General features: G+C 39.2%; 3 protein-coding genes across 3 annotated transcripts in view; all 3 read right to left on the bottom strand.

Annotated features, from left to right (window-relative positions):
* Positions 1-13,069: 13,069 nt before the first annotated feature.
* Positions 13,070-32,703, bottom strand: LOC307129750 (GTPase IMAP family member 8-like). Its single transcript, XM_079822436.1, has 3 exons — positions 32,651-32,703; positions 28,513-29,079; positions 13,070-14,576 (listed from the first exon to the last, which is right to left on the bottom strand). The coding sequence occupies exons 1-3, from the start codon at positions 32,664-32,666 to the stop codon at positions 13,375-13,377; spliced, it is 1,785 nt and encodes a 594-aa protein (XP_079678562.1). The 5' UTR covers positions 32,667-32,703; the 3' UTR covers positions 13,070-13,374.
* A 3,491-nt stretch (positions 32,704-36,194) lies between these two features.
* LOC307129746 (GTPase IMAP family member 8-like) lies at positions 36,195-56,010 on the bottom strand. The gene is made up of 7 exons (XM_079822431.1): positions 55,953-56,010; positions 55,587-55,625; positions 55,385-55,420; positions 51,741-52,313; positions 50,977-51,555; positions 40,092-41,319; positions 36,195-39,980 (listed from the first exon to the last, which is right to left on the bottom strand). The coding sequence occupies exons 1-6, from the start codon at positions 55,966-55,968 to the stop codon at positions 40,115-40,117; spliced, it is 2,448 nt and encodes an 815-aa protein (XP_079678557.1). The 5' UTR covers positions 55,969-56,010; the 3' UTR covers positions 36,195-39,980; positions 40,092-40,114.
* Positions 56,011-57,119: 1,109 nt separating this feature from the next.
* il1rl1 (interleukin 1 receptor-like 1) overlaps positions 57,120-72,089 on the bottom strand; it is a 25,277-nt gene continuing 10,307 nt past the window's right edge. Inside the window, exons 5-11 of the mRNA XM_079820859.1 lie at positions 69,082-69,235; positions 68,930-68,998; positions 68,719-68,836; positions 65,378-65,511; positions 64,935-65,072; positions 63,618-63,779; positions 57,120-59,286 (exon numbers count right to left, since the gene is read on the bottom strand). Coding sequence (XP_079676985.1) covers positions 58,922-59,286; positions 63,618-63,779; positions 64,935-65,072; positions 65,378-65,511; positions 68,719-68,836; positions 68,930-68,998; positions 69,082-69,235 — 1,140 coding nt within the window. The 3' untranslated portion in view covers positions 57,120-58,921. The remainder of the gene's footprint in view (positions 59,287-63,617; positions 63,780-64,934; positions 65,073-65,377; positions 65,512-68,718; positions 68,837-68,929; positions 68,999-69,081; positions 69,236-72,089) is intronic.

The raw sequence follows: 72,089 nt of genomic DNA on the forward strand, positions 1-72,089 counted from the left end.
TACTTTTTTGCTTATAACTTCTGAACAGTTTGGCCAAAAATCACAAGCCGAGTCGAACGACACCCATTTTTCCCATTATAGGTGTCAGACATTTTGAATTTCGTCGTAAAATGGTATATTTTATGAACGCATTGGCATATCGTTATGAAACTCACCATGCCCTGACAGTACTCAAAAAGTTTTGGGGCGCCACCTTGTGGTCAAAAGTTATGATATTTACAAAAATGCTAATAGCGTTTGATTAAAGTAGCCTATTGTAATGAAACTGGTCTAAGTAAATTCCTTGGTCTGAGAACATAGATACCAATTTTGCCAAAGTCAGCCAAACATTCTGTCCGCCATTTTGATTTTCTTTAAAAACGTACTTTTTCTAACTCCTCCAGAATAAATGATATGTGCAACACACACGCAAAAAAAACTCAGGAGAAGCACGTGAACAGGCTTAATGTCGAGGAGAAAAAAAAAAAGTTGCTGGTAAAAAGTCACTGTGGCAGCTGAATTTTTAAATCCACCTGCCACAGTGGCTGGTGGTCAAAAAAGTTAATTTCAGTTGAGTTCTCTGAGCTCCTGAGAGCGACCCATTCTTTCACAAATGTGTGTATAGAAGCGTCTGCAGGCCTAGTGCTTGATTTATACACCTGTGGCCATGAAGTGATTGAACACCTGAATTCAATGATTTGGAGGGGTGTCCCAATACTTTTGGCAATATATTTATATTCCAAAATGTATGCAAAAATATATTTAATATACTTTTTTTAATATGTAAATATCAAAAAACACACATACAATATGTCTCACCTTCTCAAAGTTTAGGAATACATTTGTCTGGATCAGATTTCCTAATTTGATTTTGCTGACATCTGTTGGGTGGACTTTCTCCTCTGATGTGCACAGCATCTCTGCAAACAACAAGTTTTTTTTTTTTAAATAAAATGTACATTTTGCAAACAAAACATCTTGTTCTACAAACACACACAGGACGTGTTCTTACGTTTAAGAGCAGTGAAACTGAATGACATCCTTCTAGCCTGGTTACACAGACCAGCGATAGAAAAAAAGAAAAAGAACGTTTATTTTTTACATCGAATACACAAAAAAGTGTGAGCTACTTAAACACATCCTAAATAAACTCTTTTAAAGATTGAAAAAAACATAAAACAGTGGCTTCAATATTATTAAATATCATTTGTTTTAGATATTTTTACCTCTTAGGACTGTGACTGGTAATGGTCTCTTATTTCACAGCTTCATATAATCATCATTGTATGCTCTGATGGGGTTTCACACTGAAGAAAAGAGAAGAAAAATAACAAAAATCCATGTTGAACGCTTGACGTTGTGTGCTTTTTTTCACAGATGTATACTAGTCACCAAAACAAGTTGCCAAAGCAATGGTCACCAAGTGCAATTCTTTACATGGATGATCAGATTACATTATGAGAAAAGTGACTCCTTTAATGCCCTGACACGCTTTGTATCTTAAGGCTGCTAATGCTCATTCAGCTTTAGAAGAATAGTACTATTTAGTATAAGATTCAGTATTGTGTTCAATGAATGAGTTGAATTACTATGCCCAGTTGTATGGACTATTTTATGGTGCTTGGTACAAAACTTCAGTCCATATTAAATGTAATATCATGGGGGAAACATTACACTCTCAGAAATTTCTCGTGTTGTGTTCTATAAGTCATATGTATTTAAAGGGATAGTTCACCCAAAAATGTGAAACTTTTGTCAGTAATTACTCAAATTGTTCCAAACCTGTATGAATTTCTTTCTTTTGCTGAACACAAAGGAAGATATTTTGGAGAATGTTGGTTACTAAACAGTTGACGGACCCATTGTCCATAGTAGGAAAAAAAATACTAAGGAAGTCAATGGGGTCCATCAACTGAGTGTTTGTGTTCAGCATAAGAAACTCATACAGGTTTGGACTTGAGGGTGAGTAAATGATGACAGAATTTTATTTTATATTTTTCGTTTTGGGTGAACTGTCCCTTTAAGAGCGGTTGAAAAGAGTAACGTTATTTTCCTCACAAAACTCCTCGCTACAAATGTAGTAACATTAAACATACACGATGCACTTATTACATAAATCCCATATCTATTTATTTTTCCTCACCCCTCAAGCCTTTTTGCTAATTTCTTCCTGATCCACTCACTGTGGTAAACTCCGTCACATTCTGTTGGCAATACAGAAACACATGTGGAAATGAATAGTAAGTTTAAAGTACCATACAAATATAATTAAAAAAAAAACACACGACTTACACTTCTGCCTGTAAGAGTGAAAATATGAATGAAGGGGTTTGAGCTGTTTAGAGTTAGCGTTAGTTGAGATGCAGTTGGGTGTGCCTGATTTGGTCGCTATGGAAGCGACGCTACTGTGTCTTAAAGGGACACAGATTTTGTGCCCAGATAGCAACATTGTGTCGGCCCACATCTGTGTGTCATCATGGATTAACTTTTTGTGCTCACAAAAACACTCAAACTGATTGTTATAATACTGCAGGATCTCATGCTGTAGTAATGCAGGGTTTGTAGTGTAGGCTAAATGTATTAATTGCACAACACAATTGTTAGATTAAAATATGACATCAGTCGATATCATGATTATAAAACCATCAACAGGTAACCACCATCACCTAAGTTATTTCTCTTTAACTTCCTTTGCTACTGCAAATGTGATTTACATACACACTTTTTAACTTCCTTTATAATAATATAATAATAGTAAATATATAATAAGATATAAGAGTAAAGTGCCCAACTACTTAAAACTCTGATCACCGTTATGGTGACTTCAAATGAAACACATTAAACTTCTGTTAATTCTCATATGAACTTCTGTAGATGTCTGACAGAATAAATTAAATCTGGTTAGTAATGCGTGAAGCTGGTAATGCTGTTTGTGGAGTTGTTTAGTGAGATCTTGAGAGATTTAATGTCTTCTTTTATCTTCAGTTGATTTCATCTAAAGCTGTGGCTGAAGTATGTTGTAGTTCTTGTGTTTTTGCTTGTCTGTTTTTCTGTTTTCTTCTTTCCTTCAGTGATTCTGCTTGTTAACAGGCTAATTAAGGCTGAGATGACTTAATCTACACAGATCTTGTGGCACAGATAAGGTCCAGTTCTGGCTTTTTTCTTTGCTCTTGGCTGACATGGGGCATTGCTATGGCCTGCTTGTGGCCCAGATCGGATATGTTGCTATGTGGTTAGAATTTTGAGAATTTGTGTTTTGTTTCTCCTTCACCAGTGCCGCTTGCTGGAAGAAATTCTGCCTGTGAACGTGCAGAAACAATCAGAGTGATACAAGTGAACAGTTTTTTTAAATGTACCGCGGGGTCTGAAATATTATTGGAAATATTGTCCATTATTTCTCTTGATTACCTTTGGCATTTTCAATGGTGACTATTTTAAAAGCCTCTGATTGGCCACTGCAATCAAAAGCTCAACAGAATTTTTTTTGATTTGTTGTAAGGCTCAATTCTGCAAAAATTAGGTAAAAGAAATTTGATGCAACATGTGCAGATCTAAATGCATCACAGTTTAATTTAATTAAATTTTTTTATTTATTTGACAGGGACAGTGTACATTAATTGACATTGCTGTAAATGCACCAGAGTTAGCCAAAAGGCTATTTTTCATCCGTTGTCCCTGGACAGATCTTAAAATTGTCTACCTAAAAACACAATAAAAAAGATTACAGAGAACAGTACAAATATAAAAAGCAGTAAAACAGATATAACTCTTCAATCCTGTTGCTAAATACGGTGTACAAATTTACTATAATACAGACATGTTGAAAAAACAAAACAAAAAAAAAACAAACAAACAAGATTTAATATTATACACATTGACACAGCAGAGACAAGTGGCAGCAGGTTGGGTTAAGGGAAGATACATATTCGTATTAATGCTGACATGTCTGATGTGTTATGAGCCAGTTTTTTAGCTGCTTTTTGAACAGAGTGTATGTGGTGAGTTCTCTGATGTTCTGAGGGACGGAGTTCCACTCCTGTGCTGCTCTGACTGAAAAGGCACTCTGACTAAAAGCACTTTTCCTCAGAGGAACAACACAGTCTCCTCGGGCCGACCCTCATGTTACTCTTTGCGTGGTGTTTCTAATGTTTACAAACTGACTAAGTGGAGGAGATGACAGACCATGGATGATCTTGTAAAACAGACAGAGGTTTGAATACTTAATGACATTTTCCCAACTTAAAAGCTTATGCTTTTGTAAAATGGCACAATGATGATATCTTAATGGTTTTTTATCCACAATTTTGATTGTTTGTTTATAAAGCGACTCTAAAGATTTTAGTGTTGTTTTATTTGCCTGTGACCAGGTTGTAAGACAGTAAGTGATGTGAGACAGAACCATACTGTACATGAACATTTTAGCTGCCTGAAGTGACAAGTTTGATCTTATGAACTGGAAATTTGCAATATTAAATTTGACTCGATTGCAGACCTTTTTTATCTGTGATTTAAAAGTTAGTTTAGAGTCTATTATGATGCCTAAGTATTTGAATTCTGACACAACTTTTATTTTTTCCCCTGTCACATAAATATCTGCCTGATTATTTGCAATGTTTGATTTAGAAAAGAACATTGAAACGGTTTTATTTACATTAAGTTTTAAGCAGGATTGATTTAGCCATTCAGGGACATGGTCCATAGACTGTGTAAGTTTTTCAGCAACTTGATTTGTGTTTTTACCATGGGTATAAATGACTGTGTCATCTGCGTACATCTGAATATAGACGTCTGGACAAACAGAAGGGAGGTCGTTTATATAAAGTGAAAATAGCAGTGGCCCCAAAATAGAACCTTGAGGAACCCCCGTGGACATGGCAAGGGGCGGTGAGTGGTAATCACTGATCCTAACCGACTGTGAGCGATTCGATAGATATGATTCTATCCATTTTATTGCATCTGAGGAGAAATTAAATTTGCTTAGTTTGATTAATAATATTTTATGGTTTACAGTGTCAAAAGCTTTTTTTAGATCGAGAAACACAGCTCCAACCACACCACCTTTATCCAGTAGATGTTTGATATTTTCTATGAAAAAACAATTAGCAGTTTCTGTGGAGTGTTGAGTTCTGAAACCAAATTGCATTGAATGAAGAGAAAATGTAGTGGTATTTAAATGTGTTATTATTTGTTGGGAAATTAGTTTCTCTGCAACTTTTGACACTGTAGGTATGATGCTGATAGGTCTATAATTGTCCACTGACAACGGATCTCCATTTTTGAGAATTGGAACAACAGCAGCTGACTTCCACACACTTGGAAACACCACCTCAATAAAGGAGATATTGACAATTTTGGTTACTGGTGTTAATAATGTGGAACTGAGTTCTTTCAGCATGCACATATCTATGCCAAATATGTCTTTAGTTCTGGAAGCTTTTAGTGTTTTTATTGTCTGTAAGACTTCAGATTCTGTGACTGTGCCCAGGTTGAAAATTGGCTCCGAATTATTTATCGGACAAATATTTAGATTGTTAGATGGTAAGCTTTGGGCAATAGTGGATACAGATTCAATAAAAAAATTATTGAAGACATCTGCAACTTTGTTTGTGTTATTTATAATTTGTCCATTTACCTTAATTTCTAAAAGTTGTTTCCTATTTGTGTCCTGTCCTACAAGTTTTTTCAGTTGGTTCCAAATTGTTTTAGAATCCCTTTTTGCATTTTCTATTATAGTCAAAAAATAATCTGCTTTGGCCTTGCGTATAGCTTTAACAGTCTTATTCCTCAGTGTTGTAAATAGATTTTTAGCACTAGCTGACTTCGTTTTAATTTCATTTTTTAACGCACAATCCCTCTCTTTCATCAGTTTGAGTATGTCCGAGTTCATCCAGGGAAGTATATTTTTATTGTGTTTGTATTTAACTTTACAGCTAAAATCTTTAATTGTTCTCTCAATTGTCGCCACAAAAGATTCACAGTCCATTTCACAATTTGTTCCCAACAATATTTGATCCCAGTCAATCTGCTGGACAGCATTATTAAATCCTTCCTGGCGTTTTTTTGGGATTCCAACGAACTCACGCTCTCTGACAGAATAATTAAATCTCTTTTTTGAGAGCTTTCTGGCCACAAGGACCAAATTGTGATCAGAAAGACCAGCTAACATATTGTATGATTTAAATATTCTCTCAGGTCGGTTGGTAAATGCCAAATCAATCTGGGTGCTGCTTGATGTGGTGATTCTTGTGGGCCCTTTGATCATTTGGACTAGATCAAATTTGTCAGTTATTTGTTTAAGCTTCTTTCTACATGATGTGTCCCCCCAGTTTATGTTAACATCCCCCAAAATAATAATCTCTTTATTTAAGTTACATTCTTTCAGTAATTTTTCAAACTTTTCATAAAAAATGACATCTGAAGAGGGGGGGCGATATACCACAATGATTGTAAAAGACATTTGTGGTGATAGTATAATATTTAAGCCCAAACATTCCAGTTCGTGATCATTCAGCCATTGAATTTCCTGACACTGAATACTATCTTTTATGTAAATCATGACACCACCACCTTTTGCTCCTTCTCTGTCTCTCCTGAACATATTATAGCCAGGGATATTAAGTGCTGCAGAGGGTGCATTGTTATTTAGCCAGGTCTCAGATAGACAGAGATAATCCAAATTTGAGTTCAGTAACAGGTGATTAACTTCTTCTGTTTTTGACATAATGCTCCTTATATTTAAATGCCCACCCAGCAGACCTTTGGGTTTTGCTTTAGGGTCCCAAACTATTTTTGAGTGATTGACAGTTTCAAAGAACGCCCATTTCCGGTGTTTGGCTACCCCTGGATTGAGTTGCTTCCTGTTTACGGCCGTTACCATGGTAACGGAGCGGCCATTCAGGAAAGTTTGTTGTTGTTGTGTGTTTGGATCATGCCTCCCACTCCCAAGCGAGGCCAAGGCTGTACCACGCTGTTGTCCCACGGACTCACTACTAGAGCTTATCTCCGACGCACCGACACGCAGTTGACACTTTTCATTCATTTTCACATTTCACTTAAATTATGACAGCCGTAATAATTTTGGTTTAATTGCGCTGGGGCATTTTTTGCCCCTTTATCTTGAATTTAGGGGATATTTTTATTTATATTGGTGGTATGTTTGCTCCAAGCCCCTATTAATTTCTGACACTGGTATACAGAACCAAAGCGCAAGTTTCTTTGGGTATTTTTGATATGTTTTTCAGTGTCACTGAATGTCCCTGGAAAACAGAAGCTGAACCTAGTGCTTTGTGGAAGAGATCCAATAGCGGCACGGTCTCACCACATATGGGATTTGTATTTCTGTGCCCTGAGAGTACGGTACCACATTTGGGTGCTTTTGCGCTTTGGCTGGCGCTAAGCCAGAGACGGACAGCGCTTGTCATACATCACAGTGTTTTAAACAACATAATGTTAATTTTAGGCTTCAAACATTTAAATACACATAAGAACTAGTAATTAAATAAATGTGTGTAAAATACACAGGTGTCTGGAAGCATCAAAAACAATCCATTCAAATATAATTTACCAACAGGTTTTATTCGTATCAGATACACTGCGGTAAGTCATGTGACAAAACATGACGTGTCACCATGAAAACAATAAGGTGAAACTAGGGGTGTTCAATTCCAGATATTTTGGAGTCGACGCCGACTCCCACTGTAGGAGTCGATAGAAACGACTCTTCGACTCCATTTACTTTACATCAAAACATGGTCAGACATAAGACAAAATGGCAGTCGTTACACACCTAATTATTTAGTTACCCCCGACACGTCTTAAAAATCCCCATAATAAAAAAAACACAATTAGCATGACTGTTCAAATTAGTCACATTTAGCGATGACTTGATGAGTAGCTTGGACAGGAGAGTTAAAGATATAAAAAAAATGAATACATACAATACATGTGATAATGTACACATTGATATTTATTCTTGATGTGAGTTTTTTTTAATGATTTATTATGGTTAGTTTAATGATTATGAACACAATGAAAAATCAAACCATGGAAAATCAAATCTATATTTATTGCATTAATATACCATTAATTAGCTAAACTAAGCTGGTACGGAGGTATGAAATAAATTACAAACTAAAGCTAGAATATGTTAAACTCACGCGTGAAAGGGTTATGGTCTCTTTGTCAAAACTTTTACAAGGGAAACCAATGAAACCTTCATGTCACAAAGAGAGCAGTGAAGACTGTGTGAAGAGAAAGGAGAAGAAACATGGAAGTCTGATAAGTCTGGTGGAGCTTCAGAGGAGGAAGTGATGCGTCATACTCTCCGCTGTGTGTCTCTCTGTGATCCTGGAGTTCATGTTTTCCTCCTCATTATTCCTTATGGTCCTCTCAATAATGAAGACAAAGTAGAAATGGAGATATCTGACTCCAGAGAGCACTTCATGCTGCACTTCACCTCAGAACCAGTGACAGATTTTGTCAAATCCAGCACAGAATCTCTGAAGACTCCAACTAATCCAAAGTCCGTCAGACGTCATATTTTGGTTGAAAATGAAAGTCTGGTTGACATCTAAACCCAACTTTTGTTTGACATCAAGCACCAATGTCAGACAGACATTGAATTTTGGTTGGAATAAGCACCGCACTGCAAAAAATTGTGAAATGCATGGCAGCACATGAAATCTGTGAAGATCTCAGCAGAGGAGGATTAAACAACTCCACAAACAGCATTACCAGCTTCACGCATTACTAACCAGATTGATTGTATTTCTGTCAGACATCTACAGAAGATCTTATGAGAACTAACAGATGTTTTGTTGTTGATGTTTTATTTAAATGATCAGTGTTTCAATTAGTTGGGTAGTTTGCCGATTGACCTTTCAACGTTAGTTTTTCTTTGGTTGCTGTAACTGTGTTTGTTATGGTAATTAAAGCAAAAGAAAATGTGATCAATATAATCATATAGTGGTCTATTTCACTGATGTCATCTAGAATCTAAAATGTAATCATTATGTGTTATTAATTACAAGTCAAGTCTGTAATTCTGCATTGTCCACTAAACATTTGAACTCCAGCATCTATTAGACTCATTTAGACCTCGCCACCCTCAGGTGCCTCTCCCTTCGCCAGCAGGGGACGCCGGCTGTGGGGACGTACTCAAGCGGCCTCCCACACTCGCACGTCCCCTCCGCGGATGCAGGTAAGTGTTGCACAGCACACTCAGATCCCGCTTCGGGCCGCTCCCATGCCGTCCGAGCCGGATCCCTGCGTTCCGCCTCGCTGCCCCGCTGCGGGTACGTCTGTGGTGCCGTTGGTTCCCCTAGTTTGGAGTCTGGGAGCCTGGCTAGCGCTTCCCAGCCCGTCTCGGTGGCTCCTCCGTACCATCAGACTCGGCTATGCGATTCAGTTCGCCCAGCGTCCCCCCAAGTTCAGGGGCGTTCACTTCACGACTGTAGTGGAGGCGAACGCCCCCGTGCTCAGGGCGGAGATCGCAGTCCTACTGGCGAAGGATGCGATAGACCCGGTCCCTCCAGCTGATATGAGGTCCGGGTTCTACAGCCCGTACTTCATTGTACCCAAGAAAGGCGGCGGGTTACGACCGATCTTGGACCTGCGATTCCTGAACCGGTCCCTTCACAGGCTGCCGTTCAGGATGCTAACGCAGAAGCGCATCTTCCGGTGCATCCGTCCCCAAGATTGGTTTGCAGCGATCGACCTGAAGGACGCGTACTTTCATGTCTCGATTCTCCCTCAACACCGGCCCTTTCTGAACACAGGGACAAGGTGCTCAGTCACCTCAGCCAGTTGGGACTTCGGGTCAACTGGGAGAAGAGCAAACTCTGTCCCATACAGAGGATCTCTTTTCTCGGTATGGAGATAGACTCGGTCGCCATGACAACGCACCTCACAGAGGAGCGCGTCCAGTCAGTGTTGAACTGCCTGAATTCGTTCAGAGGCAGGACAGCGACACCACTGAAACATTTTCAGAGGCTCCTGGGGCATATGGCATCCGCAGCCGCAGTAACGCCATTGGGATTGCTTCATATGTGACCGCTTCAACGCTGGCTACACGACCGAGTCCCGAGATGGGCGTGGCACAGCGAAACCCTCCGCGTCCAAGTGACTCCGAGGTGCCGCCAAACCTTCAGCCCCTGGTTGGACCCTTCATTTCTACGGACGGGAGTTCCCCTAGAACAAGTGTCCAGGCACTCCGTTGTCTCCACGGATGCCTCATCCACGGGCTGGGGTGCCACGTACAACGGGCTTGCAGTTTCGGGTCTGTGGACGGGGCCTCAACTGCAATGGTATATCAATTGCCTCGAGTTGTTAGCAGTTCGTCTTGCATTCAGCCGCTTCAAAGTGCCGCTCAGAGGCAAGCACGTTCTGGTCCGTACGGACAACACTGCGGCCGTAGCGAACATCAACAAACAGGGTGGTCTACGCTCCCGTCGCATGTCACAACTCGCCCGCCATCTCCTCTTATTGAGTCAGAAGCATCTGAGGTCGCTTCGTGCCATTCACATTCCGGGCCTGCTCAATTGTGCAGCCGACGAGCTGTCACGTCAGGCGGTGCTTCCGGGAGAGTGGCGACTCCATCCCCAGGTGGTCCAGCTGATCTGGAGTCGTTTTGAGGCCGCACAGGTAGACCTGTTTGCCTCCCCAGAGACGACCCACTGTCAGTGGTTTTATTCCTTGACCGAGGGGACCCTCGGGTCGGATGCCCTGGCTCACAGCTGGCCCCGGGGCCAACGCAAATATGCGTTTCCCCCAGTGAGCCTTCTTGTGCAGACACTGTGCAAGGTCAGGGAGGATGAGGAGCAAGTCCTGTTGGTGGCTCCGTATTGGCCCAACCGGACTTGGTTTCCGGAACTAGTGCTCCTCGCGACAGCACCTCCTTGGCCCATTCCTCTGAGGAAGGACCTCCCGACTCAGAGACGGGGCACCCTATGGCACCCGCGTCCGGACCTCTGGAAACTCCATGTCTGGTCTCTGGACGGGACCTACCACAAGCGGTAGTTGACACCATCACTTCCGCTAGAGCCCCCTCTACAAGGCGCTTCTATGCGTTGAAGTGGAACCTGTTCGTCGATTGGTGCTCTTCTCGCCGAGAAGACCCTAGAAGATGTTCGATCAGGTCTGTGCCTTCCTTTCTATAAGATGGGTTGGAGCGAAGGCTGTCTCCCTCCACCCTCAATGTCTATGTTGCCGCTATCGACGCTAATCATGAGCTAGTAGATGGAAAATCTCAAGGTAAGCACGATCTGATCGTCAGATTCCTGAGGGTGGCGAGGAGACTAAATCCGCCTCGCCCTCCCTCTATACCCTCTTGGGACTTAACTTTGGTGCTAACTGCACTGCAGAGAGCGCCCTTTGAGCCTTTGCAGTCAGCAGAGTTAAAAATCTTGTCGTTAAAGACAATACTCCTGACTGCGTTGGCCTCCATCAAGAGGGTAGGGACTTACGTAGACAGAACGCAAAGCTTCAGGACCTCAGAGCAGCTCTTCGTCTGTTACGGAGGACAGCAGAAGGGAAAGGCTGTCTCCAAGCAGAGGATGGCCCACTGGATAGTGGATGCCATCGTCTTGGCTTATGAGTCCCAAGACGTGCCCTGCCCGCTCGGGTTAAGAGCCCACTCCACTATAGGGGTGTTGCTTCTTCCTGGGCACTGGCTCGTGGCGCCTCGCTGACAGATATCTGTAGAACTGCGGGCTGGGCGACACCTAACACGTTCGCTAGATTCTATAGCCTACATGTAGAGCCGGTATCTTCCTGTGTGCTCACTTCCCATAGTCAGTAACACCGAAGTGCCCTTTCTAGTGTCGGCTTGCTGCGCCATTCCCGTCCCTATGGTACGGATACGTGCGCTTATCTGCTCTTATCTTATCTGAGTCCCCAGAACGGCGAACCCTGTTGAGTCCTCCGCAACCCGCGGCAGTCGGACATGGCGGAGCGTTCGACGCCAGGTCTAACACTCGTATGCATTGGTGGAACTTTTGTTAGGCTGGGTTCCATATGTTGTGACCCCTACGGCGGTCCCATATGTTTATTCTTCCACGGTACGGCTCCCTACGGTGAGCCCGTGTAGTTCCCTTGGCAGATTACTCTCTGCCGTCTCAGCAAGATGTTGTTCCCCCGCCTCTAAATGCCCCGCCTCACCCCTGGGACTTCCGTATGTTGTGCTGCCCACGGCCAGCCCATACGTGTATTCTCCACATGGTAACTCCCTCCGGGCATGATGTGGCTTCCGCAGCGGCCTCCACGGGCACGCTTTCCCAGCGTTATCCAATACAGTCAGCTGAGTGGGTCTTGCGGAACAGCAGCTTTGACTCTCCCTGCGTGAATTTCCCCGACCCGCATCAGATCGGGGTCTGAGGGGCTCGACGCTGGGCGCTGGAAGTGGTAGTAACTATGGCATTTTCCAAAGGGATCCCAATTCGTCGGTACGTCCGACGTACGTCGAACGTGACCGACTGAAAGGGAACATCTCGGTTACGTATGGTAACCCTCGTTCCCTGAAGGAGGGAACGGAGACGTACGTCCCGTCGCCACAGTTGCTGTACCATCACTGCATGGCCGAGTCACTAAGTTCGGCTCCTCAGTGAAAAACAGTGTGCATTCGCTCTCGCTTCCTGTTTATACCTGCGGTGCGGGGCGGAGCGCGAGATGCAAATCTCGCACACCAATTGTTCATTGGCCGGTTCTATATAGCTCGAAGCTGATAGGGGCTCCCAGAAGTGATCCCAATTCGTCGGTACGTCCGACGTACGTCTCAGGGAACGAGGGTTACCATACGTAACCGAGACGTTAGTAATAAGTGAAGCTGATAATGCTGTTTGTGGAGTGGTTTGATGACACTGGATCCTGACGTCAAACAAATGTTTAAACGTCTACCCAATTTACATTTTCAACCAAAATTTGACATCTGAGTGACATTGGAGTCCATGTCCAATAAAATTTCTAGCTGGGGTGACCTCAAATTGTGGCCATAGTATGAGCACACAATGAGTGCGCTGTGAGGTTACACTTCACATTGTGACCACATGGTGAGATCACTCTGAAACAAAGTGTTGACAGGGTTGTTTCTGGATTTGTTATTCTATTAACATATTTGTGATTTATTTTGCATTTCTCAGCCACAGTAGAAATAGCTTCTGGAACAAGAACAAATGACTTGATTTTCATCTTATTTTAAAGACATAAAAAGTAATATAGGTTAATATTTACTTCTGTTGTAGATCAATTGCAAATTATATACTATTACTGTTCCAACATCAATTGAGTTCTGCTCAGAAACAGAAGCCTGTTTTTATCATTGTGTTTGATTGTACAATTATCCTAAGATTGAAATATTAAGAAATAGTAGAAGTTTTCATTTCTGTATTTATTCACCTGAATTCACGCTACATTTTGCTTTCGAACTTGACCTTCAGAACATAAGCTTAAAATCCAGTACACAATGTCTTCAATAGTACCAACTAAACCTCCAACAGCTCCTCCAACAACAGAAAGATAGCGGCCCCAGTCACGAGCTCGCCTGGATCTGTATGGTAGACTTTCTTCAGCTTCTTGAAAAGCTCTGGCCACTGCTATGACGAGTTTTTGACCATATTCCTGCTCTGCTTCTTCTCTAGTTTCACATTGAATTTTCTCCTGGAGATTGTGTTTTTCTTTCTCATGTTGTTCTTCCAGGTATTTTATGAAGTTCTGTTGTTGTTCTCCTAAAGCTTTTTCTTTTCTTTTATTCTCTTCTTCAAATTGTTTCTGTTGCTCCTCCAGTTTTCTGTGCAGCTCTTTTCTTAGGTTTGCATCTGTTTCTTTCTTGATCTCCTCTTCTCTCTTTTTGAAATTTTCTTCTCTTTTTCTCAGTTCATTCTGCATCTCTTCTCTTTCTCTTTTGTTTCCTTTCTTCATTTCTTCTATTTCAGCTTCATATTTGGTTCTCAGCTCTTCTTCTTTCTCTTTCAGTATTCTCTCTTGTGCCTCTTTGATGTTCTTCTCCACCTGCTGGAACATCTCATTGGTGTAGAAACTACCTCCATTTGTTTTAATCAAACAGTCGATCTTATCCAGCAGCTCAGAAACCTGCGTCTCATCTTCAGTGTTTTTGTTATTGAACACGTGATATCTCTTTCCAAACTGCTGGGTGATGTTCTTTAAACTACCATCTCCTTCAATAAAATCTTCAATTCTTCCTTCAAGATTATCTCCTCTGGTGAACAGCACCATGGTGTACATTCTGGATTTATCACCAAAAGTCTCCTGGATCATCTTCACTGTGTCTTTATCCTGTTGTGTGAATCTTCCCAGTTGCATCACCAGTAGAAACACATGTGGTCCAGGTGCCGCCATTGAGACGCACTTCACAATCTCCTTCCTTGTCTCAGCATTATCGACTCCAGTATCAAACAGGCCTGGAGTGTTGAGCACAGTTATCCGTCTTCTGTTGACCTCAGTCGTTTCTTTCTTACACTCCCTGGTCACAGAGGATGGATCAAATAATGATTTAAAAGCTCTTCTTCTCAGTATGGTATTTCCCGTTGCACTTTTCCCAACACCTGTCTTTCCCAGCAGGACAATCCTTAGATCACATAATACACCTATTAACAGCAGAGAAAGAACAGTTATAAGAAATGAAAATCTTCAGAAACACCAAACAAACTAGTGTTATAAACACTAATATTAATTTTATACAATAAACACTTGTTATTAAAAAGATAGTTCACCCTAAAATTAAAATTCTATCATAATTTACTCATCCTCATGTGGTTTCAAAACCACAAGAAATTAATTCATCTTTGAAACACTTATAAATAAATATATTTTTAATGAAAGTGAGAGATTTCTGACCCTCTATTGAAAATCTATTCACCCAAAACACAAAACGTTCATGAAGAGATAAAAAAATAAACAAAAAATTAATCGAGTGGTTAAAAGGCCACCCTTCAAAATATGGACTCTTCCAAACTCCCCTGCCTCTGTTCGTGATTTGGAGTATTCTAAAACTTTCCAGGGAGTTTGAAAACATCTAGGTTACTAATGTAACCCCCGTTCTCTGAAGGAGGTTACGTATAGACGTTATGTCTGAACAACTGACGTATTGGGATCTCGCCTGAGAGCCCAATCACCTTTGAGTGTAAACTAAACAAGCTAATGCACATTGGCAAGCGAGATTTGCATCGCGAACCACGACCTGTGTGGTACATTTTCTGTGTAATGATTTTTCAGTCATTTGAAAAATTCAAAATACCAGATTGTCATAATACTGATGCCACAATATCACAAGACTACTGTAAATCATGCAAAATTAACTGCCAATGTAATCAGAAATTTGACTTTAACCCCTAGAAGTCTGAGCTGTTTTGGGGCCCTTTAGAAGTTTTGACATGCTCTGACATGTGCCATTACACTGCATTCAGCACAAACTGGGCTACCATAATATCTGAGCAACATGTAGTGATGTATGTCTCGAGACCGGTCTCGAGACCACTTTTACGTGGTCTCGGTCTTGTCACGGCCTTGACGGTCTTGGTCTTGGTCTTGTCTTGGTCTCGGACCTCTCGGTCTTGTCTAAGTCTCGCTGTCTCAGAACGATTTAGCAATACAATATCCACGACAACAATATATATATTTTTTTTACGACAACACAACGTTCAATAATGCACCATTAATATTATTTTGCGCCCTTCAAATGCAACCAATCACATGCATGTATTATTTTCTGACACAGCCGTTGGTGCTCTCATCCATCAGTGAGTGAGTGTAGCCGACGCCGTAGCGTACAGCGTAAAGAGCACAGATCCAGCATCTAGTCAGTCAGTATGTCAGCAAATTCCTTGGTCATAAAATTTGCTTTCATAGAACACAATGAGTTCTTCTGCACATCGTCAAATAAAAAAAAGCATTCTGCGAAATGTAGATTCTGCAAAGTCTGCTTGACAGAGACAGCCGGGACCACCTCAACGTTCACCAGACACCTGGAGCGTAAACACAGGGAAAAGTAAGCTATCTAACGTTACCCATTTTCAAACTTTTTGAGGTAAAAACTTTCCAACCTCCCATGACCAAACAGATCATGTATCTGCTGAATTATTGTTGTTTATCATGTGTTCTTCTCACACGTGCGGTATAAGTTATTTAGGGACATATGTTTTGCAAGCCTCTCTAAGGACGTGACTAACCTGGTGAAGATGAGTGTAATAACGTTACTCGCTAAATACAGTTAGCTCTATCAGTGGCTACCGGCGGCTAGAACTTTAGTAGGGGTGGAACGGTAACTTTACATGAAAAAACGCGCTCATAATTGAAGTGACGCGCTCATTTTTTCCAGGCGCTGTGAGGTGAAAAAAATCACCCAAACACTACGTGTGTTTGTTTCTACTCCGTTAATACATCTTGTAACGTCGTTAGCAGAGCAACATCAATCGTTTTTCGGTGGTGGAAATCCATTAGCTACTAAAAAATGTATTTGCCATTGAGGAGCGCAGTGCATGGTTGCATAGCAACGACAGACGCCACAGGAAAATCAGACCGAATTTTACTATAATAAAAGATAGGCTAACGTGCATTGTAAATGTCAGTAATGTATATTTTTTATAAAAAATATTTAAAGGCTGAAATATGTGAGGTTTATTTTTTTATAAAACCTTTTGTCAACTTTATTTGAACTTGTGTATGTTAGATAACATGTTGCAAAACACTCCTTTACAATCTGGCCATCATTTTTAATGTTATTAATTTAATGTTTATGTAAATAAAAAGTGCATATTGATGCTAATTTAATTTGTTATTTGCTGGTTTTCGACATAAAACTTAATTCAGGATTCTGTGATATATACTGTAATAATACTGTATCCTAAATTGGGGATAATTCACCTATTTCATATGCTGAAGTAAATTTCTGGAGTGTTAAAGATTCCGGTCTCGACTTGGTCTCGGTCTTGGTCTCGGTCTTGGTCTCGACTTGGTCTTGGTCTTGAGGTGGTCTGTCTTGGTCTTGGTCTTGGTCTTGTCTTGGTCTCGATACCCTCTGGTCTTGGTAGTGTCTTGGTCTCGGTTTAGGCGGTCTTGACTACAAGTCTAGCAACATGTATGTGCATGCTTGTATTTTTGAGAGAAACATTTTAATGTTAATGTTTTTAATGTTATTTTATTCAAACAAAATGATTATTTTCAATCAAACGGAAATGACAGAAATAAAGTCACACTGGTAATAAAGAGGAACAAATAAATATATTACAAGCAATAAACAAAGATTGCTCACTTCTGTCAGAGAGTTTCATATTTTTAATATATAAGCCCACTGCATTCCAGATACTGGTTCAATTATATATGCACTGCATCCTCATGTATAAAATTTTGTCAGTCAGTTAAATTAACTGAACCTTTATTTGTGCCTGCTCAAAGAAAACACGCTTCTTGAATGTGACAAACATCAAACAAAACTCAAGTCTGGGCACAGAAGACAACAGGAGCATTTAGAACAAATACACAAAATACGACAAGCATCTAGTTGTTGAAACATTTTACTCCTCCCAAAAATGCTAAAAAATAAATGTGTGAGAGCGTAATGGGCTATATGACATGTGAGCCAGCTATGACAGCGCTACTGAAGCACGCATCGCCGCAGACAAGCAGCTGAGTATCTCTTCATCAAGCCAGTGCACAAACTAAACCTCCTCTGCTGAGATATTGAGAGATTTAATGTCTTCCGTTTATTTTATCTAAAGCCCTATTCGGATGGTAATTGTTTCTCACGTGGAAGTCTGTGAAAATAAATGTGCAGCCACCTCAGTGATAAACTCATGCATTCGGATGGTGATTTATTCACTGTGGAGGATTGAGTTTTGTGATCGGGAACGCTCACATGCTCAATAACATGATTGTCTGCTGTAAATAAAATGTCATATGCTTGGTATAATAAGAATAAATGCATATTTAATTTAATTATAGCAAAATAATATCCTAATTATTATTTAATTATTTATATCTGTTTAAAAATAGGAGGATATATAGATGCACATTATATTTAAAATGGTTTTCTGTCTTGTATTTTAACTCAAAATAAAGGATGTAATTTTATTCCACATGGAAATGAGCGGGAATACAGCCTCTTATTTACATGAGGTAAACATAATGCTTAGAGAATAGAGATGCACCGATTGCAATTTTCTTGGCTGATTCTGGTTTCCGATTTTTTGTGAATGTGAGTGTTGTGAGTGTTCTGTGCCTGGAAAGAAGTAGAAATAACAATTAACTGAAAATCAGTTGCTTTATGAAACAAAACATTATAAATTGACCTTTTTCTCTTTTTTACTAAAGTACAAAAGATCCTATGAATGAATAAACCTGAAGTGTACAATACTCTTCCAAATAAAAGTTCAGTAATTGGGTAATAAAAGTTGCCAGCTAGGGATGTCATGGTACCTAAATTCCAGTAGTCGGTACCAATACCATTGTCACAATGACGAACTCTGTGACTCCCTCCTCTGGCCACCAGAGGGAGCCATCACCAGAATACTAACTCACTATTCACTACATTTCCCAATAGCCCGTACCTTGGACTGATTTCTCGCCAGCTGTTACCCATCACCCGGACTATAAAGGACTGCCATTCACTCCAGTGCACCGCGAAGTCTTGTTTTGCCTAGGTGGACTTTTCTGAGTGTTTATATATCCTGTTTGACTGCCTGTTGCCGACCACTGTTATTACCTGTCTATCTCTGCCTGCTGCCTGCCTTTTGATCCTTGCCTGGTTATTCTTCTGTGAATGTTATCTGCCTGCCCTGACTAATTGCCTGTTATCTGACTACGTTTTCTGCCTGCTCCTATCATTTCCAGTTTATCCCTGTCTGACCCTGCCTGTACGACCATGCTATTTTCATTAAAGCATGCAAATGGATCCCAGTCTAAGTGATGAATCACTACAGAAGACTTTGCCACCCCCGGATCCAGCTGCTTTCTCTCACCTGTGTGCCACCATGTCTGCTCAGACCAGCCAGCTTGCTGCACATCAGCACCAGCTCAACCGTCTCACAGGTCTCACAGAAGAGCTGGTGAATGCACTCCAAGGCTTGCATATCCGCACTCCCGCGGATCCTTCACTGCCCGCCACGGCCGCCATTGCACACGTGGTGCAGACGCCACCAACAACCAACCCCCGCCTCTCTTTACCTGAGAAATTCGACGGCGACCCTGCAAGGTGCAAAGGATTCATTCTCCAGTGTTCCCTCTTCCTCAAACAACAGCCTGCCATGTTCACTACTGATGCCAGTAAGATTGCTTTGATTTGTTCATTGCTTACAGGGAGAGCGCTAGACTGGATTACAGCGATGTGGGGTGACGACGGGTCTGCTTTTCCGTCGTATGAATACTTTCTACAAAGATTCAGGGAGGTATTCGATCATCCCAGTGATGGCAAAGGGGCCGGCAACCGCCTGTTGGAACTCACTCAGGGAAGGGGCACGGCGGCTGAGTATGCTTTGGCTTTCCGTACATTTGCAGCACAGACAACCTGGGTGAGTGATACGCTCAAAGTTTGTTTCAGAAGAGGTCTGTCACGAGAGTTACAAACTGAACTCGCCTGCCGAGATGAAGGGAAAAGTCTGGATCAGTTTATTGAACTCACCATTCATATCGATAACCTCATTCGTGCTCGTAAAGCAGGTTCCAGAGGTAACACTCGTGTTCCTTCTTCGACTGACCCTGAGTTTAATGAACCGATGCAAATCAACGCGTATCGTCTGTCTGAGGAGGAGAGAGGACGCCGTATTGCTCATCGACTGTCTGTACTGTGGGGGTTCGGGTCATATGAGAAACAACTGCCCGGTGCGCTCTCGCTCAGCCTCCACGTTCGGTGAGTGACTCCAAACCTCATTACTCCTCAGCTATGTGTGTGTCTGTGCCCATCAAATTGTTATTTACTGACGTTCCTCTGGAGACCCTTGCGTTACTGGATTCTGGGGCTGCGGGAAACTTCATATCCCAACGCTATGTTGATCAGCAAAAAATCCCAGTAATTGAATGTCTCTCTTCCCTCACAGTGGAGGCCATAGATGGACGCCCTCTGGGTTCAGGAAGCATTAACACCATTACACAACCACTAACCATGCAAATTGGTATCTTCCACACAGAACGTATTCAATTTCATGTTCTACCCACGTCCACCTTTTCCATCATTCTGGGGTTACCGTGGCTCCGCACACACAACCCACACATCTGCTGGAGAGAGGGTCAAATCTTGCAATGGAACAAGCACTGCCTAACTAAATGTCTGCCTCAGTCACCCTCTTTATGTGTCAGGACCATCCAGGCCACCGAATCCACCGTGGTCACCACGGAACCTACTACAGAAGCTCCGGCAGGCTTGACACTCCCCCACGAATATCAAGACCTGGCTGTGGCCTTCAACAAGGTACGAGCATCTCAATTACCACCTCACCGCATTCATGACTGTGCCATAGATCTTATTCCAGGAGCAACTCTGCCCAAGGGTCGTATCTTCCCGTTATCCCAACCTGAGTCTGAATCTATGAAGAAGTACATCGAGGAGGAACTAGCCAAAGGCTTTATCCGACCGTCTACTTCACCTGCATCTGCTGGGTTCTTCGTGGGGAAGAAGGACGGGGGTCTCCGCCCTTGCATCGACTACCGGGGTCTAAATGAGATCACAGTTAAGTTTCGCTGCCGTTGGTTCCCGCCGCCCTGGAACAACTTCGCACAGCCAGGTACTTTACCAAGCTTGACCTTCGTAGTGCCTATAACCTAATCCGCATAAGGAGAGGTGACGAATGGAAAACTGCTTTCTCAACGACTACTGGGCACTATGAATATCTCGTGATGCCCTTCGGGCTGGCTAATAGTCTTTCGGTATTTCAAGCCTTTCTCAATGATGTATTCAGAGACATGTTACACAGATTTGTGATCGTTTACATTGATGACATTTTGATTTATTCAGACACCATGGAGGAGCATATCACCCAGGTCAGACAGGTTCTGCAGAGGCTAATCCAGTTTCAATTATACGCCAAGGCAGAGAAGTGTGAGTTCCATAAGACATCCACGTCCTTCCTCGGCTACATCATCAGTCCGGAGGGCGTCGCAATGGATGAGAAGAAGGTAACCGCCATCATGAATTGGCCACTTCCCAATACACTCAAAGAATTACAGCGTTTCCTGGGGTTCGCCAACTTCTACCGCAGATTCATCCGAACTTTCAGTACCATAGCCTGTCCGCTTACCAGCATGGTGAAGAAGGGGCAACATCGACTTAAGTGGGCTCCACCTGCCATTCAAGCCTTCCAGGACCTTAAGGAACGCTTCGCTTCCGCTCCTATTCTCCACCATCCTGACCCCTCTCTCCCATTCGTTGTCGAGGTGGATGCCTCCAGCACTGGTCTCGGGGCCATACTTGCTCAGAGGCAAGGTGATCCTTCTAAACTCTACCCATGTGCTTTTCATTCCAGGAAACTAACTCCGGCAGAACGTAACTATGATGTGGGGGATCGAGAACTACTGGCTATGAAGACCGCCTTCGAGGAGTGGCGTCACTGGCTGGAGGGGGCTACACATCCCTTCGTTGTCCTAACAGACCACAAAAACGGAGTACCTCCGAACGGCCAAAAGACTCAACCCACGTCAAGCCCGCTGGTCCCTGTTATTTTCCCGTTTCCACTTCACTGTCACCTACCGTCCTGGATCCAAGAACCTCAAAGCCGATGCCCTGTCGCGACGGTGAGAACCAAGCTCAAGACCATGAGACTGTATTACCTACTTCTCTTGTTGTTGCACCTATACAGTGGGATATTATGACGGAGCTGGAACAGGCCAATGCTGAGAGCGAAATTCCTGCTGACTGTCCCCTGGAGAGAACCTTTGTTCCCCTGGGCTATCGCAATCGTGTCATGGAGATGGTTCACAATTCTCCCTCTTCCGGTCATCCTGGTATCACTGCAACCACTCAACTGCTTCAGAACCGGTTCTGGTGGTCATCTCTGCCCAAAGACACAAGTCACTTCGTCAATGCATGCCTAGTCTGCCAAAGAAATAAATCCTCTCACCAACTCCCCGCTGGCTTGCTGCAACCTCTGCCACTCCCGCAACGCCCCTGGTCCCACATCGCCGTGGACTTCATCACGGATTTGCCCGTCTCGAATGGATACACCACCATACTCGCGGTGGTAGACCGATTCTCCAAGGCATGCCGCCTCATTCCCCTCGCCAAGCTGCCCACGGCCATGCAAACCGCTGAACATTTATGCAACTGGGTCTTTCGTATATATGGCCTACCAGAGGACATTGTGTCTGACCGGGGTTCCCAGTTTACCTCTCGCCTCTGGTCTGCATTCTGTCAGGCACTCAACATCAATGTCAGTCTCACCTCAGGCTATCACCCACAATCCAATGGCCAAACAGAACGTTTAAACCAAGAACTCACCCGCTTTCTCCGTTCATACTGCACTCGAAACCAAAGCGACTGGTCCCGATACTTGCTGTGGGCTGAATACACCCAGAATTCCCTGCACAAACCGGCCACCGGAGTAACACCATTCCAGTGCATCCTTGGATTCCAACCGCCATTATTCCCATGGTCAGGAGAGCCCACTAACGTTCCCGCAGTCAACGACTGGATGGCACGTAGCGAGGCAACGTGGGATAGAGCACACACCCACCTGCGACAGGCGGTCCGCCGACAGAAGGACCAAGCTGACCGGCACCGCCGTCCGGCCCCTCTGTACCAGCCGGGTCAATGGGTCTGGCTTTCCACACGGGACCTCCGGTTGAAGCTCCCCTGCCGCAAACTAAGCCCAAGGTACGTTGGCCCATATCAAATCACACACCAAATAACACCCGTTTCATTTCGTCTGGCCCTGCCTGACCATTTTCGCATTTCCCCCACGTTCCATGTTTCACTGCTCAAGCCTGCCGATGGTCCCAGCGAGGAGAGGTCAGGTGATCAGGGTCCCCATCCTAGTGGAGGGCGAGGAGGCTTACCAAGTCCGTGAGTTGCTGGACTCCAGGCGCCGAGGACGCCTACTTCAATATCTGGTGGACTGGGAGGGGTATGGCCCGGAGGAACAAACCTGGGTCAACTCGGATGATATCCTGGACCCCAACCTATTGGAAGAATTCCACACCAATCATCCGGACAAGCCTGCCCCTCGTCCTCGTGGAAGACCTCGGCGCCGCTTGCCTCCTCACGCCAGGAGGCGTTCGCAGGGAGGGGGCTCTGTCACAATGACGAACTCTGTGACTCCCTCCTCTGGCCACCAGAGGGAGCCATCACCAGAATACTAACTCACTATTCACTACATTTCCCAATAGCCCGTACCTTGGACTGATTTCTCGCCAGCTGTTACCCATCACCCGGACTATAAAGGACTGCCATTCACTCCAGTGCACCGCGAAGTCTTGTTTTGCCTAGGTGGACTTTTCTGAGCGTTTATATATCCTGTTTGACTGCCTGTTGCCGACCACTGTTATTACCTGTCTATCTCTGCCTGCTGCCTGCCTTTTGATCCTTGCCTGGTTATTCTTCTGTGAATGTTATCTGCCTGCCCTGACTAATTGCCTGTTATCTGACTACGTTTTCTGCCTGCTCCTATCATTTCCAGTTTATCCCTGTCTGACCCTGCCTGTACGACCATGCTATTTTCATTAAAGCATGCAAATGGATCCCAGTCTAAGTGATGAATCACTACAACCATAAATTTAATGGTACTCAGTACCAATTTCGGTACCACAGCTAAATGTTATATATATATATATATATTATATAATTTTAATTTATTTAACCATTTAAAATGTATTAAGTTTATTTTTTATGATGATAATCATTATAAGTAAATAATACATAAACATTTAAAGGCTGTATGCTGTTTAAAAGTAAACATTGTTTATAAAAAAACATGACTGTGGGGGCAGTCATGGCCTAGTGGTTAGGGAGTTAAACTGGTAACCCAAAGGTTGCTGGTTCGATTCCAGAACCGGTGGGAAATGACTGAGGTGCCCTTGAGCAAGGCACCTAACCCCTAATCGCTCCCCGGGCGCCACACAAGGCTGCCCGCTGCTCTGGGTGTTTGTATACACGTTTGCAGTGTGTGTGTGTTAACTACTCAATACTCTGCTCCTAATGTGTGTGCATTAACTGGATGGGTTAAATGCAGAGGTCAAATTCCAAGTATGGGTCACCATACTTGGCCGTCACTTTCACACTTTCACACTTATTATTACATAGAGCCAGCGCTAAATCTACAGTCACCACATATATTCTGTCAATTAATTTTTTTTAAACCAAACTTTTATTTTGACGGGTTACCATTGCCCTTGAGAGTTTTTGTTCATGATATGACAGTTCTATCAAATTAAACGGTAAATTCTCATGAAGTGATGGATTATGCGTTCGGCTGATCATCCAGCGCCATGAAGTCCATAATTTCTTTGTAATTGCTTTGGTCTTTTCGCTGCTTATACTAAAGGAAAGATAGGAGAGGCTGCAGACCTGTGGCTGGCTCTGAGCTCTGGCCAGCTTCAGCCGTTTTACCTTTACTAATGTTACCTTCTTCAAACTGGGCATGTTCCGCGGGGTGATGGAGTTTTAAGTGTCTAATTAGGTTTGTCGTGTTGTACGCTGTCCTGGTGGTTCCCCTGCGGTTTATTTTAACCATACAAGTTTTACAAATGGCATAATTAGTGTCTTCTAGTGTTTGCACTCATGCTCACTGCCGCATGTAGACGGATCGGCTCAAAATCGGAGACATGTGTCTCCAATCGGTGCATCTCTAATAATGCTGTGGTTATTTTAACATACAATATATAATCGCATTTCAAATGTTTACGTGCTTTTCTCCTTTTTATTTTTGAGCAGTGATGAAATATCTTGCAATATAAATATTTGCCAGCATTTCAGTAATACAAGTCTAGATCTTTAAAATGCATCCAAATTACAGCGTAGCACAACCATACGGTGCCCTGCAGGGGTCAAAAAGGATTTTGAAGTGATATATTCTTGAAAAATCAGAGATGTGGATTTGGACGGCAAATAAATTACCACACAACCTTGGTGTTTGTCTAAAAACAGTAGGTAATTCGGCCAGGGATTTTTACATGGGTGGTGACCTTAAAGCTGTGGCTGGAAGTTTCTCTCTCTCTTTTCTGTTCTTGTTTCTCTTTCCTTCATTTAATCTGCTTGTTCACAACAGGTGTTCATCATCAATGCTTAATCATCACTTAATGATCTCATTAACGTCAACTCTGCTACAATGGTACTTTAACTCTATAGTGCGTACACATGAACACAAGGCAGTGTTTATTTATCATGGCCATTTTGCTGTGTACTACTACGTAAAACTTACCCATTTCATTTAAGTATGACTGACAAATATGAATCACATTCAGTTTATTAGTTTGTATATGTTAAAACGATGTAATCCAAATGGATGTAAAATTGATATTAGGGATGTAACGGATCACGACCCACGGTTCGGCACACACGTGACCCGCGGATTTATTGTGCTTTTTTTTTTTAAACTTGTGGATTAATCTGAATTGTTTAGCGATCGCAGACTAAAAGACAGTTTTTCTGCCAATATTGCTTTTTAAGTGATCTCGTTCCTTTAAACTCGATGCAGAGTTTCAGAGAAACACATGTGTTCACGTGAACAGGGCATGTTAATCAGTCAACAGTGGCTAGCGGAGAAGTAGAAGAACTTGAAAAGCCTCCTGCATCATTCAAATCGCGTGTATGGGAGCATTTTGGCTTCCCCGTAAAATATAATGATGATGGAAGAAGGGTGGTGGACAAAACTCTAACAGTATGTAGGCACTGTGGCACGAGAAAGCCGTATGAAAGTGGCGCATACATCGAGCATGGCACCTGCTGACGCCCGTTTCACACATACTCCGTTTGCAGTGCGTATGCGGTGCCTATTTTTCCGTACCCTTGTTAACGGATACAGCTCTCACTGCACACGGCTTCGGTCCGTCAGTGCGTTACAGGAGCGCGTAGCCATACAGCTGTGCTGCGATCGTTTCCGCACAAAGTCTATTGTTTGTCTACTCGGTTTTAAAGTCAACACATGGCTTTTTGCCTTGAGTAAACCAAGGAAAACGGCCTTTAAGTAAACAAGGATAAATAATGGAGAGCACCTGTCCGTTCTTGGAGGTGGAAAAACAAAGTTCTTTATGACCTGCAGGATTTCTTGTAAAAAGATTTAAAAACAAAAGAAAAGCGTAGTTTTAATTTAAAATGTTTGTTATTTTAACATAGTCTATTGTCTGTTTTGCAATTTGCATGAGCAACGTAATATATACCTCTAAAGTAGGTATTAGGCTATATAAATACAAAGTAATGAATTCAATAAAACGTTGTTTAAATGTATTGCGTTTAAACATGATATCTATAAAATAGTGTATAGGCCTACAAAGAGAATTGCAATGCTGACAAGTGTGAGAGGTCTACTCTCTCCCTGAGAATGTTGACATCCTAATCTTAAAAAAAAAGGTTATTTTTAGTCAAATTTGATTTATTCAGATGGTTATTTATTTATTTTTTCTTTGTTAACACCAAAAGTTGTTAACCTATAAACCATATAGGTTATGTTAACACCAAAAGTTTTCATGTAATAAATGGAAAGCAAATAAAAATAGTCTCCTCCCCCTTTTATTCTGATCCGAAAAATGATCCGATCCGTGACTCATGATCCGTAGTCGATCCGAACCGTGAGTTTTGTGATCTGTTGCACCACTAATTGATATGCAATTCAAATACATAAATCTTATGTTTAGACATTTTGAGTAGAGCTGGGTGATAAAACGATAACGATATGTATCACTATAGACACGTAATCGATATCAATAAAAAATGTGTTCGATAAAACGTTCAATAATTTTTTTTCTTCGTCGGAAGAAACCAGAGGTTTCGAAGCAAGTTTGGTTGCATGAACAAAGGCACTCACTCTCTGGTAACCCTGCGCATGCGCCTTGTCAGTTTGGGGAGGTGTTTATACTCGATGCACTCGCCGTTGTAATATTCTTTGAAACGAGAGAGGAGTAATTGTTCTATAAACCATCAGGAAACAGCGGTGAGAAGAAGTAAGGTACACACGCAACAATGTTTACTTTAGTAAACTTTATCAAAACCACACTACGAAAGAATTGTGTAAAACCCAGTAAACCCAGTATTACTTGTGACATTAGAACAGAATATAGGGATGGCAGAACATGTATACAACTAAATTAACGATCTCTGGATCTTTATTTTCATTAAAAGGGTTTATTTCAGAGAAAGGTCTTATTTCTAGATATAAATCAAAGGGTGATCAGGCCTTTTCTGTGGCTGGGTCCAAGCTTTGGAATGGTCTCCCCTATCATGTGAGGTCTGCTCCTTCATTGGACATTTTTAAATCTACTCTTAAATCGTATTTTTATTCTTTAGCGTTTGAAAACCTGTAATTATTTTTGTATATGTCTGCTTTGTACTTTGTACAGCACTTTGGATCAATCCATATTGTGTTTAAATATGCTTTATAAATAAAGGTTGTTGTTTTTTCTGCTATTGTTGTCTCATTTTGTAAATATAAGCAAGTGATTAATGCCGACTTCACATGCTCTCGGAATTATCCTAAATATGAGTTTCCTAGGTAAAAATTGCACATGAACGCCCTCCCATTTCAACTCGTAATCCTGACTTCAGAAGTGGGAATTATAAAATTTCTGATAGCATGTGAAGGCGCATAAGACACGCTAACTGGGTGTGGGCGTGATGAGACGTCATACTCAGCCAGCTTCGCCTCGAACTCGTGCATCTTCGGTTGCGGATTAATCAGTTGCGGAAAGTTCACCGCCAAGCAAAATGGGGGCTGAATCCGAAATCGTCCCCTATACCCTCAAATAGGGCATTATTTGAGAGGACAGCCATTTGTAGTGGTGTCAGAAACCATAGTGGACGTTATTGAGTGCACTCATTCAATCCCACATTGCACCACAATACACAATAACGACTGTACAGCCGAAGTACACAAAACGACTGTCCGAATTCACTCACTCGTGTTCATCAACTCCTTCAAGTGAACTGTTTTAGTAGACTAACGTAGGGAATAGTGAATGAGGGTTTAGGGGGGTGATTTTGGATTGAGACCACCCACTCCGCATTGACGTCATTTTTGCCACGTGCATCCTCACGCATAAACATATTTACATTTGAATTATTTGAGTGTTTTCATTGGTTGTGTTGACATTTCTTCCTTGTTTAAAGGTTTGAAAAATGGGGATTATAATCAGAGGAAGGTTAAGTTTAAAATAAAAATGGTTAAATGTAATATATCTTTCTCCTTTCTCTCTTTTTTAAATAGGTCATAAAAAATATCAATAATTATCGATATCGACCGATATGAAACGCTTATATCGTGATACAGTTTTCAGCCATATCGCCCAGCCCTAAATTTGAGTGTAGTCATTCAATGATTCAATGACTCACTCATTGAGAGCATGACTTGCAGCCACCTACTAAAAATATAATCAAAATATTTTCACACTCACGTCTTTCTGTGGCCTGTTGCTCCATTGTGAAATGCTGTGAAGCTTCATATTCAGCACAAACCAGGTGACGTCCATCATTCATTTGCACAATGTCCTCAAACATCTGCAAAAGTTCATCAGGAGAGCTGCTTCTCTGGAGACTAAAGTGTCTGTTTGAGCATTTCTGAATGATTTTCTGTAGGGTGTCATTGGTTTCAGTGAGCTCTTGTGTGGTGAACACCATGGTGTGTTGATAAACCAGCTCAGAGAAAGAGTCCAGCACCTTCTCCACACACTTTTGATCTTCTGTTGAACACTGATTATGTTTGAGGAGCAGAACGATCACATGAGGTCCTGGATCAGACAGATACACACACTCTCTCACAATCCGTGTGATCTGATGATCTGAGATGTTTGCCTGGAGCAGCTGAGGACAGTTGATGACCATCATGTGTCTGTTCTTCAGTCTTCCTCCAACTCTCTCTACAACATCTGGAGGAGCTTCACTGTAAAACGCTGCTCGTCCCAACAGGAAGTTTCCCACTCCACTGTTTTCAGACACACTCTTCCCCAGCAGAACAATCCTCACTGCAAAGAGTAAAATCAGACATTCAGTAATCACAATCCTTGTGTCACACCCCAGCCAGCACAGCCATGTGGGCCCCATATGGGTTTGACCCGGGCTGTGTAACTGGGCCCAGACAGTTTTGTCCACGGTTTCTATGTTGACCCCACATGGGTTAGCCAAGATGAAATTAACTCTGCTCAGTGTGCACACTACAGGCTGTTAAATGTAACACTGAATCGGTTTATGCCAATGGGGTCAATGAGATAATGGACCCATTTAATTCAAACATTTTCCCAGAGATAACATGCATGAATTTGTAGTGAATTTTGAATTTGAGTGTTAAAGTAACACTGAAGCAGTGTTAAGGTTAATGAGATAATTAAGAGATTAATGAAGTGATTATTGAGCATTAATTATGAACACCTGATGATAATGAGCAGAATCACTGAAGGACAGAGAAACACAAGTACTACAACTGACTTCAGCCACAGCCTTAGATGAAATCAACTGAAGATAAAAGAAGACATTAAATCTCTCAAGACCCATAAAAATTTTGATTTATCAGCCCATATATCAGTTATTGGCTAATGTTAATTTCTCATGTCAATACTACTGCAGAAATTCCAGCAGTGCTGTGATACTCTGAAATATTTGATGTAATCATTATGCAGAAAATGTTTTGACAGAATTATGTAGACTCAGGATTATACAGACATCAAGAATCAGCTCATGAATCTCAACAATAGTGACAATCAAAAAATATTCGACTCTGAACATCACAAAACAAGCTACCATTGATGAGATTCATATTTTGATTCTTGATGTCTCTGTCTGCCTGGACACAGCTCAAAACATTTTTTGTAATAAACAGAACACATTTCTACTTTTATGTCATTTTGGTTGCTTGGTTGTTTCTTTATAAAGGTCCAGACATTTTTTTGTCATTTGTGTCTGTGTGATGTTCTCTTTTTATGCTGTCATTACGTTGCAGCCAATCACTGCATTGCTGATCATGGTTTCGAGTATCGATGCATCTGCCCTCTTGAGGAAACACAAGAACGAACAATAATCTCAGACAAAAGTGGAAAACAATGTTGTGTAAACAGCCCTTTAATTTAAAACCAGGGATTTTGCTGTGAATGGTGATTCAATGTAAATTAAGTAAAACAAGTTGAAAAATGTCAATTTTATGTCCATCTTGATCTATTTTTACATAATTTAAATATATATATTTTTACAGGGTGCAAACATGATGAAAAAAATCATTGTTACATTTCAAACATGATTCAAGGTTGTGACATTTGAAGGCATGACCATGCTCGTATTTTGACCTCACTTAGCGGAAGTTATGGCGGAGTTCAGAGATGATCACGTTTGTCTGATAAGAGGTAAAATAATTGCATAAATTTTGCAAGAAAAATAATTGATCGTTTCGCAAGATAAGACCCTTATTCATCGTTTGGTATCGCTTAAAGCCCTTTGAAGCTGAACTGAAACTGTCATTTGGACCTTGAACCATTTGGAGCCCATTGAAGAGCATTATATGGAGAACAATCCTGGAATGTTTTAATCAAAAAACATAATTTCTTTTCGACTTTAGAAAGAAAGACATGGACATCTTGGGTGATATGGGGGTGAGTAAATTATCAGCAAAAGTTTATTTAACAGTGAACTAATCCTTTAACCCGACCCAAGTTAGTGCACACACACTAGGAGTAGTGAACACACACTTCAAAACCATGGACACACGCAGTGGGCAGCCATTCACTGTGGCACCCAGGGATCGATTGGGGGTTAGGTTACCAGTCTGATACTCAAACCATTAAGCTTGATACATACTCTGCAAGAACAAAGACATTTTTTTGTTTTCTCGAGGTGGCAAGAACAATAACTAAGTTAGTTCTGGCCAGTATATTCCATACTTCATGAGAAAGCAGGTGCCGATTAACATCTCTGTTTCTCTGCATTAACCCCGCCCACTTTAAAATTCTGACCAATTTTTGGTCATAAAATGTACAATGTTGCTCACAGTCCCATGCCACTTCTCCTGTGAGCTCAAAAAGGCAAGACACAAAACACAGTCGTAGTAGAAACTAGCAGAAACCCGTAGGGGAGAACCGGGGTGAAAGTAACACGGGACGAAAGTAACAAAGCGATTTTCTCCGAGCCCTGAATACATTTACATTCCAAGCTATGACAGCACGTTCAGCACACAACCCTTGACGGATCTGCCAAATATCATGTGATTTCGTCATCGTTTCCCGCGGTTAGGTCCGAAATGCAGTTTTCAAGTACGGCAAGTAAATTAATGAAGCGGTACTTTTTTTCTAATTACAAGTTGTGTTTCTTGTTTCATGTGTCACAGTAATGATCAATCTACAGGTTATTTAGTGCTGTTACACACCCTGAAGGTTTGTCTTTTCAGAGTTTTTCAGTATAAAAGTAAATCGTGTTTAAATGTCAGGACTTCCTGTCGGGACGAAAGTAACACTTGTTACTTTTGTCCCGCTATCATATATATAATGCATATTATGCAAATTTAATTTAATTTTCATATTGTTCATACTGTTGAAGAAAAAACGTATCAAATAGATACAGACATTGCAAATAAAAAATATTTTAAACAATTCAAGTTTGTACTGTCATATTACATTTGAAACATTTGATGAACTTTAACATTTAAAATGAAAATGTAATTTAATAATTTTTTTTGAAAAGATAAAGGACAAAATATGTTTGCAGTTACATATTAACAAGGTCATAGTCAGGTATGTTTAATAAAAACAAGAGTAGCACCAAAAAAATATCGCTTGTATTGTTGTGTTACTTTCGTTCCACCTGATGGGGTCAAAAGTAACAATGTGCAGTTTATGTCCAAAGTGAAATTATACTGTAGTTGTTCTACATTTGTACAAATATACCACCTGCTATTGATAGACCACACTTGTGAGTTATTGACCACAGCAAAAATAAATCTCGGTCTAAAACATTATCTTTTAAAATTATGATTTTCTGAAAAATGGTACTTTCGTCCCTGCTCTCCCCTAATAGTAAAGCTAGTAGTAGGCTAGACCTGGTTAACATTATTACAAATGGCGACATCAAAGCGAAACATATCTGACTGTAGAAATGTTAGCTTACAAACTTTTAAAATAATAATGAACAGCAAACTTTAAAAAGATGAAATTCAAAGAAAACTAAGACGTCCTCTTCTCTGTAGGAATTGATCGGGTTGTGTTGAAAACCCCAAAGCAACACAAAATAATCATAAATGCCAGCACAACTGCGTAGTATTTACACAACCTCACAGAGGAACAGGCATACATTTTCATAGAATATGTTTAAACACAGAGAAAGCTAAAAACAAGCTACACATTTTATCCTAAAAAAAGATCTGCTAGTTTTATTTCTATCAAATTAATATTTTACAGCAAATTGGCGTTTGCTTTCGGTTTCTAATTTTCAATTTTAATAGGCTACAAAAAAAAAGAATCTTAGTAACGGAGAGGTTCATTTGACTAAATACGATTAGATTCTGATGGATGATTTCATAAATCTTGAACATGCTAGTTTGCTAAATTCAAATCTTACCCGAACGGTCTGCCATTTTATCACCAAAGGTTTGAAGGTGAAATCGAAACTGAATGTCTGACTGATACAACTCACGTGCGCCCCCCATGGAGACTTGAAAGCGTATCCACATTTTCTCCAGTTAACTAATGCGGTTATTACATATGGAATTCCAAAGCTGACATAATTCTAAATAAATAAATACATAAATAAATATACAAAGAAGTGTAAAAAAAAAAAACCCAAAACAAAACAAATAAAAACATTAGTAAATATACACAGAAAAGTAAATGTAAAAAAATAAATGAGTATTTATACATTTATTTCCTTATTTATGTATAATTGCATTTATTTATTTCTGGGTCAGAGATAAAACGGGGGTTTCAGGCATAAAAAATAAATAAATGTGTAATAAAGCTTTACATTTAGTTTTTTCCCTGTACATTAGAATGCTTCCTGTTTAATTTTATATTTTTTCTGAGCAAAAAAAAAATAAATTATTTTTTTTATTTTTATTATTTTTTTTATTATATATGTTTATAAAACAATTGGGCTTTCCTGTAGCTCAAACAGTAGAGCATGGCACTAGCAATGCCAAGGTCATGGGTTCGACTCCCAGGGAAAGCAAGAACTGACAAAATGTAAAATGTGTACCTTGAATGCAATGTAAGTCGCTTTGGATAAAAGCGTCTGCCAAATGCATAAATGTAAATGTAAATTATCATACATGATTTACAGAAGACACCCACTAAAATGTAATTCAGTGAAACAACATTTATGTATCAGAAAATCTTATCAGGAATCATTTGAGGATATATTAAAAGACTCTATTTAAGGATCACATTGCAGCCCTCAAATACTAATTCATTGTAATTTTAAATCTTTATACTTTGCCACTACACTCTAAAAAAAGATGTGTTAAAATGACACATGTTGTGTAGATTTAACACATGTAGTGTGTGTGCTCTTAACACATGTAGTGTTTGTGCTTGGGGACAACACATGTTGTGTAGATTTTAACACATGTAGTGTGTGTGCTCTTAACACATGTAGTGTGTGTGCTCGGGGACAACACATGTTGTGTAGATTTTAACACATGTAGTGTGTGTGCTCAGGGTCAACACATGTTGTGTAGATTTTAACACATGTAGTGTGTGTGCTCAGGGTCAACACATGTTGTGTAGATTTTAACACATGTAGTGTGTGTGCTCAGGGTCAACACATGTTGTGTAGATTTAACACATGTAGTGTGTGTGCTCTTAACACATGTAGTGTGTGTGCTCAGGGTCAACACATGTTGTGTAGATTTTAACACATGTAGTGTGTGTGCTCAGGGTCAACACATGTTGTGTAGATTTTAACACATGTAGTGTGTGTGCTCAGGGTCAACACATGTTGTGTAGATTTAACACATGTAGTGTGTGTGCTCTTCACACATGTAGTGTGTGTGCTTGGGGTCAACACATGTTGTGTAGATTTTAACACATGTAGTGTGTGTGCTCAGGGTCAACACATGTTGTGTAGATTTTAACACATGTAGTGTGTGTGCTCAGGGTCAACACATGTTGTGTAGATTTTAACACATGTAGTGTGTGTGCTCAGGGTCAACACATGTTGTGTAGATTTTAACACATGTAGTGTGTGTGCTCAGGGTCAACACATGTTGTGTAGATTTAACACATGTAGTGTGTGTGCTCTTAACACATGTAGTGTGTGTGCTTGGGGTCAACACATGTTGTGTAGATTTTAACACATGTAGTGTGTGTGCTCAGGGTCAACACATGTTGTGTAGATTTTAACACATGTAGTGTGTGTGCTCAGGGTCAACACATGTTGTGTAGATTTTAACACATGTAGTGTGTGTGCTCAGGGTCAACACATGTTGTGTAGATTTAACACATGTAGTGTGTGTGCTCTTAACACATGTAGTGTGTGTGCTTGGGGTCAACACATGTTGTGTAGATTTTAACACATGTAGTGTGTGTGCTCAGGGTCAACACATGTTGTGTAGATTTTAACACATGTAGTGTGTGTGCTCAGGGTCAACACATGTTGTGTAGATTTTAACACATGTAGTGTGTGTGCTCAGGGTCAACACATGTTGTGTAGATTTTAACACATGTAGTGTGTGTGCTCAGGGTCAACACATGTTGTGTAGATTTAACACATGTAGTGTGTGTGCTCTTAACACATGTAGTGTGTGTGCTTGGGGTCAACACATGTTGTGTAGATTTTAACACATGTAGTGTGTGTGCTCAGGGTCAACACATGTTGTGTAGATTTTAACACATGTAGTGTGTGTGCTCAGGGTCAACACATGTTGTGTAGATTTTAACACATGTAGTGTGTGTGCTCAGGGTCAACACATGTTGTGTAGATTTAACACATGTAGTGTGTGTGCTCTTAACACATGTAGTGTGTGTGCTTGGGGTCAACACATGTTGTGTAGATTTTAACACATGTAGTGTGTGTGCTCAGGGTCAACACATGTTGTGTAGATTTTAACACATGTAGTGTGTGTGCTCTTAACACATGTAGTGTGTGTGCTCAGGGTCAACACATGTTGTGTAGATTTTAACACATGTAGTGTGTGTGCTCTTAACACATGTAGTGTGTGTGCTTGGGGACAACACATGTTGTGTAGATTTTAACACATGTAGTGTGTGTGCTCTTAACACATGTAGTGTGTGTGCTTGGGGACAACACATGTTGTGTAGATTTTAACACATGTAGTGTGTGTGCTCTTAACACATGTAGTGTGTGTGCTCTTAACACATGTAGTGTGTGTGCTCTTAACACATGTAGTGTGTGTGCTCTTAACACATGTAGTGTGTGTGCTCAGGGTCAACACATGTTGTGTAGATTTTAACACATGTAGTGTGTGTGCTCTTAACACATGTAGTGTGTGTGCTCAGGGTCAACACATGTTGTGTAGATTTTAACACATGTAGTGTGTGTGCTCTTAACACATGTAGTGTGTGTGCTTGGGGACAACACATGTTGTGTAGATTTTAACACATGTAGTGTGTGTGCTCTTAACACATGTAGTGTGTGTGCTTGGGGACAACACATGTTGTGTAGATTTTAACACATGTAGTGTGTGTGCTCTTAACACATGTAGTGTGTGTGCTCGGGGACAGCACATGTTGTGTAGATTTTAACACATGTAGTGTGTGTGCTCGGGGACAACACATGTTGTGTAGATTTTAACACATGTAGTGTGTGTGCTCAGGGTCAACACATGTTTTGTCAAATTTAAATGTGTAAATCATTTTAACACATAAATTGTGTCAGGTAATTACATGCTTAGATGTCATTTTAAAATAAGGCAGATGTTAAAATATTTAACATTTAATCAATAGTCGAGAACAGAATGCATGTGCACACAAAGTACAAGACAATAATTCAAGCTCAATGACAGGACAGATTCACTGGACTGTACATTATTCAATTATTCATGCTTCAACACCTCATCGACGATGCTGCATTTGAGAAAAGTTCATGAAGAAATAACAGTCAACAGAGTTTGACCTTTGAATTAAAATGTAGCAACTGACAAAATATTGTATATTAATAACTTTTATTTACACAGAAAACACAACCTGTAAAAAGAGATGTGTTAAAAATGACACGTGTAGAATTTAACACATATAGTGTGTGTGCTAAGGGACAACACATGTTGTGTAGATTATAACATAGTGTGTGCACCAAGTACTATTTATTTTATTTGATAGAATATGTAAAGTAGGTCATGCCAGGGGTAAAGTTACAACAATTTAAAGAAACAAAAATCTTCACAGGTCTTTCTTGCTTTTTTGTACTTAATTGTATCTAATGTATAAGTCAAGAGTAAATCTAAAGTAAATAATCAAGTACTCTCTACTTTTTAGCCACTAGAGCTCTCATGTAAGTGAACTATACGAATTAAGCATTTGTCAGTATTCCTAATTCATTCAATTTAGTTTTTTTTAAGGCAATCGTTTTTTTGGTTAGATTTAACACTGTAATGACAATTTTAGATAACTGACAATAAAAAGTATAAAGCTATACACTGAAAAATGTCTAGAAATTATACTTCATGTAACATCTACATTAACTGAGTTTGTTGAAGTGAAAGATATAATTTAAGATTACTGATTATAACTGAATTCTACCAACCTGAATGACCAAATGACAGCTTGAAATGTTATCTGATATAATAAAAATAAATAAAAAAAAAGACAAACTAAAATATTTTGTCAATAAAATACAATCATCAACTTTTTCATATAAAATAATGGCATTTTGATTAAAAATAAACACATTTTTGAGTTTGACAACAAACACACCTCAAAACACAACTATACAGCATAGTTCAAAAACATAATAATAATGAATAACTTCTGAACATTGACTCTCAGTCATTATTCACCTTTTTCTCATGGTTTCTCAATAGAATTCATAAAAGTATAGAATATAATAGCGTAGTTCTAGTAGGGGCTCAGTGTGACAACATGCCCCGTCTGCACAACTGGGATTAAACCCCGGCTTGTGTCTTTTGCTGTTAGAACAGCATTAAAGAACCATCTCAACTGTTACATAACATATATAATATATTTTGCTATGGTTATATAAATGTTCAGTGATATCTTCCAAAGATTTTTAAATTTGGCACAATTTTTCTCTATATACTGTTTATATGGCAACTAGTAGGCCTAAATACACAAAGTTTGGTCATCCTGGCATGTGTGGAAAGTGTTAAACCGTGTGTTTTACAACTAACCCCACGTTAGGTTGTGCCCATAGACTGTAAAAAAATATGGACAACGCGACTTCATTGACTTCCGCTGACCAGAGTTGAAGCTTTCGTAGGCCCGCACATGGTACTGACATCTCGGGACCGGAGTTGCACAGTAAAAGAGCAGGAAGTAGAGGTGCGATTATCAAAAGCCCGCCCACACTCTCATAGATGCAGAACAACTCATTATGTTGGTGTTAACAGTTATAGAAATGTAGATATTAAAGCTAAAGCTCCATCTCCTCCCAAAAATCCAGAAAAAAGTCCGTTAGTGCCTCAGTGACAACTTCACTCAGAGAAGCCGTCAATCTCAGCTGTCAATCATGACGTCACACCCCCGTTTTTATAGCATCGAATTTCTAAAACTAAACTTATTTAAGAAATGAACACTTGAAATGAAATCACTGTGATAAAAACTGCCTAAAATGACAGAAACCATCTTTAGGAAACAGTTATTTGAAGTGTAATTTAAGTGTTTAGTGTGTCTCGCGTCCATTCTTATACATGGAGAGGTGGGGTTTTAAGAGCTATACTGGGACCAGCCACCGGGGGGCGATCGAGGCGCGGAGGCTTCAGTTTCTGAGAGGAGTGCTACAGGCTTGGTCGTGCCAAGGGGGTATTCCTACCCCCGGAAAGCGTACCTTCCACAGGGGCAGCCATTGCTAACCAAGCCATTACCTGCTGTTAGCATCCCATTGACTCCCATTCATTTTGGCCTCACTTTGACAGTGAATATCTTTACATCTGAGGTGTTTAAAGACTCCATTTGTCCATTGTTTATTTCTAAACAAACACGACAATGTATAAAAGGCTTCATATCTTACACTATCGCCCCCCTAGAAGCCACTTTTGTAAAAATAGGCTAACGATTGCTTCATAACCATGCGGCTCCCTGTCGCATAGTAGAGGAATTACTGTATAGACAGGAGGAGAAGCTCGCAGGCAATCTTTTGCTGTCTATGAGGCAATGTGGAGGCATAAAGTCCGATAAAGTCAAGGGAGAGGCATGGGGAGAAGCCCATAGAGAGCCAAAAGCAACGGGACAAAATATTTCAACAACGTGATTCAGATTTGACTTTGTACAACTACTAGAAGACGTTCAACTGTCAGACAGGTTGCTCACGTCACATCTACGTCGTCAAGCTCAGTCTGAGGCCGCTCAGCCATCAGGAACTGATGCTTCTACCTGACTTCACTTTTTCCCGTCGAAACCTATAGGGTCGCTGTGTCCATTTCTTTTACTGTCTATGGGTTGTGCCCCGCTCTCCCCAATAACCTGATTTCTCCAGCTACAGGTTAAATTACTTAAAACAAGAATAAAAAAATGAATATATCAAGTTTATGTGATTAAAGTCCTTTTCCATCTTGATGTAAAAACACTCAAGAACAGCGGGTTAACGGCGTTGTTCATCATCGAACACAATGCATATAACAAACCACTAAGAAAAGACAGATGTCAGTACTGAGCATAAAGTCCTGAGTGTCCACAGCCTGAGCACAAGGGCTACTCTTCAGCACAATGGTAACCACAACATTCAGTAACAGAAAAATGGGTGTGTTCACACTTGTAGTTCGGTTCGCTTGGTTCATTTGGTCCAGATCCAAAAACCCCTAAAACATTTAGTCCTGACTGATTAGCATTCAGAACCAAAATATACCTAACCTAAAGGCATAGGGACACGTTCACAACGTGTTTGGTCGGCTTTTATGATGTATTGCCTATTTTGAGACGGAACTTACCAAACATCCAAAACAATGCTGTGTACACATTGTGTGTGTGTAGCTACATATGATGGTATTTTGAGGAGCTGAGAACTCACAAAGAGCTTATAAAATGTGTAAAGGAGTCAAAAAAGTGGAAGGAATCCCTCCGTCACACACACAAACCAAGATCTGCTGCGAGGAGATGTGATTCTGACACCTGTACCGGACTGTGACGAGAAAAAAAAACGATATGCGTGAGCCTTCTGTCCTTTGTAGGGTCTCATTTTCCTGTTTTTGGTTCATTTACATGTCTTTGGTCCGTGTTGCGTTGCGTTCAGTGGTCTCGGTCCGCTTGTTTGGCACCAGGGTTCACACTAATTCAAATGAACCGCACTAACAGAGCGATCACACTAGGGTTAATTTTAATCAAACCAAACAGGCCAAGTGTGAACACACCCTAAATGTCCAACATAACTAAACATTAAACATTAACTATTAACATCTTTACCTTTACTGAAAAACACATAAAATAACATTTAATCCCTAAAGGTACTCCCCTGACTGCATTTTGCATGACTGAAAGCTATATTCCTTCAATTATTGTTACAGAGAAAATTTCTTTCATATATTTACTGATTTAGTAATGGTTCTAGTAGTTTATTGAGGACAGTAAATAAAGACTACAGCTGAAAGTGAAATACACTATCATTAATAGCTTTACAATACAGAGAGTGAAAAAAATCTAAATATGATGATACAATTACATAATACTAAATATACGTAATATTTACTTTTCTTATGAAGAAATTGTGGGTGTTGAACAATGTCTGATCCAGCATTATGTCTGTTCTGCTCAGAGGCATCTGCAATCTGTAAAATTAAACATTTTTAATCACAAATTTCAACAAAATCATCCCAACACAAACAGAAATTGGGCATTATGCACAAATACATTTAAATGTGTTGATTCTCCCAGCTTACCAGAACTTTCAGGGGTCCTTTTGTTATTGAAATGGTTTTGAACTAATCCAGTACACAAGGTCTTCAGCAGTACCATATAAACCTCCAGCAGCTCCTCCAACAACAGGGACAAAGCCCCAGTCACGAGCGCGCCTGGATCTGTACGGTAGACTTTCTTCAGCTTCTTCTAAAGCTCTGGCCACTGCTGTGTCGAGTTTTTCACGATATTCACGCTCTGCTTGTTCTCTAGTTTCACATTGAATTTTCTCCTGGAGATTTTGTTTTTCTTTCTCATGTTTTTCTTCCAGGTATTTTATGAAGTTCTGTTGTTGTTCTCCTAAAGCTTTTTCTTTTCTTTTATTCTCTTCTTCAAATTGTTTCTGTTTCTCCTCCAGTTTTCTGTGCAGCTCTTTTCTTAGGTTTGCATCTGTTTCTTTCTTGATCTCCTCTTCTCTCTTTTTGAAATCTTCTTCTCTTTTTCTCAGTTCATTCTGCATCTCTTCTCTTTCTCTTTTGTTTTCTTTCTTCATTTCTTCTATTTCAGCTTGATATTTGGTTTTCAGCTCTTCTTCTTTTCTCTTGATCTCTTCTTCTTTCTCTTTCAGTATTCTCTCTTGTTCCTCTTGGATGTTCTTCTCCACCAGCTGGAACATCTCATTGGTGTAGAAACTACCTCCATTTGCTGACACCAAACAGTCGATCTTACCCAGCAGCTCAGAAACCTGCGTCTCATCTTCACTGTTTTTGTTATTGAACACGTGATATCTCTTTCCAAACTGCTGGGTGATGTTCTTTAAACTACCATTTCGTTCAATAAAATCTTCAATTGTTCTTCCTTCAAGATCATCTCCTCTGGTGAACAGCACCATGGTGTACATTCTGGATTTATCACCAAAAGTCTCCTGGATCAACTTCACTGCATTTTTCTCCTCTTCTGTGAATCTTCCCAGTTGCATCACCAGCAGAAACACATGTGGTCCAGGTGCCGCCATTGAGACGCACTTCACAATCTCCTTCCTTGTCTCAACATTATCGACTCCAGTATCAAACAGGCCTGGAGTGTCGATCACAGTTATCCGTCTTCTGTTGAACTCAGTCGTTTCTTTCTGACACTCTCTGGTCACTGAAGATGAATCAAATAATGATTTAAAAGCTCTTCTTCTCAGTATGGTATTTCCCGTTGCACTTTTCCCAACACCTGTCTTTCCCAGCAGGATAATTCTTAGATCATCATCACGTGCTACACCAGCTAAAAAGCAAGAAGACAGACAGTTATTACAGTGAAATTCTTCAAATGTCGCAAAATGAGCATCTTCATCTGATATTTAAGGCCATACAGTATTGTGTTAAGTTGTGTCACACCCATAGACTGTAAAAAAATATGGACATAGTGTCCGTGACGTCACCCATAGGATTCTGAAGAGCAGTTTTGAAGCGTAAAGTATGGACGAGATGGCCGTTGCCATCTGGGCAGCGCATCACACACGGATAACAGAAAATGGGCAAAGAGGCGGGACGTGGGCGGAGCTGAGGTGACGTGATTACTAGCAGACAAACGGCAATCCACCTGTCATTCAAAGTGGCCACGCCCTTAATTATGCAGAACTTTAATGCTTTATATAATGTAAACGAATGAGTTATAAAATAATTCACCCCCCTCTCCGTCGTCATGAAGGACAAAATTAGCCGTACAGACCAAAAGCACAGTTTGTCCCAGACTGTAAACGTGTTCTTCTGCTGTAAAGTTGGGCATTTTAACATGAGCTCAATGAGATTCTGCTCCTTCTGGAGTCTGTCTCTAGTGGCCAGTCCATGAACTGCAGTTTAAGTCACTTCCGTATCGGCTTCAAGAGAAACTGCGGGAGGAGCCGCTTGGTCACACCCAGTGTTGGGAGTAACAGGCATTACTGTAGTTCCATTACTTATAGCAGTAATGAGCATGTAACTAATTTTTTTTTAATCAAGTAATGTAGTTACAATTACTGAAATTTAAATGAGTTCGTTATTTGCATTACTCTCTTTCGTGAAAAATGAATGCTTGCAGACAAGAAGCTCAAATCTAGGCCCAGCCTAGCCCATGTCTGACAGTTTATCAAAATTCTCAGCCCGAGTCCAACTGGAGCCCGTATTTAAAATTTAAAAAAAAGTATCCTCCCTACACAGTGTTGCAGCCATTAAAATAGTTAAGTTTTGTTTTTAATGTCAAAGTAGTTTTATTTTGTTTTGTTTCTTTATTAAGTTAACTTAGAAAAATGTTTGGAGTATTTTTTTTGGTTTGTTAAATATTTTTTTTTAAAGTGACGACCAAGTGGTCAGCGGCCGACAGTGAGTTAACCCAACGCTTTAGCCTCTCAAATCAACACTTGCCTTTTCTTGCCTGGTTACCAGAACTTACCGTCAAAAATACAGTAGCAACGTTATTGGTTTTACGGGATTGCACCCACTGTACTGTATATTTAACGGAAATATTACAATGTAAACCCTTCAATCTGACAGGTTTAAACAGTTTTTATAGCAACATAAATATGTTAATTAGATGGTTATAGACCGTAAAAAACCTATTAAAATCCATAAAATATACAGTACAGTGGGTGCAATCCCGTAAAACCAATAACGTTGCTACCATATTTTTGACTCATCACCACTGTGATTGGTGGTTGTCAATATCAAAAGATGAATGAATCAAAGCTCATCACAAGCAGCGTTTAGGAGGATATATATATATATTAGTGCTGGGCATTGATTAAAAATATTAACTAATTAATCACATTTTTTTCTGTAATTAATTGCAAGTTTGTAATATTTTAAGTTTTTAATATTTTGATATTGTAATAATTTCAGTTACTCTCCAAATTAATGTATAAAGAATTTAAAGACAGCATATTTTAAATATGTGTTGTATTGTCATGTTTTTATGAATGAAGGCCAGTATCACTGATACTAAAGTCTCTATGAAACATTAATGACGTTACATTACAGTATAACTGAAAGCTCCCAATTTCAACATTTATTAGGCTTTAAAAAAACAACTTTTATTTTAAGTGAACTTAAAACAATCTTTACATAAACCCAAAATAATAAATGTTATATTTACCCATGGCCTTCCCTGTTAGACATATACAGAAATGTAATAGTTTTCAAACACCTTTCTGAACTGCATAAATAATAAATGAAATATAGATTAATCATCATTAAAGCTACAATTTCCTCTGTTCCTGTTGTTCTTTGATGAACATTAATGACAGGCATCATCAGTGCTACTGTCACTTTAAGAACGTCCGCGGATCTCACGCTGTCCCGCGCATCTCATTTCCTAACTCTTTAAGTTCATTTAAGACGTTATTTAACTAATTATTTTATTTAACGTTATTTAACTAATTATTTAACGTTATTTAACTAATAATTGTAGCTAAGACTCCTAATATGAGAATACTCAAAATTATGTGTTGTTGTTATTGTTTGTTCAAGAGCAAAAGAGAACTCGATGTGAGCAGGAGACTGACGCGAGTCTGTCTATGCATCGAGTGTGTGTGTGTGTGTGTGTGTCAAACATGAGACGCAGCCACACAGACAGGACACTGACACACACACACACACACACACACACACACACACACACACACACACACACACACACACACACACACACACACACACACACACACACACACACATTATTTGCGTTAAATATTTTTAATGCGTTAAGCTGAAAAAATGAATCGCCCGTGTTAACGCGTTAATTTGCCCAGCCCTAATATATATATATTAGTGTCATTCACACAAACACTAAACACCATCATGGTAACACGCATGAAATTGTAAAAATGCAATAAACATTAATTTAACAACATTAGATGTAACATAAAACCCTAATGTACATAACTGATTAGAAAAAAAAGAATAAACAAAGTTATTTAAATGAAAATACATCAAATGTGAAGTGTCATGCAGGGAATTCTGGGAATGTCAATTTACGTTTTTTCACTGTAAATTACAAAATGATCAATAGCCTATATCTATGACCAGGCTCATATTTGACCTCACTTAGTGGAAGTTATGGCTGAGCTCAGAGATGATCACGTTTGTCTGATAAGAGGTAAAATAATAGCATAAATACTGCTGGGTTTCTCACAGAAACTGATGGTTTGGCTAGTTAAGACCCTTCTGGTATCTGGTATCTGGTATCGTTTAAAGCCCTTTGAAGCTGCACTGAATTTGGACCTATATATTTAGGCATTTGGCAAACGCTTTTATCCAAAACGACTTACATTGCATTCAAGGTACACATTTTACATTTTGTTTTACATTTAGTTCTTGCTTTCCCTGGGAATCGAACCCATGACCTTGGCGTTGCTAGCGCCATGCTCTACTGTTTGAGCTACAGGAAGAGCCTTGAACCGTTTGGAGCCCATTGAAGTCCATTATATGGAGAACAATCCTGGAATTTTTTCAAAAAGCTTAATTTCTTTTCGACTTTAGAAAGAAAGACATGGACATTTTGGATGACATGGGGGTGAGTAAATTATCAGCAAAAGTTTATTTAAAAGTGAACTAATCCTTTAACTTACAACTCTCCACAAAATGAATATAAATCCGATCTTCAATAGGCTACCCGCGCTATATGCACATTTAGTGGACTACTCTTGCGGTGATGCGTATTGCAGTAGCGCTGTCATATCTGGCTACAACATGTCATATATAACACGCCCCCTTACACGTTTATTTTTTAACAATTTGCCAGGAGTAAAATTGACATATGTGGTTTAAACAACCAGATGCATTTACACTTGTCCAGTTTCGCCTGAAATGTTGAATGAAAAATTATGTTTGTGTTTGACTGTTCAGTACTGTTCATATTTAGATTTAAAAAGCAGACATAAAAGTTACTTTCCCTAGTAACTAATTACTTTTGATGTACAGCAATTGGTAAAGTAATTCAATTACTTTTGAAAGAAGTAACTAGTAACTGTAACTAATTACTAATTTTCAGTAACTTGCCCAGCACTGGACACACTAACGTGGACTGCACTCCCTTAGGGAACGAAAATATATTTCCATATATTTATGATCAATATATCATATGGTGTAAATATACTGAAAAATATATAAAATAATAGATTGCATTAAAATAGTGTGAAGCTTTTGATTGTCACCATACGCTGATTCTTGATGCCTCTTTGTGTCTAAATGAAACAGTAGTTCAAAATGTTTGTCATATTATGCATTTAAAATCACCAATGGTCAATCAAGAGCACACTTAATCTGAGACAAATTCAGGTGTTTTTAAAGCTGCAGTCTGTAAGTTTTGCCTCTGTGTCGCCAATCCTGCAATTGCAATTTGCGGCGTGATCATCTTTACGTGGGTTGTGCGTCGGCGTGGCTCCTCAGCGTGGATGAATCTGAGGTTTTGAGGAGTTTGTGTGGCTGTCAGTCAGTGCATTACTACTACTAGCCGGACTCTTTCTTTATGTACCGTATACTGCCCTACAAAGGCTAAGTGCAGTAACTACGCAAACACTGAAACTGAGAAAAATGGCTTTAAAGTTTTTACACCAGCCAGTCAAACATGTTGTGGGTAGATTAGTGGTAATGCATTCATGTATTGCCTTCTTAGGAAGACATTTTTTATAGATAAAAACCATGAGCACCGATTGTGATCTTTGACCCCCAAAATGCAGATACTGCACTCTGCCTTTGGATGACCTTAAACAACTAAAACACTATTGCAAAGGCAAAGTGCAGTATCTACAAACTAAATGTGTTCATCCAACCTTTTTTCATGCCATACATCATTTCCTAGAATTAGAGGTTAGAGAGTAAGTTAACTTACGTATTTCTTCTCCCTTTAGCCTAACTTCTAAGCTATTCTCAAACATGTACATTTCCTATTTATGCTATCTACACCCTTAAAGCTATAATTAATAATTAAAATATAATTATTATGTATTCTTAGCTAGCCTATCAGTGAAATCCAAAAAACTGATTGGCAGTTTTTTTTTGTATATTAAGTAGCCTACGAAATTAGTGCGTGAAAATAGAGTACTTTCAGTACATTATGCAAGTGTACTTTTTCACCTAGTGTGCTTGCTGTCGGCCCGGCTGCGCTCGTTCGGTTGTCCGGTTGTCACCTGCTGACTGGTGCCGCCAACTTTTAGAGTAACTTTGTCTAACAAGATAACTTTACCAGACCCAGCTAACTTTTGAAGGAGTAACCCCTGTCAATACAATTGGATTAGCTGCCTGAAACGGAGAGATGTCCGAATCAACAAACACCAACGTGATTAAATCGGATTATCTTTACGTTGTCAGAGGATATTGCCTTTAATAGAGCAGCACAGGTAAGTCAAAATTTGCTAGCGGCTTGCTAGTCAATGTTAACCAGTGTTGGGCACATTACTTTAAAAAAGTAATTAGTTAAAGTTACTAGTTACTTCTTACAAATAGTAACTGAGTTAGTAACTGAGTTACATCATTATAAAAGTAACTAAGTAATTACTGCGTTAAAAAAATTTTTTTTCCCAAATGTTCAAATATGTCAAATAACTTTGATGCCCCCAATATTAAATATGTTAAATGAATGAATTGGACACTAAATAGAATACATTATTATCATAAAACATTGTACATTTATGTACACTTATGTACACTATTGTAATGTTGCTGTGGGACAATGTGAGAGACACCTATCAAATTCAATACATTATTGTAAATATTATCAGTAGACCTACTGTAAATATAGTGTAAATATTATCAGTACTATACTACTCCTTTGGTAGTGGAGCTCATGTTATCACCTGGGTTTTTAGCCACTCATTTTGTGGCGGCATGTGATGTGAGGCGCTTCATTAGATTAGAATCACTTGCCACCGATGTGGAGAGACTCTTTCTTCCTGGGCATAAGTTGCACTTACATAAACATTCTGACCTTTCACCTCAACGAGGGAAAAGTAGCTCTTATACTTCCAGTTTGCGAAAGCTACCTTTGAAGTCGTTGGACTTGCCATCGCTCTGACTCTTACTCACACCAGAGTCATTGGTGTGTGTGACTGTGCATATGCGTGTGTGTGTGAACTCAACTTATCAACATCTACCTTGTCTCCCACCCACCAATCATCATCAGTTATGTGTACCACCCCACCCACCCCCAACACGCATGGCATGCACGCACGCCCGCACACACACACACACACACACACACACACACACACACACACACACACACACACACACACACACACACACACACACACACACACACACACACACACGTTGCAGGTCCGACTGACAGAGAGCCTGTTCGGATGATAAACCGCTTCAGTGAGCTCAATCATAGTAACGCTGCATTTTATTCTCAGTAACGCTTATGGCGATGTTGTTACCCATCACTGATGTTAACTGATTATAAAGCTGTCAGTTGCCTTACTATGAGTTATTATTTTGCTATCTTTCTTACCAGTCTTTGAATATTTGCGTTTTAACGCGAGTTCAACCATCATGGCTGCGGGATTGTTTCTGTGTGTTACTTACGATCGGGGCAAACCGCATAAGTTACAATCCCCATCGTGACAAGGCTGAAACCGCAGTATCTGCGGTGTCAAAAACGGGGAATCAAAGCTAGAACGCTGTAACAATATTGGCTGCTTGCCTTGGTATTGGCTTGGATTTTGTAGTTACTGCAATTTTGACACGCTCGTTTCTCTAAAACTGGACAAAATTGAACCAGCAAACTTTGTCACAAGACAGAACAGATGTCACAAAGCCCATTTCAAGTCTTAACTCAATTTTGACCAAATGTGTAGTTACTGCGCTTTGCCTTTGGACGGCAGTATACAGGCGTGACGTAATGACGCAAAGACATTCTTAAATTTCCCAAGGAAATCCACCAGTACCACTCAAATTATAACAATATTACAAGCTTACCGTTGTGATTGGAGATAGTTTTGAATACTGGCTTGTTGTGTACTGGCTGAAAAGTTGATTTTGGATAACTTTTAACCAAAAAAAGTTACAGACTGCAGATTTAAGTTGATTTTTTAGTTTTTTAAAGTTTCTGTTTAATAAATGCAAATGAATGCACACGGTCTCAACTAATTACATTTTACAGTGTGCTTGCTTGCCACAAACAGATTATATTAACACAATATATTATTTCATATATTTTCCCATATATTTACACCATATAATATATTGATCCTAAATATATGGAAATATATTTTCATTTTCATCAGGGCATTGACTCATATTTAAAGACTCCTGTAATAATCATAAGAAATGCAATAGCAGTTGCATTGTCTCGTGTGCTGATCTTCCATGTACTGACTGGCAGCCATGGCTTGTCTGTAAGGACAGGTTGGTGAGCCCAACAAAATATTCATCCAAAACATAGACCTCTATATAAACTGAATCAATAATAAATTGTAAATGTGTAACGAATATTTTTGGATTTTATGTAATATTTAAAGTCATAAAGTGAGCAGGATATTTTTAAATGGAACTGCAGCATGCTCTGATTGAGAGTCAATTAGGGAAGATTTCAGAGTGCCCCGCTTATTTTCATATACGTAAACCTCGATCCAGACGATATCAGTCCGCTTCAGCTATGTTTATATTAGTCTGCATCAGGTCAGTAACTAGTGGGTCTGTTCTTCGTATGTATTAATGAAAGTTTAAAGGTGATAATGTGAATAGCCTTCTGTTGCGTTTGTTTTGTTCTGAGAATAGAAATGCCTTTTTTTCTCACTGGAATTCCTCTACACTCTCAAAAATAAATTTACAAAATTGTACCTTTTAAGGTTCAAGTGGCCGTCACTGGGATGGGACCCTTAAGGCCCGGGTATACTTCACTTACCGCGCCCGGACACGTCACGCGCGCAGCCCTGTCCGCGCGTCTTTCAAAGTATACTACACACAACGGATGGGCGCGGATGATCGCGTTCGACACATGCGCAGTAAAAAAATGTCTATGCTCTACCAGACATCGGAGGGCAGCACTGAGTCCTGTCATCAACGGGACATTCGCTGGGCATGATCGGAGAAGAATTGTAGTGCATCCACCATTGCAACATAGTTTGGAAGAAACACTGAAGAATCAAAAATTCTCTCTTTTTTTCAAGTGTGTTGTTTTTAAACCGGTCTTTGCACACTCTTCTTCGACGGCTGAACACTGTGCTCAATACTGTGCGTATTGCCACCTAGTGGACTCTTCTGTACTGCTGGCGCATGCGCTGTTGCACGCGGACCGTCCGCGCGGTCTGAAAATTTGGGCTGCGCGCGGACGGGGTGTATACCCCGGCCTTTAAGGGCACATTTTTGTACCTCTAAGTCAGGGGTAGGCAAGTTCGGTCCTAGAGAGCTGATGTCCTGCAGAGTTTAGCTCCAACCCTACAAACCCACCACAGTATAAAACTCATGGCTCCCAGCATGCAATGCAGCATTAAAGGGGCACTTCAGCGCTGGGAAGATGAATGTGTATTTAAACTGGGTCATTTATGCAGTAGAAATGTGAAATTATTTTTGAATTTGGTGCCTTCTAGACTGAGAAAAGACAGAAAATGTATTTGTCTCATGTGGATAAAAGACAACAACTCCCAGAATGCACTTGCTTTGCTGCTCTACGAGGCCACTCTCTACACCGCCCCCAGCGTCGTTTTGATCTTCATAATAACACAATAATTTTGTTCAGTTAGAGAATAAACACTACAGTTAAAAACTGAAAGTGTCTTTTCAATAAAGTGTGAGTGAGCCGAACGAAAGTCACAGGACAAACACAGCAGGAGTCAGATTTCATTCAAACACTCACTTTGCTCCGCACCGCTCCGTTATGAATGCCCGAGGCCGAGCTGAGCGCATTTACATTCTGTGTGTGAGATCTCTCCCCTATGGGCGGTTGAAAACATGCAGAACAGCTCCTACTACTGGCTATAGTTTTTAGCCTCTGGCCAAAAGATCATCCGATGACGCAAAATGACGATATCTGCGTCATCGGAGGAATTTTTCCAGAAATAAAATGCATAATTATCTCGTCTCAGGGGGACATGAGGGGGAAAAGAACCATAATTAAAATATACAACGGGGTTTCTACTGATACAAAGCCTAATGCTAAATCACAAAAGTTACCCATTAAGTATGTCACCATTGTTGAGATTCATATGCTGATTCTTGATATCTGTGTGCGTCTAAACTTTTTTCACCCAAGAATATGTTTAAAATTCAGAATGTCTGATCTATGGCAAGAAAGTATTGTTGGTGAATATTACTTATTAATGGTTTTAGTTTGTGATGAGTTTAGTCAAACATTTTTGTTTATGGCTTCTTTTGATTTGAACAGATTGTGTTTTGTTTACACTGTAACAGAAACCACAAACTCACATAAAAAGCCAAGAGTCAAACTGCCCAACTAAAGGAAACACTGATCTCCATAATGGTGATCAAACACTTTCAATAAAACATCAACATCTAAACCTCTGTTAATTTTCAATAAGAGCTTCTATAGACGTCTTTCAGGGTTGGAGCCAAACTCTGCAGGACAGCGGCTCACTAGGACCGAACTTGCCCTGCTCAAAGTAGATATTACTGTAGTGAATTAATAGATCAATTCTACATTAAGGCAATATTAAGAAAGCATTCTCTGTGTTCATGTCAATCATAATTAGAGCACCACCTCAGGCGGTGTGTTCTGCATTGTTCAGCAATTAGAATATAAATCTTACAAAATGTTGATTATAAACTGCCCTACCTCAATTCACGGTGAAGAGCCGCTACTGTTGACTGGTATAGTAATTATGCATTTTCATAATGTTTATATTTGAAATATGCAGTGTAGCATTAAGATAAAATAAGACTGGAATCATTTATGAAATTCTAATGATGACAAACTATCCATTGATACACTTTTATGAACTCATACCTGCTGTTGGTTGAGTTTTCATCAAAGCTTGTTCCAGTCTCTCTATTTCAGCTTTGTGTTTGTTTCTCTCCAGTTCTACTTGAGCCTGAAGGTACATGAATGTCGTGTAGAAACTTCCTTCGTTCTCCTTTACCATATTCTCCACATCCTGAAGTAGAGCTGGAACCTGTAAGCCGTTGTCCAGAACAAAACGTTGTCCTCCAAATGTCTGGATAAACGTCTCAAGACTACTTATACTACTAATCACATTCTTATCTTGGATTAAAAGGATCATGATGTGTTTGTTGATGCTTGAGCTGAATATCCCGTGGATCTTCTCCATTTCTGCTTTGTCTTCATTATTGAGAGGACCATAAGGAATAATGAGGAGGAAAACATGAACTCCAGGATCACAGAGAGACACACAGCGGAGAGTCTGACGCATCACTTCCTCCTCTGAGAGCTGATTGAGAGCTGGAAGCTTCACCAGACTAACACGATTCTTCTCCCTTATATGATTTGATATGGAGTCCTTCAGGCTTTCATCACTTCCACACAACACCAAATTCAGCTTCTGCTTTCTCTGAGCAGATGTGTTTCCTTAAACAAAAACACACATATTTTACTATAACATACATTTAGATATTTTATGTATGTATGTTGAATCAACTGAAAACCAGCAGGAAAACAGGAACGTATGACACTGAAGAACACAGAATTTTGTTCTACATAATACTGTATGTCTATATAGGACCACATTATTATTAGTATATGAAAAAGAAAACCTTTTGTTTCTTTTGTCTTTGTATAGGTGTCTCTGTGTTTTCCGTCATCGGAGAAATGGAGAAATTCTCCATGATTTGCTTTGAGTATCTCCTCTAAGCGTTGAAATACTATAGAGTGCAATTCCTCTGTTTTATTAGCAAGCTTAAAATTTCCTCTACATTCAGTATTTAACTGTTGAATGGACTTATTAACTGTCACAGGTGTCTCTTCATCAGTCGTGAGCACAATAGTATGTTGAATCGCCTCTTCGCTGAATTCTTTTAGGATAGTTTTAACTCTGTATCTGTCGTCCTCAGTGAAATCATTGTGCTGCAGTACGAGTATGAAGACATGAGGTCCTGGATCAGAGAGATTCACACACTCTCTCACAATCCGTGTGATCTGATGATCTGAGATGTTTGTCTGGAGCAGCTGAGGACAGTTGATGACCATCATGTGTCTGTCCTTCAGTCTTCCTCCAACTCTCTCTACAACATTTGGAGAAGCTTCACTGTAAAACGCTGCTCGTTCCAACAGGAAGTTTCCCACTCCACTGTTTTCAGACACACTCTTCCCCAGCAGAACAATCCTCACTGCAAAGAGTAAAATCAGACATTCAGTAATCACAATCCTTGTGTCACACCCCAGCCAGCACAGCCATGTGGGGCCCATATGGGTTTGACCTGGGCTGTGTAACTGGGCCCAGACAGTTTTGTCCACGGTTTCTATGTTGACCCCACATGGGTTAGCCAAGATGAAATTAACTCTGCTCAGTGTGCACACTACAGGCTGTTAAATGTAACACTGAATCGGTTTATGCCAATGGGGTCAATGAGATACAGTAATTGACCCCTTTAATCCCAATTTCTTCCCAGAGATAACATGTATGAATTTGTATTGTTTTTGTACACAGCAAAATCCCCAGAGTTAAATCAACTCCCAAGCTCAGATCACACATGACCCCACTCTACAGAGTGTTAAAGTAACACTGAAGCAGTGTATAAGTTAATGAGATAATTAAGAGATTAACGAAGTGATGATTGTGCATTAATGCTGAACACCTGATGATCATGAGCAGAATCACTGAAGGAAAGAGAAACACAAGAACTACAACTGACTTCAGCCACAGCCTTAGATGAAATCCACTGAAGATAAAAGAAGACATTAAATCTCTCACCATATAAAACTCATGGCTCCCCGGATGCATTGCAGCATTAAGTATGTCACCATTGTTGAGATTCATATTCTGATTCTTGATGTCTGTGATGTTTGTGTCCAAAAAAATCCACAAAATATTTAAAAAAATATAAATTCAGAATTCCTGATCTGGGGCAAGACAGGTGGAAACCATCTATTAATAATCAATTACCACTTATGGTCAATGATGAGATTAGTGAATTATTCTACTTTATATATCACCTGATCATCTTTGTTTCTGGCTTCCTTTTAAACAAATTATGTGTTTTGATAAACACTGTTTCAAAGACCATAAACTGACATAAAAAGTCAAGAGTCAAACTGCCCAACTAAAACAAACACTGATTACCATAATGGAGACCAAATAATTGACCTCTGTTAATTCTCATTGAGAATGAGAATTAACAGAAATAAAATTTTATCTGACAGAAATAAATTCAATCTGGTTAGTAATGCGTGAAGCTGGTAATGCTGTTTGTGGAGTTGTTTAATGACATCTTTATGTGATTTAATGTCTTTTATCTTCAGTTGATTTCATCTAAGGCTGTGGCGGAAGTCAGTTGTAGTTCTTGTGTTTTTCTTTTTTCTGTTCTTCTTGTTCCTCTTTCCTTCAGTGATTCTTCTCATTATCATCAGGTGTCACCACTAATGGTCAATCATCACTTAATTAATCTCTTAATTATCTCATTAACTTATAGACTGCTTCAGTGTTACTTTAACACTCGTGGGGGTATTCCAGAAAGCAGGTTATGTGAAATACCCAGGTATGTTTACTGCTGCGTTCACACCGAACGCAAATTGAGCTTCTGGAGTGAGTGATTTCCATTTTAAGTCAATGTAAAGACGCGCTGACGTTCGTCTGGAGGTCCTGCGGCACGTTTAGCGCTGCGCAATATACGTGATTTTGCCTCATTCGTGCGAAAGAGGCGAATTACGTGTCTTGCACGATACGCGCAAGTGATTTTATTTGGTGCTTTTTGTGCATTCACGTGTTTGATGCAAATTTGCGTCTGATGTCCGAGTTCAAAAATCTGAACTTTGGAGTCTGTTCGCGCCACGTTAATCAATCAGGAACCTGCTTGCTGCTGTCACGTGATCTACAAATGTTCTTATTAAAACACTGTTGGATGTCATGCAGTAGAAACATTACTAAAATTATATTAATCAGCTGATAAAACACTACATGATGATTATATCTTTATTGCCATCAAGTAACCAACATCATCTGATCACATTTTCTCTTGCCGTAATAGCCATAACAAACACATTTACAGCAGCCAGAGAAAAACTAGCATTAAAACATCAGAGTCAAACTGCCCAACTAAAGCAAAAACTGACCACCATAATGCTGAATCAGAACTCATTTTCAATAAATCATCAACATCTAAGCCTCTGTTAATGCTCAGTAAGAGCATTAGTAGACGTGTGACAGAAATAAAGTCAGTCTGGTTAGTAATGTGTGAAGCTGGTAATGCTGTTTGTGGAGTTGTTTAATCCTCCTCTGCTGAGATCTTCACAGATTTACCCCCGGTTTCACAGACAAGGCATAAAATCTCAAATCTCAGGAGAAAATTGTCATCCTACAAAATATTGAATTACTGGATACACCCATCACATTTAATAGTTTAATTTTCTTCATTTTTGTTTGTCTTTCTTCAGAAACAAATTTGAGCTGGGGTTGATTTTGACATGGAATGACCCAAATGTGTTTATGTCTGTGTAACGGGTATAGAAATTACACTGATAAATATGTACTGTTGGGAATAATTAACACAAAATTGTTCATATATGTCTTCTGTGGTTACCTGATCAAAATGAGTGCTTCTCCTTTAAGTGTTGTGTGATCACAATGATGCCTTAACTTCCTGTTCTGCCCCCTCCTCTCCCCTTCTGATATTGTAATCTCATGGGAGAGATGGGTATCTGTTAATTTTCCTGATAATCTTCTTTAATCTTTATCCCAATTATTGCTTTTATATCTATATTTTCACTCAAACTCGTGTGTAAAGTGTTATTTTACTTCTATGTGTGGGCTTTTTGAGTTATATTTTTCTTTATATATGGAAGTGAGCACATGGTGATTAAATGTACACATTTATTTTATAGAAAGGAAAAGGGCAATCTCACTCAAAGAGGCTGCTTATTTCTATGTTTAACAGGCAGCAGGGATTAAAGATCCAGTGAACTGTCGTCTGTTGTCCCGTGTCCACATTAATACACAACTCAGATAAGTCATTCCTAACTAGTGTCGCTTGGGAAGTGCGAGTCGACCGGTTACATCTGAGAACCTTTTAAACACCTTTAATTATACACATACTTGCAGATACTGATATGGTAGCAGTACAAATATTTTGAGTGTCCCTTATTCTTCCCCTTATTTTCCTTTAAAGAACCACGATTGTCCCTTATTTTTCTGTTGGCAACCCTACACTTTGTTGTTGTTGTAAAATCATTTAAACTGACATACTGTTGGGTCGATCCCCATCTGGACTTCTTCTGCCCTCTGCAAAACACAAGAACACAAACCATTTTTTTTTTGTGGATCTGGGTAACATACATGGTTAAAATCATTCGGAATTAATCATATATAAACTAAATATGAAAATTGAATGTAAAAAAATTATGTCAATAAAATGCTCATTAGGCTAACGTATGATTAGGACACTCACGTTTCTCTACTCCTCTCAATGTCGGAGGAATTCGTATGTCTGGAAAAGATCAAAACAACACAAGATAATAAGTACTAAATGAAAATAACTGCCTGATTCTGAGCACACGGTTTAATTTCAGAAAAACTACAACAGACTACATGTTTTATGATTAACAAAATGTAGGTCTACATGTCTTACGTAAGTTAGCATAATTTGCGTTTTTTCTCTCTCGATATTGTAAACTTTAGTAGGCTGCTAAGTTATATTAAATACAGTTTAATGATTATATGAGGTAGTCAATTGCTTAAATAAGTTTAGATTCTGACGGATTATTAAAGAAATGTTTATCTTGTAATATAGATATATATGGTAATTAAAACTTACTTGCACTCTGCGCCATTTTGTCACCAACGCCTCAACAATAACGAAACCGAAAGTAAACAATGACTATGAAAGGAGCACGTGCACGTGACTTACCAGCGCCCCATGGCCGCATTAACACATATAAGCCTACACATCCTCCAGTAATTCTCCATATTCTAACGCATTAAACAATATACAAGCATGTAATTCACACACCAGTAGAAAAGAGATGTAAAGCTGCAAGCAGCATTTATTAGGATTCAAGCGGTTTAAGGCCTTTAAGCACATGCGTAAAAAAATATAAAATAATAATATAAATATATATATATAAATATAAAAAATATAGCCTACGTTTTATTTAGCAAGCATGTAACCACTTAGAAAACCATAAGTAATTTATAAAAGATCATATAAGAGATTCAGTCAAGAATCATTGTGTACAGACGTAAATACTGTATGTTGGATTGATATTGATGATAATAATAATAATAATAATAATAATAATAATAATAATAATAATTAATTACATTTATATAGCGCTTTTCTAGGCACTCACTCAAAGCGCTTTTACATAGAAGGGGGAATCTCCTCAACCACCACCGATGTGCAGCATCCACCTGGATGATGCGACGGCAGCCATATTGCGCCAGAACGCCCACCACACACCAGCTGATTGGTGGAGAGGAGACTGAGGGATGATACCAATCGTATATATACAGTATATGGGGATGATTAGGAGGCCATGATGGACAGGGGCCAATGGGCACATTTTTTTGGCCAGGATGCCGGGGTTAAACCCCTACTCTTGATCGAAGGACATCCTGGGATTTTTAATGACCACAGAGAGTCAGGACCTCGGTTTAATGTCTCATCCGAAGGACGGAAGGAAGATAAGGAAGTTCATCGTGATAATGCATTGTCAGCATTTGAAATATTTTACCCTTTGGTTGACAAGCATGGACCTATGCAAAAATGTACAGTGAAGAATATTATGGCACCATGCAATAATAATGAGTTGAAAAACATTATGATTGAGAGAGATGTGGAAAAGAGTACAGCAAACAGAACTGGGAACAAGGAGGAAGTGAATTGCAAATTAAGAAATCAAAAAGAAAAGACTGTTTTACAAAATTAAAATAAGTGAATGTAAATATGATGGTAAAAATGTAGAATAATGAAATAATGGGTAGGAAATCAAGTCGATTTTTATCGATTTTCAGCATGCACATCAACAGGAACAGCATTAACACAGATGACAGATGATCGTTTAGCACAGATAACCTAGTAAGAGAAGTATTGTTAGATTTTAGCTCAGCTTTTAAGGTAGGCTACTGGATCATTCATTATTGAAACTGAAATGTTACAGATGTACTTCCCATTCTGTGCATTGGTTTAAAAGTTATCTGTCTAATGGCACAATGTGTATTTTATAATGGAAGTTATGCAGAAGTGAAAGAGTTGCAATGAAGGAAGTTGTTTAGGACCATTATTATTTTCATTATCAATGATCTTCCTCTTGTTTTAAAGTGTGCATGGACAGTCACATATGCAGATAATACAACATTATATTTACCTGCAACATCAATTAAGCAGTTGTCTACTATACTTTGGATGAGGAAATACAATTTAATTCTTCCAATAAATCTCAGCAGACAAAAAAACTCCAGACAACATGAGCTGTGGAAAATGATAAGTGATCTAAGAGCTTTATACAGCTTTTTACAGCGGATCCCTTTGAAAAGATGGCGCTTCTCTGAATAAGGTCTATAGAGCCTACATTGTTTAAACAAAAAAAGTAGTGTAATTTATGCAGAAGAAGATATTTATTAAAATATGGAAACATTAAAAACAATCTACATGCATATTTGAAATTAATATGCAAGGACACTCTGTAAACTGCATTTCCTTTAGAAAGATCTACCAAAAATGTATCAGGGGGGAAAACATTTTAAAAATCCTACAGACCCCAAACTTTACTATTACTAGGGATGTGCACGAGTTCTCTGAAGTTCCACCAATGATCAAAATAATGACTGGTCATATACAGCGATCAAGCATAACATTATGACCAGGTGAAGTGAATAGCACTGATTATCTCTTCATCCCCTGTTAGTTGGTGGGATATATTAGGCAGCAAGTGAACATTTTGTCCTCAAAGTTGATGTGTTAGAAGCAGGAAAAATGGGCAAGCGTGAGGATTTGAGCGGTCATGGGTGACCAAGGCTCATTGATGCACGTGGGGAACACATGGCACCAGGTGCACTATGGGAAGAAGGCGTGGAGGTGGAGGCAGTGATGCTTTGGGCAATGTTCTGCTGGGAAACCTTGGGTCCTCCATCCATGTGGATGTTACTTTGACACGTCCCACCAACCTAAGCATTGTTGAGACCATGTCCAGCCTTTCATGGAAACAGTATTCCCTGGTGGCTGTGGCTCTTTCAGCAGATAATGCGCCGCCACAAAGCACAAATGCTTCAGGAATGGTTTGAGGAGCACAACGAGTTTGAGGCGTTGACTCGGCCTCCAAATTCCCCAGATCTCAATCCAATCGAGCATCTGTGGGATGTGCTGAACAAACAAGTCCGATCCATGGAGGCCCCACCTCGCAACTTACAGGACTTAAAGGATCTGCTGCTAACATCTTGGTGCCAGATACCACAGCACACCTTCAGTGGTCTAGTGGAGTCCATGCCTCGACGGGTCAGGGCTGATTTAGCAGCAAAAGGGGGACCAACGCAATATTAGGCCATAATGTTTAGCCTGATTGGTATGTCTGATGTGACTTTTTGCTGAATTCGGGAAATAAAATGAGTCAAATATGGGACTTCACCAAATAACACCAAAGCCTGTCATTTTCCTCTTAAAATAAAATAAAATCACAAACAAAAATAAGATGTTCAGTATTTCAAGAACCGCAAACTTACAAACATTTCTTCCTGAAGTAAAATGTTTGTGAATCCGGCCCCTGGACCTGAAATGCGTCTCTCTCATTAAACTGGTAAACGCTGACATTCGAGTGGTGTATTTTTCGCACTACTCCACTGATGGGACGGCGCAACAGGCATCCTATATCGCACTCTCTTCCAGAACCTGGAGCTTGGTGAGGATTCTCCGTCTCTCCACACTAAAGGAGAACTCTTACAGAGGAGATGCTGCAGTCCGAGAGGCAGATGTGTGTAGTCCTGCATCTGTCCCAGCTGGATGAGAATCACACCGGTGTCTCCTTGAACCAGAGCCTGATGGAGCCCCACTTGCAGATCATAAGCTGCAGGAGAACTGGTGCCGGTTTCTGGTGTTAGAATGATGATAAGTCTCCGACTGAGCTGTATCTTAGTTTCAATCAGGTTCATGCAGTCTGGTGAAGACACAGGAAGCAACATTCGAGAAACATGCATCAAAAAGCATCAGTATATCTATTGCACACAGCAAAAAAAGGATGTTGTTCCTCCGTATTTTGTCTTGTTTTCCAGTACAAATATCTAAAACATTCTTAAATCAAGAGACATTTACTGAAGAAGCAAAATGACTGAAGATATTGGGCCCTATTTTACCGATTTGAGCGCATCGTCTACTCTAAAGCTTATGGCGAGGTGCTCTTAGGGCATGTCCGAAACCACTTTTGCTAGTTTAACGACAGAAAAAATGGTCGGTGTGCCAGGCGCATGGTCTAAAAGGGTCGTCCCTCGTCTCTTAATGAGTCATGGGTGTGTTTTGGGCTTAACGTGCAATAAACCAATCAGAGTCTCATCTCCCTTTCCCTTTAAAAGCCAGTTGTGCTCGCACCATGACGGATTCACTAGTTACATGCGAGCGGAAAGACTGAACGCTTCTCCAGAGAGGAATCTTTATAAATTTAATATTTAACAATGTGTGTGTGCTGCTGTTGCTCCCTGTGTGTGTAATAATCAGAGTGTACCCATAGGCTCATATTACTAACACACCCTCAAGCCAGCCTCGCATAACAGCCCTTAATCCCTTCTTTGTGGACACATTTGGGCACGAAGGTCACAAGTGTGATTCCAATTTTTTTAATAAATGTTATGTCACCATCTTTGATAAAATAAATTATATCAATTCATGCCTTTTTTGTGATTTTTGGGGTATTAATGAATTTATTTACCTGTAAAAGTACCATATTTTTGTAAGTGTCATTTTGTAAATGTAAGATATGCTTATTTTTATGTTATATTTAATATTTCTTTAACTTATGTAAAAAAAAAAAACATATCAGCAAGTCCAGAGAGCCAAAACCTAAAAATGTGGTGACTTTGGTGACATCTGGTGACCTATGATGGTATTAATTTCTTTTTAAAGCTACAATATCAATAGCCACTAGATGGCAATAGAACTCAATGGCTGCATATGGGCTAAACTTTGTAAACCAATGTTTTAACTTTTTTTTAAATTGCCCAATTATTGGCTCATTTAATTCTTTTGTTTGTGTATGTGTGAGTGACTGTTTTATTTGACAAAAATAAAAAAATAAAACTCACTCTGTTATAGGCTCATTCAATGGCTTTCAATGCAATGCTTTTGTGGATGTGTGTGTGTGTGTGTGTGTGTGAGTGCGAGTGTTTGCCACATTGAGAATGTTGCATAGGCTCACTCCTTGATTCGTGTGTATGTATGATCTGCATTGTGTTGGATTTATAGATTTTTTTTTGGACAAATAAAAAAAAATATGCTTGGAATTACAGTTTTTTCCATTCATTCCTATGGGTGCCCAATTTTGTCCACTAAGGCGGGATTAAGGACTTTTTTTTTTCAAGCACTTAACATTGTAGAATCGTGTCAATTTTTTTTGTGTGTTCAGGTGGCAAACTTAGGAAAAGTATCCAAGTCTTGTACCGCTCAGATTAAGGAAAGTATTTTTAAAAAACAAAACAAAACGATTTTACCCTCATTTGTCCAGAAGATGGCTTTAGGGTTAAAGGTGTCATGAACTGGCTTTTTAATTTTTTTTATACTGTTGTCTGAGGTAAACTTATGACGTTCGAGTGGTTTTGACATTCAGAAACATCATAATGAATAAGTAATAGGCTATTTTCTACCCTGGTTTTGAGGCTCTCTCCTGGAACGCTCGGTTTTGATGGGCGTGCTGCACTGAAGACTTGGCAGTAAACGCCCACGGCTAGGATTGGATAACTGTTTCGCATAATAATGAGTTTCGGCTCCCCAGACAGCACATGTGGGGAATTGTTTTGAAAACTTCCAATGTGGAGAAACGGCAACCGAAATGAATCACCCACAGAGCTCGCAAAATGTCTTTATCAAACAAACACAATGATTCATCTCTCGTCCACCCGCGATTAATCCGAATGTTATTTTTTATTACTTGGCCCGCCCAATCGGTGGATATATCCGCCGACCTCGCATCACTAACACACACACACACGCCAAGCACGTGCATCAGCAAAACTTCCGCAACATAATCAATAGATATCAAACCATCTGTAACAATGCAATCCTAACACATATAAAACACATGTTTTACTCACATAAGTGTGTTGCACCGATTCGTCGGATCCAATATAGAAGAACAGCATTGTGTTTTAATCTCAATATGTCTGCAAATCTCGACCTGTGTCTTGTTTACAAACGAATCCGCAGTAAAATGAAGCGAACAAACGCAATGTCTTACGCACGTGAGCTGGAACTTCATTAAAAATAAAGTTCAACCACATATTCCTAATATTAGAAGCTTATGCAGCGGCTGTGTTCTTCCACAAGCAGGCAGCGCAATATCTTGCTATCTTCGGCATGTTTATTGATCTGTAGCGCGATCAGTTTATCTCCACGAGTCGGTGGGCGGGGCTTGAGGCGGCGTTTCAACACACGCTCACGTCAAGGGTTGGCTTATTCTGAGATCTCTCGTTTTCTGGGCCTGGTGTCAATATAAGCTTTTCTTTGACTAACAAGGAAGTTGCGTCTCTAAACAGCGCTGTTATTACCTCGCTAGTGAAAAAAATGTATGTGTAGCCTTTAAGTTGCTACACTCTATACTAAAGGGCCGTTGAATGCTTGAATCTGATTGGCTGATGAACGTTCTAATCGTCTATCATGTTTTTTTTAGTCCTGTAATTTCCGTTATTACAGTTAACTATGCGAAGTGATATGGAACTGTAATGCGGTCTGGAGAGCTGCCTGGAACGGCCCCGTAATATAATACAGGATATATTACCATTATGATGGGCGATATCTTATCGTTTGCGATTATACTGGTAAAAATTCTCCCCACGATAAGAATTTGCCTTCCCGTGATAATAACGATAAAGCCTAGTTGATTATTTCGAATTATTCAGCCTTTAATAAACAGGAAGAAACTAATGCACAAACAGGAATCTCATTGGCTGGCGCGCACCTATTACTCTGCCTGTTTTGATTTCAGCAAATCATTTTGAATGAGCGCTGACAACGTGATTAATATTCATGAACCCAGAAGCTCATTAATCCTTAGTGCAGTTTATTTTTATTAGTAGAAGAATTTGTGGTATTATTATCTTATCAACTCAAATTACTGAAGTTCTATCATTAAATCATTATTTGCAACTTTTTTTGTAATCTGAAGACATGGTTGGGATAATTACTTTTGCTGTTTCTGCAATTTTTACCACTATTTGCACCATGAGTGTATGAATAAATACAGAATCGGTTTACATTTAAAACTTGTCATTGATTTGAATTATTATTGTTTGTATTGTGTGATGTTTTTCAGCACAGTTGCGCTATTTAAACACTACCTGCACTTTTACAGAAGACAATTATATCTGCAACTTTTCCATTTCTGAAAAGGCTGGTGTGGAATTTTACATTAATTACAACTAATGTATTATAGGAGCCTATTTGATGACAGGTACGTTTTACTTTAGATCATTGCTTGTTTTTCTGAGGCTCTCAAGAATGCATGCAGCTCTCACTTGTATCCAAAAACATGGGGAATGATACTACATTTATCGTCATTGATATCGTTATCGCAATAAATACTAGAAAATATCGGGATACATTTTTAAGTCCATATCGCCCATCCCTAATTACCATGACCTTTTATATATAAAAGGCTGAATGAAAAGTTGATTTCCCAACCCCTTTAAATAACACACACATACTGCACTATTGACTTTAGAGCAGGTGTGTGTTGGTCAATGGTCAGTGGTTTTCAGTTCCTCACAATAGCAACGCTCCAACAATGCTCCTGATCACACCTGGTGTTCAGACCAGATGCCCATGGGGGAACAGATGCGCCAGTGCATTTGAGATTTAAACAACGAGGAGCTGGACGTAAACATGAGAACTGCGTCGAGCTGAAACTAGCAGAACACACTTGTGTCACGCCACATTGCACCAGTTGTATAATAGAGTCCATTAAGTCTTTTTTAATGAAAAATGCATCGAAGTTTATGCTTAAAACAAGATCAGATATCTGCCAGTGGGGTCAGAAAATATCAACCTAATTTAAAGGGAAAACAAGTTGTTGTTTTACCCCATTGGCAGACATTTTTCAGAAATCAAGACTTGTTATCTTCAGTCATTTTGCGTCTCCAGTAAAAACATCTTGTTTTAAGAACTTTTAGATATTTGTGCTGGAAATAACCTCATTTTATTTGCAGTGCACAGTGAAAGCAAGCACATGTTCATGTTCATCACGCACCGCAGAGAAGATTACATGAAACAGTTGAACAAGCGTACCTTCCCCAGGTAGGTCATCTCTGCCGTGAATGAACAGTTTAAAGCCATAGTATCTCTCCAGCACGGTTAGAAGAGATCCAGCAAAGTCACTCACAGTTTGGCCTGTCGTCTCATCCAAGTTGTTTCTCTGGCAAATCACATAAGCATCATAGAGTTTCCCATCTGTCAAAATGAGAAAATGCATTTATGCATTGCATTGTAGAAGTCACAAGTGATCATTTCAATATATTGCTATATATAAATGAGTGCTGTCAAATCGATTAATCGCATCCAAAATAAAGGTTGTGTTAACATCATTTTCATATGTGTGTACTGTGTATAATTGTTATGTATATATAAATACACACACATGCATGTATATATTTGTTATATTTATATATATTTATTTATATATATATATATATATATATATATATATATATATATATATATATATATATATATATATATATATATATATATATATATATATACATACATACAGTATATGCATGCAAATTTTCTTGAATATATATACACATGCATGTGTGTGTATTCAAATACATAATATTATACACAATACACACACATGAAAATGATGTAAACACAACCTTTATTTTGGAGGCGATTAATCGATTTGACAGCACTAATATTTACATATACTGTATATTTACTTGAAAAGCAAAAGATATTAAGTCTTGTTTTCTGAAAGAAATGTCAAAATTAAGTATTTATTCTTAAAGCAAAAAATATCTTGCAATGGGGTCAGTAAAAAAAAAAATCTTAAATTAAAGGTAGATTTTTCTGACCCTCAGATATTTGTTCTTGTTTTAAGCATAAACTCACTTCCTTTTGATGCATTTTTTTCATGAAACAAGACATAATAGTCATTGTTCTTTTAATGTAAATGTATGTTAATTCGAGAATACTTTTACTGAAAAACAAGACAATACTGAGTAATAAATATATTTCCTATTTATTCCCATATATATCCAGCACAGTCCCACTCCTTGAAAACCTGTAATATTGTAATATTATATGTCATTTTTAATAAAATTATATAAAATGTATTGGTAACACTTTACAATAAGGTTTCATTAGTTAACATGAACTAAGAATGAACTGCACTTCTGCAGGATTTATTCATCTTTGTTAATGTTAAGTTACTGTTAAGTAACTGATACATTATTAAAATCAAAAGTTGTGTTTGCTAGCATTAGTTAATGCACTGTGAACTAACATGAACAAAGATCAATAAACACAGTAACACATACGGTTAGTTAATGCATTAACTAATGAAACCTTATTGTAAAGTATTTATAAAATATTATTCTTTACCCTCTTTCCTGTTGAGCTTGAAGAAGACTTCCCTTAAAAACAGCATCAGATCCAATGAGAACCACTTCACTATCCCACCGAGCGCCAGGACAAGGAGAAACGTGCACATGCACGCCAGAATCACAGGACACACTGAAGCTGAAATACAACATGAAACATGCAAACCAGAGTAAAACAGCAGCACAACAAGACTACAACTCTAATGACTATGCTCAATAAATGTTTACATTATATTTTAATATTTACAGTCATAATATTATAATATTAAAATGTAATACACACATAAAATATTAATACTAAAATGGAAATCTTAGCAACATTTAATTCCAAGTGATTTTGCTTTATATTGTAATTTAGAGAATAAAACGAAATGTGACACAAATATTGGGTAAAATAATGCATTTTTAATTAACTTATTCATAGATCAGATCAGAGGATCTCACCTTGCCTCTTCAAAGTGACTGATACAAAAACCACTTTATATGGGTCTTTAGCTATGCAGCGAAACTCAGAGCGGAGGTCCAACTCAGACACTCTAGTGATGTTCAAAAATGACTGAATGGTGCCATCTTGCTTTCTGGAGAAAAACAGCACCAATTACCCATCATCAGAAAATGTGCTGTTCATATCAGAGATCTAGAGTAGAGCGGGTATCAGTTGTTTAGTGTGAAGGTCTAGTTATTTTAGGCCACTGCTTTTGCAAAATGGGGCTCAGTTTAACTACTTTTAAAGAGCTCATGACAAGAGAAATAGAGTTTGATCTTGATCTTTTGACATACACTCAAAAAGATTCTGGGTTAAAAACAACCCAAGTTAGGGTGAAAATGGACAAACCCAGCGATTGGGTTGTTTTAACCCAGCGAATGGTTTGTTTTAACCCAGTGAATGGTTTGTTTTAACCCAGCAGTTGGGTTGTTTTAAACCAGTGAATGGTTTGTTTTAACCCAGCGAATGGTTTGTTTTAACCCAGCAGTTGGGTTGTTTTAAACCAGCGATTGGGTTGTTTTAACCCAGCGAATGGTTTGTTTTAACCCAGTGAATGGTTTGTTCTAACCCAGCGATTGGGTTGTTTTAACCCAGCGAATGGTTTGTTTTAACCCAGCAGTTGGGTTGTTTTAAACCAGTGAATGGTTTGTTTTAACCCAGCGAATGGTTTGTTTTAACCCAGCGATTGGGTTGTTTTAAACCAGCGAATGGTTTGTTTTAACCCAGTGAATGGTTTGTTTTAACCCAGCAGTTGGGTTGTTTTAACCCAGTGAATGGTTTGTTTTAACCCAGCAGTTGGGTTGTTTTAACCCAGCGAATGGTTTGTTTTAACCCAGCAGTTGGGTTGTTTTAAACCAGTGAATGGTTTGTTTTAACCCAGCGATTGGGTTGTTTTAAACCAGCGAATGGTTTGTTTTAACCCAGTGAATGGTTTGTTTTAACCCAGTGATTGGGTTGTTTTAAACCAGCGAATGGTTTGTTTTAACCCAGCAGTTGGGTTGTTTTAAACCAGTGAATGGTTTGTTTTAACCCAGCGAATGGGTTGTTTTAACCCAGTGAATGGTTTGTTTTAAACCAGTGAATGTTTGTTTTAACCCAGCTATTGGTTTGTTTTAACCGAGCAGTTGGGTTGTTTTAACCCAGCGAATGGGTCGTTTTAACCCAGTGAATGGTTTGTTTTAACCCAGCGATTGGGTTGTTTTAACCCAGCGAATGGTTTGTTTTAACCCAGCGGTTGGGTTGTTTTAAACCAGTGAATGGTTTGTTTTAACCCAGCTATTGGTTTGTTTTAACCCATCAGTTGGGTTGTTTTAAACCAGTGAATGGTTTGTTTTAACCCAGCAGTTGGGTTGTTTTAAACCAGTGAATGGTTTGTTTTAACCCAGCGATTGGGTTGTTTTAAACCAGCGAATGGTTTGTTTTAACCCAGTGAATGGTTTGTTTTAACCCAGTGATTGGGTTGTTTTAAACCAGCGAATGGTTTGTTTTAACCCAGCAGTTGGGTTGTTTTAAACCAGTGAATGGTTTGTTTTAACCCAGCGAATGGGTTGTTTTAACCCAGTGAATGGTTTGTTTTAAACCAGTGAATGTTTGTTTTAACCCAGCTATTGGTTTGTTTTAACCGAGCAGTTGGGTTGTTTTAACCCAGCGAATGGGTCGTTTTAACCCAGTGAATGGTTTGTTTTAACCCAGCGATTGGGTTGTTTTAACCCAGCGAATGGTTTGTTTTAACCCAGCGGTTGGGTTGTTTTAAACCAGTGAATGGTTTGTTTTAACCCAGCTATTGGTTTGTTTTAACCCATCAGTTGGGTTGTTTTAAACCAGTGAATGGTTTGTTTTAACCCAGCGAATGGGTTGTTTTAACCCAGCGTATGGGTTGTTTGAACCCAGCAGTTGGTTTTCATTTTAAATAATAAAGGTGCACTTAAAAAAAGCTGGTTTAAAAACTGCTGGGATAAAAATACCCATTTGTGGGTTATTTGGCAAATTTCTGTTTAGAAATGCTGGGTTAAAAAAAAAACTGGGTATTTTGTCAACCTATTCAAGGTTTTTCATTTTAAATAATAAAAATGCTGGGTTAAAAACTGCTGGGTTAAAAACTACCATTTCTGGGTTATTTGGCAACCCAGCGCTGGGTAAATATTGGACAGAACAAATGTTAGGTTATTTTGTCAACCTATTCAAGTTTTTTCATTTTAAATAATAAAAATGCTGGGTTAAAAATGACCATTTCTGGGTTATTTGGCAACCCAGCGCTGGGTAATATTGGACAGAACACAAGTCGGGTTTTTTGACCCAGCATTCAAGCAGACATTAGCTGCGACTTACATGCAAACAAAAAATGTAAAATGTGAGACTTCAGACGTTTTTCTACTTGTACAGTAATAATTTGATTATTTTGATTAATTAAAAAATTCTGGGTTATAATATGGGTTAAAAACAACCATTTGTGGGTTATTTGGCAACCCAGTGCTGGGTAAATATTGGACAGAACATATGTTGGGTTATTTTGTCAACCTAATCAAGGTTTTCATGTTAAATAATAAAAATACACACAAAAAAAATCTGTTTAAAAATGCTGGGTTAAAAAAAAAACTTTTCTGGGTTATTTGGCAACCCAGCGCTGGATAAATATGACAGAACATATGTTGGGTTATTTTGCCAACCTACTCAAGGTTTTTTATTTTAAATAATAAACATGCACTTAAAAATGTGTTTAAAAATGCTGGGTTAAAAACAACAATTTCTGGGTTATTTGGCAACCCAGAGCTGGGTAAATATTGGACTGAACACATGTTAAAATGTAAAATGTGAGAGTTCAGACGTTTTTCTACTTGTACAGTAATAATTTGATAAGATTACAATGTAATACAAACCTTAATTTCATTCAGGAATTTTCCTCTCTCAGAACAGAAAACATGACCATTGACAAATGTATCCAGTTTTAACCGGTTTTGCTGGACAACCCAACATTGGGTTACATTGACCCAGCACTGGGTAGGTGTGTGAGGGGGTTCATCATTTGTATTGACAATAAAAAAAATGACATAGCACCTGAAATATGGACAAACCCAACCGTTGGTTCAAAATGTAATTGAAAAATGTAACCCAATGGCTGGGTTTGTACTTTGACCCAAACTTGGGTTGAAACAACCAAGCATTTTTTAGAGTGTACAGAAAAACTATCCAGCACCTGAGTAAAAATAACCCAATAAAATGACCTAACTTAACCCCATTTCGGTTCAAAAATAACCCAGTATCTTTTAGAGTGTAGTTTGTATGAGGAGATAATATCCACCTGTTTTCCTGCTTGTATCCATCCATCCCACTCATTTTATTCCTTCCCCAGTAAATCGAGCACCTTTTACACACATTGGGTCCAAAGGAGACAGAACACTGGAGGATCAGTTCTGCGCCTGAGACACAAGAGCAAGCGATGCTTTCAGGTTCATCACTGACATTACTATGAAAACTTTTGGTGCTTAAAGAGATTGTAACCCATTCCTCACCCACATCAGTGATCACAACGGAGTTATTAACGGGAAGGATAAACTCAGGACTAAAGCTGAGGGACGATTCTATGAACAAGAGAGAGATGGTGTTAGAAACGAACTCCTAGCACAGAGTATAGACCGGACACGGCTGAATGAGGAAGATATACCTGTGAAGGTCAGTCTGCGAGATCCAGAGCTGTTGTGTTTTATCCCATTGTGCTCCCAGGTGCAAACGCAGGTGTAAATACCCTCACTTTCTTTCGAAGAGTTTCTGATGAGTAAATCCTTTACAGACTCTTGGTTTGGAATAAGAGAGAAATTCTGCCAAAGAGAAAAGATTTGGGCGATAATATTGCTTTCATGCACACACTGTTCCACGATCAGTTAAAATGAAAATTCTGTCATTAATTACTCTCCCTTATGTCGTTCGACACCTGTAAGACCTCCGTTCATCTTCAGACACAAATGAAGATATTTTAGTGTAAAGCTGATGCTGAGAAAGGCTTCAGATAGGCCTCCATTGGCATTCAGTACATTTACACTCACAAGACCCATAAAAGGCACTTAAAACGTCGTTACAAAGTCCATCTCACCACAGTGGCTCTACAATAATTTTACGATGCGACTACAATAGTTTTTGTGCGCAAAAAAAAATCAAAATAACACCTTTATCCAGCCTCTTCTAGTCTTCCGTGTGTGTCTCCACGACGCATGCGCGAGAATATGACGTAGCGTCGGCGTTCGGGAATCCATGAAATGCACACTTTAGTCCCATTTTGAGAACTACGTCGAGACCTAAAGCACGATCAATGTAGAATTCAACAGCTTAGACACGCGCGTCTTCCTCTGCTTGTGAACAAATCTCTTCTGGGTCATGTGTCCGAACGCCGGATCTGCGTCATATTCTCGCGCATGCGTCGTGGAGGCACACACGGAAGACAAGAACAAGAAGTTGGATAAAGCCGTTATTTTGATTTTTTTTGCGCACAAAAACTATTGTCGTCGCATCGTAAAATTATTGTAGAGTCACTGTGGAGAGATGGACTTTGTAACGACGTTTTAAGTGCCTTTTATGGGTCTTGGGAGTGTAAATGTACTGAATGCCAATGGAGGCCTATCTGAAGCCTTTCTCAGCATCAGCTCTACACTAAAATATCTTCATTTGTGTCTGAAGATGAACGGAGGTCTGACGGGTGTCCAACGACATGAGGGTGAGTAATTAATGACAGAATTTTCATTTTTGGGTGAACTAACCCTTTAAATCGCAGCAACTGTAATTATTACTGCAACAGATCAACATGTATAATTCTCATTTCATATGCAAAGATGTCACCCAATCAGAACAGTGGGCATTAATGTTGAACTCTTAAAGGAGACACGCCTCTTTAACCCTCTGGTATTGTCACAGACAGACATCGCAAAGTCTTGTTTTGCCTAGGTGGACATTTCTGAGCGTTTCTTTAGCCTGTTTGACTGATTGTTGACAACTACTGTTGTTCCTGTCTATCGATACTTGCTGCCTTGCCCATTGATCCTTGCCTGGTTATTCTTCTGTGAGTGTTATCTGCCTGTCCTGAGCAATTGCCTGTTATCTGACCACGTTTCTGCCTGCTGCTGTCATTTCCTGTTTATCCCTGTCTGACCCTGCCTGTACGACCTTGCTATTTCAATAAAGCATGCAAATGGATCCCAGTCTAAGTGATGAATCTTTACAGGTATTGTTAATTTGGGGGTCACACTTGTGTTGTTCACCGTCAGAAGTGACTTATTTTATTTTCAGTAAAATCAATCTAATATATTTTTGTTCAATAATATATTTTTTTGTTTTGTATTTTGAGACAATTTTATTGTACTAATTCATATTTAGGCAATCATTTTCCAATATTTAAAAAGTGTTTCTAATATTTTTTATTACTTTTCAATTAAAGCAGTATTTCATGTTAAAATGGACACTAGATTAAATGTTAAAATGCCTTTAAAATAAAATTTTTGATGGCAGATTAGTGCCATTTGATGAAAACGTACGTAAATAGTATGTATCTGTCAAAATAAAGTATACATCTAATTACTATTTACACATATAGCAAATAACTGCTACTTTTACATTGTGTAAATATCATATATCACTTTTTGCACAGTGTAAATTTCCTATATCACTATTTGCACTTAGTGTAAATATCATCCATCACTATTTGCACAGTGTAAATTTCCTATATCACTATTTGCACAGTGTAAATATCATATATCACTATTTGCACAGTGTAAATATCATCCATCTCTATTTGCACTTAGTGTAAATAACATCTATCACTATTTGCACAGTGTAAATATCATATATCACTATTTGCACAGTGTAAATATCATCCATCTCTATTTGCACTTAGTGTAAATAACATCTATCACTATTTGCACAGTGTAAATATCATATATCACTATTTGCACAGTGTAAATATCATCCATCACTATTTGCACTTAGTGTAAATAACATCTATCACTATTTGCACAGTGTAAATATCATATATCACTATTTGCACTTAGTGTAAATAACATCTATCACTATTTGAACAGTGTAAATATCATATATCACTATTTGCACAGTGTAAATATCATATATCACTATTTGCACAGTGTTAATAACATATATCACTATTTGCACTTAGTGTAAATATCATCTATCACTATTTGAACAGTGTAAATATCATATATCACTATTTGCATAGTGTAAATATCATCCATCACTATTTGCACAGTGTAAATAACATCTATCACTATTTGCACTTAGTGTAAATAACATCTATCACTATTTATACAGTGTAAATATCATATATCACTATTTGCACAGTGTAAATAACATCTATCACTATTTGCACAGTGTAAATATCATATATCACTATTTGCACTTAGTGTAAATATCATCTATCACTATTTGCACTTAGAGTAAATATCATATATCACTATTTGCACAGTGTAAATATCATATATCACTATTTGCACTTAGTGTAAATATCATCTATCACTATTTGCACAGTGTAAATATCATCTATCACTATTTGCACTTAGAGTAAATATCATATATCACTATTTGCACAGTGTAAATATCATATATCACTATTTGCACTTAGTGTAAATAACATCACTATTTGCACAGTGTAAATATCATATATGACTATTTGCA

Source organism: Gobio gobio (assembly GCF_949357685.1).
Source record: "Gobio gobio genome assembly, chromosome: 7".
In the NCBI taxonomy this organism is placed as follows: domain Eukaryota; kingdom Metazoa; phylum Chordata; class Actinopteri; order Cypriniformes; family Gobionidae; genus Gobio; species Gobio gobio.

Coding starts and splice junctions, on each gene's coding strand:
- LOC307129746 (XM_079822431.1), bottom strand. Junction 51,556..51,740: donor AAAGACAAAAGAAACAAAAG/GTTTTCTTTTTC, acceptor TTTTTGTTTAAG/GAAACACATCTGCTCAGAGA. Junction 41,320..50,976: donor GAAAACTCAACCAACAGCAG/GTATGAGTTCAT, acceptor CTTGCTTTTTAG/CTGGTGTAGCACGTGATGAT.
- LOC307129750 (XM_079822436.1), bottom strand. Junction 14,577..28,512: donor GCAACAGGCCACAGAAAGAC/GTGAGTGTGAAA, acceptor TGCTGTTAATAG/GTGTATTATGTGATCTAAGG.